We start from the raw sequence: 70,213 nt of genomic DNA, 5'->3' as shown, positions 1-70,213 counted from the left end.
CTCGTGATCCGCCCGTCTCGGCCTCCCAAAGTGCTGGGATACAGGCTTGAGCCACCGCGCCCGGCCTGATATTTTTATAGAAGGCCTGAGATGGGAAAAACTGAAGACATACAGTATTCACTGACCAAGAGCGATGAGCGAAGAAAGAAGGCAGGGAAGGAAGATGGAATGATAAGAAAATTGTGTACACAGTCCATCCCTGCTCCTCCCATCTCCATACACCCAGAGGGTCTTTCCCAATTCCATGCTTTGGTGCATGTTTCTTACTCATCTTTTTTTTTGTGAGTCTCGTTGTGTTGTTGCCCAGGCTGGAGTGCAGTGGCGCAATCTCGGATCACCGCAACCTCCAACTCCCAGGCTCAAATGATTCTCCGGCCTCAGCCCCGCAAGAAGCTAGGATTACAGGTGTGCACCATCACGCTCATCTAACTTTTGTATTTTTAGTAGAGACAGGGTTTTGCCATGTTGGCCACACTGGTCTCGAACTCCTGACCTCAGGTGATCTACCCACCTCTGCCTCCCAAAGTGCTGGGATCACAGGTATGAGCCACCGCGCCCGGACTTGTTACTCATCTTTTAAGGTCCCACCTCACATTTCTTATGAAGCCTTCTTTACCACCCTCTACATCTAGAAGTTGTTGCCCTGCTTTCTCCCAGCCCTAGGGTGCTTTGAACAGTGCCTTCTAATTATTTCTGTCCATGTCTACGACTCCTGCTAGGTCGTAAACTTTGTGTTTCTTTTTTTCTTTAAGACAGGGTCTCACTCTGTTGTCTGGGCTGGAGTGCAGTGGCAGAATTTCAGCTCACTGCAACCTCGACTTGGTAAGCTCAAGAGCTCCTCCCACCTCAGCCTCCCCAGTAGCTGGGACCACAGGCATGTGCTACCATGCAAGCTAATTTTTTAATGTTTTGTAAAGATGGAGTTTCACCATGTTGCCCAGGCTCGTCTCAAACTCCTGGGTTTAAGCAATCTGCCTGCCTTGGCCTCCCAAAGTGCTGGGGTTACAGGCATGAACCACTGTGCCCAGCTAGATCGCAAACTTTAACATCTAGCCATATTTGCCTTTTCATTATGGGATGTTATGCATAAATTCTTTAGCACACATCTCCTAAAAACAAGGTATAATACTCAAGAAATTTAACATGGATACAGTACTAACATACAATCCATAAATTTCCGCAAATGTCCCCATGTCCTTTATAGCTTTTTGACGTGTAGTTGTCATGTTTATTTTGAACTATTCCCAGTCATCTTTTGAGTTTTTCTTTCTTTTTTCTTTTTGAGACATTGTCTCGCTCTGTCCCAGGCTGGAGTGCAGTGGCCCGATCTCAGCTCACTGCAACCTCCGTCTCCCAAGTTCAAGCAATTCTCCTGCCTGAGCCTCCTGAGTAGCTGGGACTACAAGCGTCCGCCACCACGCCTGGCTAATTTTTGTATTTTTAGTGGAGATGGGGTTTCACCATATTGGCCAGGGGGGTCTCGAACTCCTGACCTTGTGATCTGCCCGCCTCGGCCTCCCAAAGTGTTGGGATTACAGGCGTCAGTCACCACGCCCTGCCTCTTTTTTTGACTTTCTTTTTTTGAGACGGAGTCTAGCTCTGTTGCCCAGGCTGGAGTGCAGTGGTGCAATCTTGGCTCACTGCAAGCTCCGCCTCCCAGGTTCATGCCATCCTCCTGCCTTAGCCTCCTGAGTAGCTGGGACTACAGGTGTCCGCTACCTCGCCTGGCTAATTTTTTGTATTTTTTGTAGAGATGGGGGTTTCACTGTGTTAGCCAGGATAGTCTCGATCTCCTGAACTCGTGTTCCGCCCACCTCAGCCTCCCAAAGTGCTGGGATTACTGGCGTGAGACACTGCACCAGAAATGTATTTTTTTTTTTTTTTTTTTTGAGACGGAGTCTCGCTCTGTAGCCCGGGCTGGAGTGCAGTGGCCGGATCTCAGCTCACTGCAAGCTCCGCGTCCCGGGTTTACGCCATTCTCCTGCCTCAGCCTCCGGAGTAGCTGGGACTACAGGCGCCCGCCACCTCGCCCGGCTAGATTTTTGTATTTTTTTTTTTAGTAGAGACGGGGGTTTCACCGTGTTAGCCAGGATGGTCTCTATCTCCTGACCTCGTGATCCGCCCGTCTCGGCCTCGCAACAGAAATATATTTCTTTTATTTTTTTTTGAGACAGTCCCACACTGTCACCCGGGCTGAAGTGCAGTGGCACAATCTCAGCTCACTGCAACCTCCGCCTCCGGGGTTCCTCCTGGGTTCACGTGGTTCTCCTGCCTCAGCCTCCAAAGTAGCTGGGATTACAGGCACCCGACACCATGCCCAGCTAATTTTTTTGTATTTTTAGTAGAGATGGGGTTTCACTATGTTGGCCAGACTGGCCTCGAACTCGGCCTCCTAAAGTGCTGGGATTACAGGCATGAGCCACGAAGCCCAGACCAGAGAGCTGTTTCTTAATCCACCTGGAGGAAAATCCCCAGCCCCCAACTTTCCACATACTTCACATAGGTAACACTGTAACAACTTTGAAACTAAGAGGAAGAGAATTAAGTTTTCGATTTTGAAACTGAGAAGCCTTTGAAGAGTGGCAGCGTTCTAGAAACAAAGTTCCATAATGATTGAACAAGTAGAGTAAAAACTAGGATAGAGACTCAAGTGATCATTTGAACTCCAGCAATTAATGGCTAGTGCTTTGGGCATCTGGCTGGAGCCATGCTACACACCAGTTGTACAAGTTATTTCACTTTAATTTTGTAAAATGCTTCAGCTGTCACAACTGGTTTAAATAAAAATTTTGTGAACGAAAACAGTATGAAGACCTTGTTCTAGACACAAAACAGGAACTGAGAAAGTCTGGCTATGTCAAATAAAGCGAAGTGTTGCTTATTCTGACTAGTGATTAAGGTTACCCAGTTACTATTAAATCCAAGTTTTTAAGGTGCTGAGCAAAGGAACACTGTACCAGAAATGGCTTCACATCATAGCACATCAACGGGAGCAATAGCACTAACTTAACTCAGGCCAAGGCTTGGGCTTGGGAGTGCACTTACACAGCTTTCTTTGTAATGATACAAAAAGCTGCTGCCCTTTGGTAGTTAGGCTCCAGAAAGGGGCTTCCAAACCAAAACGTGCTTTTAAATAGAAATGCAGCTGAATGCAGGAAGGCACAGAATCCTGACTGCCTGATTAGCATCTGGTGCTCAAGGCTTAAAACCAAGTATGCAAACCTCACATTTGCACATTTCCATGGTGATTTAGCTTGCTTTCAAGGTACCCGAAAATAAAGGCAGGATAGGGGTTTCTGAAATTGACTGGCTTTTTTACCTCCTTTTGGAAAATGGAAGGGGAAAAGCACTGCTCCCAAGAACTTCCATCAAAACTCTTTTAATTTTAGGTATTATGATAGAGTAACTGCTGTACAGTACCCTCTTACCTCAAGATCAAGGACAGGCGCGGTGGCTCAGGCCTGTAGTCCTAGCACTTAGGCTGAGGCAGGTGGATCACTGAGGTCAGGAGTTCGAGACTAGCCTGACCAACATAGCAAACCCCATCTCTACTAAAAAATACAAAAATTAGCCAGGCAGGCTGGGCGCGGTGGCTCACGCCTGTAATCCCAGCACTTTGGGAGGCCGAGGTGGGTGGATCACAAGGTCAGGAGATCGAGACCATCCTGGCAAACACGGTGAAACCCCGTCTCCACTAAAAATACAAAAAAAAATTAGCCAGTTATGGTGGCAGGCGCCTATAGTCCCAGCTTCTCGGGAGGCTGAGGCAGAATGGTGTGAACCCAGGAGGCGGTGGAGCTTGCACTAAGCTGAGATGGCGCCTCTGTACTCCAGCCTGGGCGACAGAGCAAGACTCCATCTCAAAAAAAAAAAAAAAAAAAAAAATTAGCCGGGCATGGTGGCAGGCACCTGTGATCCCAGCTACTCAGGAGGCTGAAGTTACAGTGAGCCAAGATTGTGCCACTGCACTCTAGCCTGGACGACAGAGTGAGACTCTGCCTCAAAGCAAAACAAACAAACCAACACTTGGTGGTTCAAAAACAGGAGACACAGGTTGGGCACGGCGGATCACGCCTGTAATCCCAGCACTTTGGGAGGCAAAGGTGGGCAGATCACCTGAGGTTGGGAGTTCGAGACCAGCCCAACACAGAGAAACCCTAAAAATACAAAATTAGCCGGGTGTGGTGGCGCATGCTTGTAATCGCAGCTACTTGGGAGGCTGAGGCAGGAGAATTGCTTGAACCCAGGAGGCAGAGGTTGTGGTGAGCTGAGATCACGCCATTGCCCTCCAGCCTGGGCAACAAGAGCGAAACCCCGTCTCAAAAAAATAAATAAATAAATCAAGGCAGAGATTTTGCTTTTTTTTTTTCAGAAGGTTTTTGATTTTTTTACTTGGAGGTTTAGGAACTCCTCCAAGTACAGCAGTAATATATTTAATTAAAAACCCAACACCTCTAATTTGAATTGAAGAAAGGAACTGTCCTTTGCTCTAAGGCAAATCAGCTTTGTGAGGCTTTTGCTTTGAATTCACCTATACATATTTGCTCAGCTGACTTCTCTAAAAGGTTTGCCTAAGAGGGGGAAGGAAAAGAGGCGTCGATGAGAAAAGACCCATGTCACACCCTGTATTTGAATAAAAGATTTATTTTCTTTCTCAGGAAAAACAGGAAGTTAGGGAAACACACTACATTTTACAACCAACATTAATTTGTAGTTGGTCCTTTTCCTGGCACAGCTATCGAAAGTACTAGCTGTTTAGCCAGAACCAAGGTGTTCACCCCCACAGAATGCACATGAACTAGAGGACTGCATGTTTTTCCCTGAGAGAAGCGTAAGACAAACAGAAGTCAAAAAGTAGTCACTGAGAGCGCCATCCTTCTAAGCAGCCCCTCCCTTTCCCCTTTGGAGGATTTGCCTGAACTATGTAGCTGACAGTCAGCACTTAGACCACCTGCCTCTTCCTCTCCCTATAAACCCACCACTCCCCTCCTCCTTTCCCAAACCACTTGGGGTGCCCTAAGCCCAAAATATCAACTAAGATCCTTGTCTGTATTTCCACAGTCACACCTAATGAATTGGGAAGTGGGGCACCTAAAAACCAATTCACATCTATGCACTTGTTTCCACTGGATTTGGGAGACAGGCTGTTTTAGTTACCGTAACTAGATCTTAAGATTAATACTAAAAACTACATAAAGTGCTTTTAGGTCCTTAGAGATACATGATATAAATAAGTGGCTTATGATCCAGAACGATAAATACATAGGTAAAAATAGCTCTAGCAAAGTTGACATTATGGCTCTGAGATGGGCAGGCAGGGCAATTCTTCCCCATTACATTCTTAGTCATCTTATTCATGCCTATTTTTAAATGGAGTCCACAGACTAAAGGTCATGTTCAGAGACTGAAGCTTTCAAATGACCCTAGTTCCAATACAGACACTTTCTTCAGTTTATCAGTAGCTTTTAAACTGAGGTTTAACACAGCTCACCTCGTTCTGTAAATTTAAGTGAGCATACTCATATACAAAGGAAACTTTAGAGAAAGCCTCGTAAGATGTTCCCTCCTCTGAAAATTCCTGAGGGGACTTTTGACACATTTCCCCCAAAAACAGGATAAAACAATAGTTGAAAAGATACCAGTCCAAGGAAAAGGGACTTCCTCCCACCCCTCAATGACTGTTAGTGTCACAGCACCCATGGTATTACCACCTGCTAACAGGATAAAGTTCATGAGAGATGAAAGGTCTGTGGACTCTTGGCAGGGCGGGAGGGTCACTCAGGTTCCCAGCAGGGTTTCACAGTGCCAAAATCTAAAAGGGATAGAAAGGGATGGCAGGGGAAAGCTGTAGGACTTGATATAAATATCTGTTGAGGGAGCAGAACAAGCAGCAATTTCAAAGAAGGACAGGAAATAAAAGGTAAGTCTGATAGAACAAACATCAAGACTGAAATCCAAAGATGCCAATGCAAAAATCTGAAACAAAGTTTGGGAATCATTAATAGAAACAAAACAGTAAGTATTTGTTTTATTGACATACTAGGCTTAGACCTGTGTGTGTAACAAGCCTAATAATAGCACCATGGTTAGACTTGCTTGCTTTTCCAAGCCATCATTTTACAATTTATTAAGCAAACAAGGGATCAAATGTCTCTCCATCCACCTGATGTGATCTTTTTATATGCACACGGCTAACAAGTTCCATTCGGAACAGCTGAAAACCTTTCAGTAAAAGCTTTAAAGGTGAGCTCATGAATTCAGTTTAAATTTCACCAGTTAAATTAGGTAAAATGGAAGGAACTCAAATGAGTATTGCCCAATCAGAGCCCATTATTTGTAAGTCATCAGTAACCTTAAAACTCCACTTAGACCTAATTATTGAAAACTTGCATATAATGAAGTGAAAGAATTTCCATTCTTCAACCTCTCAATCCCAGGTTTTCAAAGAAAAACCTATCTAAGGAATACTTACCAAAATCAGATAAGAAAATTTAAACCTGCATAGTTTATCAGATTGGTTCCACTACAACCAGTTTGCATACAGTTACACATCAATTCGTTCTGTATACACTCTAGAACTGAACAGAACAAAGTTTAGCATAGAACAGCTGTAAGAAACAGGTTCCTAATTACGGAAGTTGCAAAGTTCAAAAGGGTATGAAAAAACTAATGTAAATTCGATACTCTCATTGTTGCAAAGAAATAGACTTTCTGTAAAAATATATACAATTTTTACAAATACATTTACAAATTGTCTTAAGAATTGAGGATATCCATATTCATAACTAATTACTGAGTCTTCCATCAAGTATTATTGGCCATAAACTAGGCTAATGAAGTAAGAATCATGGAAACCAAGCCAAAGTATAACAGGTATAAAAGTCCTGAACACTTGGACTTTCTATGTCAAGAAGTATACTGGGAAAGCTAATTATAGAGAGGAAAAGCTTCCCTTGTACAGTACTGAGGCTTACAGTCATAGTTCTATTCCTTGTAGCTTTTACACAGGTCACTGGCATTGTTAGTGCTTCTCTTAACACTACAGGAAATTAATGAATTCGGCGGGTAATCAATTCTATGACTTGCCTGACTACTGGCCACTTTCCTGTTCTCAACAAGGAAATTAAGTCTTTCCACCCTACCATCTTCACTAAATCTACAAGTCCTCCTCCATAGCTTCCCAAAGTTTGTTTGTTGCTGAAACTGAGCTTTGCTTCTTTCAGACAGTGACTCTTCAATCAACGGGGAGCACTTTTCCCATGTATTTATTCTTGTTAGCCATAATCCTCTTGCCACTTGCTTTTCTGGCTAGGTTGCTAGGGTGCACCTCTTGGAAGTTACAGCTTGGAGTCCAACTGCATAAACTGGTTTTGGTGGTTGGTGGTGGTGGTTGGTTAAAAGTCAACTATTGCACTTACAGTAAGGCTATCTTATTAGATATGCCAAACCAGCTCCTACTCCAGCAACACCTGCAAAAGCCAGCAGCACATTTCTGATGCCACCTTCTAGGTCCTCTACATGGAAGAACTCCACAAACCCATCCTACAAAACAAAAAAGAAAAGCACATTTTCAAGTACGGGTTTCTGCTCTCTTAACACTACTATCCAGAAAGAAGGTAAATTAAAATATCTAAGGATTCCCCCTAAAACAATAATAAACCAATTATTATTCACCCCGGGGCAAAAAAAAAAAAAAAAACATTTCTAAGTTCTTCAGTTTCTTAAGTGGGCACCCATGATAGTTAAACTTCATTTTACAGTACTATCTTGGTCATATTAGGATTTATCCAAACCAAAGGACTTCCAGAGTTCCCATGAGGTAAAAGACTAAAACACTTATTCTCAAATCTCCACCACCTAATATTTTAGTAACACCTCAACTGCGAAGATCAGTTTTTCTCAACGTAGTTAAGTACATCCTGCATCAGATCTGGGTTTCTGTTTAAAACGCAAGGTCCACCCCGTATCTTCTCAATTAAAACAGGGAGCGCCTTAGGAATGTATTTCAGCTATCCTCCCCTGGTGACTTATTTCTTCATGGTTTGAATCCACTGAAGAGTATTCAACTGAATTGGACCAAAAAATAGCCTAGAGAAAACCAAGATTTTTGATACAATTCAAGACCGCCATATCACTATCTCTAAGAATCCACTACTTAAATCATTATCAAATAAACAATGGTCCTTTTTTTGTTTTTTTTTGAGACGGAGTCTTGCTCTGTCGCCCAGGCTGGAGTGCAGTGGCCGGATCTCAGCTCACTGCAAGCTCCACCTCCCGGGTTTACGCCATCCTCCTGCCTCAGCCTCCCGTGTAGCTGGGACTACAGGCGCCCGCCACCTCGCCCGGCTACTTTTTGTATTTTTTAGTAGAGACGGGGTTTCACCGTGTTCGCCAGGATGGTCTCGATCTCCTGACCTTGTGATCCGCCCGTCTCGGCCTCCCAAAGTGCTGGGATTACAGGCTTGAGCCACCGCGCCCGGCCAACAATGGTCCTTTAGTTAGAGCCTGCAAACAGCCGTGCGTCATAAAAACCTTTAGATATCCCCACCTCTCTAAAAAAATCCTTCATTCTACTTCCACTCCAAGGCCCCTTTCATCCTTAAGGAAAACTTACCCAGCCTCTTTGTTTAACTAGCCAGTCCCGTTTTGTCCTTACGAGAACGTCTGTGATACTTTCTGCTAATGGTTCGATGCAACTTTCTTGGTTTATGGTCTTCAAGTGTTTAGCCACAAAGGCACCAAAAGAAATGAGAGTCACAATCCTGCCCCAGTTTGTTACGCCGTCGCTGAAAACATGGACCATCACTCGAATTAAAGATTTGACATCGTCTTCGTTTTTGATGTCCAGTTTCCGAAGCATGCCTGGGAAAGAAAAGCATGCAGGTCCTCACGGCCTCCTTTGTCTAAACCGGCGCAAGAGTCGCCTGCCCACCCACGGCGGGAAAGTCGCTACCGGGATTTATAGAACTCAGGTCGACCCCACTTAGAAATGACATCCCACCCTTTCCGGTCTTTGAACAAGAGCTGCCATTTCCAAAAGAATCAAGATGGGCGGAAACAATGACTCAAGGCCAGAATATTCTGGTTTCAGGAATAGGATGAGACACGTTTCAACACTGACTCGTTTCGGTTTCCACCCACCCTCGGCGGGTGAGTCCAGGGAGAGATGGAAAAAAGGGAGTGAGGCCTTGGCGATTAATGAACCCCCTTACCTTGGAAAGCCGTCTCGTGGTTGCGCTGCACGCCATCCCCCACCCGTCGTAAGGTCTCCAGAGCCTTCCTGCTGGTGGCCCCAGACCTGCCCATTGGCTTTGTGTCCTTGGCGCCGGTGGCCTGCTCCCGAAGGTACCGAGAGATAATTTCCAGCGACTGCCGGTACAACTCGTCCTCCTCCTCCTCTGCTGGCGGCGGCGTCGAGGGTAGTGACCCATCCGTACTGGAGCTATTACCAGATTCCCCGACCAACTCCAGCAGGGGCAGGACAGCCGGCCGCTTCCCGAGAGGCTCCGGCTCGTACCCGTCCAGCTCCTCTTCGGGCGACATGATGGCGTCGGCGGCCGGGGCTTCCATCTTCTCAAGCGGCGCCGCGCGGCGGGTGGGCGCAAAGAAAAGCAGCCTCGCGGGGGTCGCGGTGACGTCTGGGACCTCGGCGCCAATGGGCGGCGGCCGCGCGACCCTCCGGGCGTCTGGCGTGAGGGCGGCCGGGGGGCTTGCGCCGGCACTTCCGCCAATCACCGTGCCGGCCTCCCCTCCCCCTATCTCTCGCCGGGCCGAGGCCTCCTTCTCCGTAGCCAAAAGCCGCCCTCCCGGAGGGGTGGCGCCGCCGCTGCCGGCCCCCAAGCCGGCCCCCCCACAGTAGAGGTTGAGTCCGATTACCGCGTTTCTTTTGAGGCCAAACATCGCCAGTCGTCGCCGCCGCCGCCGCCTGGCAAGAAAACTGGGGAAGACCCTAACTCCTTACGGGAAGGAAGCGGAAGTGCGAAGTGGCGAGGAGCTCCTTGATCACGGTTTTAGGGCGGCCAGTCCTACGGGGTGGCGTCAGCGAACTCTAATTTTTTTAAAAAAAGTATTCCCATAAAAGGGGAAAGGGGCGGCAGCTTCCGGAGGGTTGCGCACGGCACCTACCGGCTGCCGGGCCGGGGCGGGGTCAGGGCCTGAGCGGGGCGTTCCGGTCTTCGGAGGCTCTGGGTGCCGGTTACGTAACGGCGGCTCCGAGCGCCTGGGCTCCCGGGCTCGAGCTCTTACCATGAGCACCTCGGGCCTTCTAGTGGCTACCCCTGTGCTTCCCTGAGACCTGATTCGCGTGCCCCTTTTACTGGTTTTCGCCAGAGCTTTTTTACCAAATCAAAATTTCAACCATTTTCTAACAGGGGTTGAAGGAAGAGGACCAGGAAGTTTAGTGATGGATAGGAACAAGATAATTAAGGGGGCATAGTTGGAGACTTGTGGTTATTTTGCACAGCTCTCAGTTAAATGTTTGGAAATGAGGATGCTCCATGTACTAAAGAACCATTTATATAAGTGGACTAAGCTAAAACTGCCACGACTAAACTATTCCTGCCTCCCTGCTTGCTTCTTCCATCTCTGTTGCATAGTCTTTGGCGCTATTTACATATAGGCCTTACTCCATTAGCAACTCGTTTGAGAGTCTTGACACCATTTTTGTTTGTTTTGAGACAGAGTCTAGCTCTGTTGCCCAGGCTGGAGTGCAGTGGCGTGATCTCGGCTTACTACAAGCTCCGCCTCCCACGTTCAGATGACTCTCGTACCTCAGCCTCCCGAGTAGCTGGGATTACAGGCGTGCGCCACCACAGCCGGCTAGTTTTTGTATTTTTAGTAGAGATGGGGGGGGCGGTTTCACCATGTTGGCCAGGCTGGTCTCGAACTCGTGGCCTCAAGTGACCCACCTGTCTCGGCCTCCCAAGGTGCTGGGATTACAGTTGTGAGCCACCTCGCCAGGCTGATTATTGTATTTTTAGTAGAGATGTGGTTTCACCATGTTGGCCAGGCTGGTCTCGAAGTCCTGGCCTCAGGTCATTCGCCTGCCTCAGCCTCTTAAAGTGCTGGGATTACAGGCGTGAGTCAACGCACCCGGTTGACACCATTTATTTTTGTGCTGATAGTAAGGCACATTTGACTCTAGAGGTTTGTCAAGCCCTTGGGAAAAAGGATCCTGTTACATGCCATGTATGTTAACGTTAATTAAAGCAGACTTTTTGTTAAAAGATCTGTAAAAATAATAGCTAAAATTCGAAAGCAAGGTGCTGAGAGACATAGGAAAGGTAAGCAAGCTCACTTTTTAAAAATTGTTTTGAGACGAGGTCTTGCCTTGTCACCTAGGCTGGAGTGCAGTGGCACCATCAGGGCTGATTGCTGCCTCAGCCTTCTGGGTTCCTGGGCTGAAGTGATCCTCCCACCTCACCCTCGCGAGTAGCTAGGAACACAGGTGCATGCCACCAGGCTTGGCTAATTTTTTAATTTCTTGTAGAGATGGGGTATCGCTATTTTGCCCAGGCTGGTCTTGAACTCCTGGGCTCAGGTGATCCTCCTACCTTGGCCTCCCAAAGTGTTGGGATTACAGGCCGGGCTCTGTGCCTTATGCCAATAATCCCAGCACTTTGGGAGGCTGAAGTGGGTGGATTGCTTGAGCCCAGGAGTTCGAGACCAGCCTGGGAAACATGGCAAAACCCTGTCTCTACTAAAAACACAAAAATTAGATGGGTGTGGTGGTGCACACCTGTAATCCCAGCTACTCTGGAGGCTAAGATAGGAGAACTTCTTGAACCTGAGAGACGGAGGTTGCAGTGAGCCGAGATAGTGCCACTGCACTCCAGCCTGGGCAACAGAGCAAGACTCCGTCGCAAAAAAAAAAAAAAAAAAAAAAATGAGGCCTGGCGCAGTGGCTCACGCCTGTAATCCCAGCACTTTGGGAGGCCAAGGTGGGCGGAACATCTGAGGTAGGGAGTTTGAGACCAGCCCGACCAACATGGAGAAACTCCATCTCTACTAAAAATACAAAATTAGCTGGGCCGTGGCGGCACGTGCCTGTAATCCCAGTTACCTGGGAGGCTGAGGCGGGAGAATCGCTTGAACCTGTGAGGCGAAGGTTGTGGTGAGCCGAGATTGTGCCACTGCACTCTAGCCTGGACAATAAGAGCGAAACGCCATCTCAAAATAAATAAAGTGTTGGAATTATAGGCGTGAGTCACCGGCTTGGCCAAAAGTTCCTAATCCCCAAAATGTCACAGTTCAGTAAGGCAATACGGTGTCCATACCACCCAGTTATGTTTTGGGCAGGACCTAGAACCACAGGGGTTTATAGTATGAGCGGTGAGGATACAGCATTCTGTGGTTGTAGTGAATAAGAAATGGTTTCTCTATTCAAGGAACGTCTAATCTTATACAGCAACTAACCATAATGTGAGATGGAATGTATGCTCTACATAAGGCATTAACAACTTCATTTAGGAGTTAAGAGGTTGGGAAATTCACTTTGGGCTGAGAGAGCTAGAGGAAAGTGTTATGGAGGAGGTAGCTTTGCTGTCATGCTTTATAAAGTAAAATTTTATCAGGTGGTAAAGTGGAAAGAGATTGAGGAAATAGGAAGAGCAATGGTTTTTCCTTTTACAGAGGCTAAAAAGGGAAATGTAAGTTACACTTTAAAATAAATTGCATTTTATTCATTATTTATTATTATTATTGTTTTGTTTTGTTTTTTTTGGAGATGGAGTCTTGCTCTGTCGCCCAGGCTGGAGTGCAGTGGCCGGATCTCAGCTCACTGCAACCTCTGCCTCCTGGGTTTATGCCATTCTCCTGCCTCAGCCTCCTGAGTAGCTGGGACTACAGGCGTCCGCCACCTCGCCCGGCTAGTTTTTTTTTTTGTATTTTTTAGTAGAGACGGGGTTTCACCGTGTTAGCCAGGATGGTCTCGATCTCCTGACCTTGTGATCCGCCCGTCTCGGCCTCCCAAAGTGCTGGGATTACAGGCTTGAGCCACCGCGCCCGGCCGTATTTATTATTATTTTTTGAGACGGGTATCATCATGTTGCTCAGGCTGGAGTGCAGTTGTGCAATCTCAGCTCACTGCAACCTCGACCTCCTGAGCTCAAGTGGTCCTCCTACCTCAGCCTCCCAAGTAGCTGGGACTACAGGCCAGCACCACCTTGCCTGGCTAATTTTTGTGTTTTTTTGTAGAGATGGGGTTTCACCATGTTGTCCAGGCCAATATCGAACTCCTGGCCTCAAGCCATCTGCCCTCCTTGGCCTCCCAAAGTGCTAGGATTATAGGCATGAGCCATTGTACCTGGCCCTATTTGTTAAGAAATGAAGTCTTGGCCAGGCGTGGTGGCTCACACCTGTAACCCCAGCACTTTGGGAGGCCGAGGCAGGCAGATCATGAGGTTAGGCGATCGAGACCATCCTGGCCAACACGGTGAAACCCTGTCTCTACTAAAACAAAAATACAAAAAATTAGCCGGGCCTGGTGGCGGGCGCCTGTAGTCCCAGCTACTTGGGAGGCTGAGGCAGGAGAAGGGTGTAAACCCAGGAGGCAGAGCTTGCAGTAACCCAAGATCGTGCCACTGCACTCCAGCCTGGGCAACAGAGTGAGACTCTGTCTCAAAAAAAAAAAAAAGAAACAAAGTCTTGCTATGTTATCCAGGATGGTCTCCAACTCCTGGCCTCAAGGGACCCTCCCACCTGAGCCTCTTGAATAGCTGGGATTACAAGCATGAGCCACCACACCCAGTTTCAAATAAATTTTATTATTTTTTTGAAACGGAGTCTTGCTGTGTTGCCCAGGCTGGAGTGCAGTGGCATAATCTCGGCTTATCACAAACTCCGCCTCCTGGGTTCAAGTGGTTCTCCTGCCTCAGCCTCCCAAGTAGCTGGAACTACAGGTGCGCAACCACCATGCCCGGCTAATTTTTGTATTTTTAGTAGAGACAGGGTTTCACTATGTTAGCCAGGCCAGTCTCGAACTCATGACCTCGTGATCTGCCTGCCTTGGCCTCCCAAAGTGGTGGGATGACAGATGTGAGCCACTGAGCCCAGCTTTTTTTTTTTTGAGATGGAGTCTTGCTCTTTCGCCCAGGTTGGAGTACAGTGACGCGATCTCGGATCACTGCAACCTCCACCTCCCAGGTTCAAGCGATTCTCCTGCCTCAGCCTCCTGAGTAGCTGGGATTACAGGGCCATGCCACTATGCCCAGCTAATTTTATATTTTTAGTAGATACAGGGTTTCACCATATTGGTCAGGCTGGTCTTGAACTCCTGACCTTGTGATCTGCCCGCCTCAGCCTCCCAAAGTGCTGGGATTACAGGCATGAGACACTGTGCCCGGCCCATTTTATTTTATTTTTAGAGAAAGGATTTTTGTTTGTTTGTTTGTTTTGTTTGTTAGTTTTGAGATGGAGTCTCACTTTGTTGCCCAGGCTGGAGTGCAATGGCGCAGTCTTGGCTCACTGCAACCTCCACCTCCCAGGTTCAAGCAATTCTGCCCCAGCCTCCCGAATAGCTGGGACTACAGGCCTGTGCCATCACACCCAGCTAGTTTTTGTATTTTCAGTAGAGATGGGGTTTCACCATGTTGGCCAGGCTGGTCTTGAACTCCTGACCTCATGATCCACCTGCCTCGGCCTCCCAAAGTGCTGGGATTACAGGCGTTAGCCACCACACCTGGCATAGACAGGGTTTTGCTCTGTTCAGGCTGGAGTACAGTGGTGCAGTCATGGCTCACTGCAGCACTGAACATCTGAGCACCTCAGCCTCCCAAGTAGCTAGGACTACAGACATGTACCATCACATCCAGCTAACTTTTAAAATTTTATTTTTGGCAGAGATGGGGTCTCACTGTTGCCCAGGTTAGTATAAACTCCTGGAGTCAAGCCATCCTCCCGCCTCAGCCTTCCAAAGTGGGATTACAGGCATGAGCCATTGTGCCCAGCCTGATGTTCCTTTGTATAGCAACCTCCTCACCTCCTTTTCTGTCTTGAACCCACTCCTATGAAGCTTTGATTCTCACCACTGAAACTTGTCAAGGTTATCTGTGACCTCTACATTGCCAAGTCTCAGTGATCAATTTGCAGCCCTCCTTATACTTTTCAGCAGTATTTGACTTGGTTGATCATTCTTGTATGGAAACACTTTCTTCCTGTGCTTTTTAGTATACCACACACTCCTGATTTTCCTTCTTCTATACTGGCTATTCTTCAATTTTATTACTCTCTCTGGTTGTCCACTTGATGAGAGCACTTAACGTACTTCTCTTCGTAACCCCAGCCATACCTGACCCATGGCAGACACTCCATTGTTGAATGGATGAACCTGAATGTTTACCAACATGGGATATATAGAAAAGTGCGATGGGGCCAGGCTAGACATGGTGTCTCATGCTTGTAATCCTAGCACTTTGGGAGGCTGAGGTGGTGGGATCATGAGGTCAGGAGATCATGACTATCCTGGCCAACATGGTGAAACCCCATCTCTACTAAAAATACAAAAATTAACTGGGCACAGGCCGGGCACGGTGGCTGAAGCCTGTAATCCCAGCACTTTGGGAGGCCGAGACAGGCGGATCACGAGGTCAGGAGATCGAGACCATCCTGCCTAAACTGGTGAAACTAAAAAAAAAAAAAAAAAATACAAAAACTAGCCGGGTGAGGTGGCGGGTGCCTGTAGTCCCAGCTACTCGGGAGGCTGAGGCAGGAGAATGGCGTAAACCTGGGAGGCGGAGCTTGCATTGAGCTGAGATCCGGCCACTGCACTCCAGCCTGGGGTCAGAGCGAGACTCCATCCCAAAAAAAAAAAAAAAAAAAAATTAACTGGGCATGGTGGTGCGCGCCTGTAGTCCCGGCTACTCAGGAGACTGAGGCTGGAGAATCGCTTGAACCCAGCAGGCAGAGGTTGCAGTGAGCCAAGATCACACCACTGCACTCCAGCCTGGGGACAGAGCGAGACTCTGTCTTAAAAAAAAAAAAAAAAAAAAAGTGAGATGGGAACATACTATTAAGGCCTTTGAAAGTCAAAGGGTTTTGAACTTTTCTAAGCAATTGGGAACCACTAAGCCCTAGAGTACCATGATGCATGGTCTAATTTAGTTTCATTGACTCTAAAGGTGGGCTTTAGAATAGATTAAGGGAGAGAGAATTGGAGGCAAAGAAATAAATGTTGAGGCTATTGCAGTATAACAGTCATAAAATAATGTTAGGGCTGGGTGTAGTGGCTCACATTTGTAATCCCAGCACTTGGAGAGGCCGAGGTGAGAGGACTGCTTGAGCCCAGGAGTTCAAGACCAACCTAGGCAACATAGCAAGGCCCTATCTCTGTTAAAAAAAGGAAAAAAATAATGGTGACATGTAGTTGGGTGATGGCAGTAGAAATGGAAAAGATGCATTTAGAGACACTGTGGAGCAGGGTCTATAGGGCTTGATGACTAACAAGCTAACAGAGTGTAACATATCATCAGATAGACATCATATTATATAAGATCAGCAGGCAGACCACCTTCTAGACTCCTATGGACTGCCCTAGAGAACCAGTGCTCTCACCCTGTGCATCAAGGAGGCAAGGAGTCAGCATGATCTCTTGGGAGGGCCTGTCCTCAGGGAATTTTAATTCACTTGGGTCTCCTGGTCCTTAGTATTAGTCACTCATAGGAACCTCTGGGTTTGTCCACACTCCCTAAGAATCTCTCTTATTCTTAGGATAAACATCTTGGCCACAGTCCTGAACCTCAAAAAAAAAAAAAAAAAAAAGAAACCATTGTTGGCCAGGTGCAGTTGCTCACACCTGTAATCCAAGCACTCTGGGAGGCTGAGGCGGACGTCACGAGGTCAGGAGTTCAAGACCAGCCTGGCCAACATGGCAAAACCCTGTCTCTACTAAAAATACAAAAATCAGCCAGATGTGGTGGTGCATACCTGTGATCCCAGCTACTCAGGAGGCTGAGGCAGGAAAATTGCTTGAACCTTGCAGGCAGAGATTGCAGTGAGCTGAGGTCGCGCCATTGCACTCCAGCCTGGGCGACAGAGCAAGACTCTGTCTCAGAAAAACGCCGGGCACAGTCACTCATGCCTATAAATCCCAGCGCTTTGGGAGGCCGAGGTGGGAGGATCACTTGAGGTCAGGAGTTTGAGACCAGCCTGACCAACATGGAGAAACCCTGTCTCTACTAAAAATACAAAAAAATTAGCCAGGCATGGTGGTGGGCGCCTGTAATCCCAGCTACTCGGGAGGCTGAGGTAGGAGAATCACTTGAACCCAGGAGGCGGAGGTTGCGGTGAGCTGAGATCGTGCCATTGCACTCCAGCTTGGGCAATAAGAGCAAAATTCCATCTCAAAAAAAAAAAAAATTAATATATAGCTTCTCTCGTGACAAGATGGCCACCCTGGCGGTACCAGCAAGTGTTCCTCCAGCTATGCTGCCCCAGTCCTGATGGCAGCCTTAGCCTGGGTCCCAGCCCTAGCCCCAGCCCCAGCGCCAGCACCAGCAGTGGCTGCAACTCCAGCCTCATCTTCAGACCCTACAGCAACAGTGTAGGGCCGCTAAGACTGCGGCTCTGGACCAGACCCCGGTCTCAGCGCGAGCTCCAGCGCAGACCCCTGCTCTGTCTGGTCCTGCTATCCCAGGGCTCTTTCCCGGGGGCTGCGTGGTCAGGCTGCATCCTGCCATTTTGGCCTCCATTGTAGACAGCTAAGAGTGACGCAATGAGGGAGCTGCCTGAGTTATCAGGAACCTATTGGGAATTGTTGATAAACACTCAGTGGAGGTCACCAATTGGTTTTCAGTGCCGCACAATGAGTCAGAAGATGAAGTGGCTGTTGACATGCAGTTTGCTAAGAACATGTATGAACTGCATAAAAAATGAGCTCATCCTGGGCTGGTAGGCCATGACATCACAGAGCACTCTGTGGTGATTCATAAGTACTATAGCCTGATGGCCTCCAACCTCATCCTCCTCACTGGTCACAAGTCTCCAGAACCGCTGCGTGAGCATCAAACCCTGTGTCAGCACTGTAATGTGTGTCCCTGGGAGGACCATGGGAGTGATGTTCACACCTCTGACAGTGATATATGCATACTATGACACTGCACACATTGAAGTTGACCTGATTATGAAGACCTGATTATGAAGACCTGTTTTAACCCCAACTAAGGTATCAGACTCTCAAGTGACTTGCAACAAGTAGGAGGGGCATCAGCTTGCATCCAGGATGCCCTAAGCACAGTGTTGCAATATGTAGAGGATGTACTGTCTGGAAAGATGTCAGCTGATAATACTGTGGGCCACTTCTTAACGAGCCTGGTTAAGCAAGTACCCAAAATAGTTCCCAATGATTTTGAGACCATGCTCAGCAGCAACATCAATGACCTGCTGATGGTGACCTACCTGGTCAATGCCACACAGTCACAGACTGCCCTCAATGAGAAACTTGTAAACCTATGAATGGGCCCCAAGCAGTTCACTTGCTGGTCTAGGTCTCAACCCCAGGACTCAGAATGAAATGAGGGAGAAATGGGTTTTTTGTGGTCTTGAGTCACACTGAGACAGTGAACTGCTTGTGACTCTAATAAACATAGCCTACCTTTTGTAAAAAGTAACAAAATATATATATATTTACATAATATATACTTATATATATTTATAAATATAATATATATATATATACACCACCATGCCTGGCCTATGCCCTACTTTCTCATACTGTGCTGCCAGCACAGCACCTCCCATCACAACACCATAATCAATCATTTTTACATAATCATATATATAAAGAATCCCGGCCAGGCAGGGTGGCTCACACCTGTAATCCCAGCACTTTGGGAGGCCGAGGTGGACAGATCACGAGGTCAGGATTTCGAGACCATTCTGGCGAACACGGTGAAACCCCATCTCCACTAAAAATACAAAAAATAAGCCAGGCGTGTTGGGCACCTGTAGTCCCAGCTACTCGAGAGGCTGATGCAGGAGAATGGCGTGAACCCGGGAATTCTGAAAAAAAAAAAAAAAAAAAAAAAAAAAAAAAATTGGGGTTCTGTCAGAAAGGAAGAAAGGGAGAATAAATATTGGATAAGACAACTGGGTGCGGTGGCTCACACCTGTAATCTCAGCACTTTGGGAGGCCGAGGCAGGTGGATCACGAGGTCAGGAGTTCAAGACTAGCCTGGCCAAGCTGGTGAAACCCTCTCTCTACTAAAAATACAAAAATTAGGCCGTGCATGGTGGCTCACGCCTGTAACCCTAGCACTTTGGGAGGGCAAGGTGGGCAGATCACAAGGTCAGGAGTTCGAGACCAGCCTGGCCAACACTAAAAATGCAAAAATTAGCTGGGTGTGATGGTGGGCGCCTGCAATCCCAGCTAATTGGGAGGATGAGGCAGAGAATTGCTTGAATCCGAGAGGTGGAGTTTGTAGTGAGCCAAGATCGCGCCACTGCACTCCAGTCTGACAACACAGTGAGACTCTGTCTCAAAAAATTAAAAAATAAATATTGGCTAAAACAAGTAGCAATGTCTGTCACACCTCCTGAGAGGCTACTGAACCCTAGTTATATGCTAGTGTTACCTGTGGAGACCTGGGCCGGAAATTTTTTTTTCTTTCTTTGAGACGGAGTCTTCCTCTGTCACCCAGGCTGGAGTGCAATGGCACAATCTCAGCTCACTGCAACCTCCGCCTCTCGAGTTTAAGCAGTTCTCCTGCCACAGCCTCTCCAGTAGCTGGGATTACAGGCACCCATCACTATGCCCAACTAATTTTTGTATTTTTAGTAGAGATGGGGTTTCACCATGTTGGCCAGGCTGGTCTTGAACTCCTGACCTTTGGTGATCCACTCGGCCTCCCAAAGTGCTGGGATTACAGGCGTGAGCTACCACGCCTGGCCAAATTATGATCTTATATGTGAAAATGATTGAGTATGTAAAAATGATTGATGATGGTATTGTGATGGGAGGTGCTGTGCTGGCGACACAGTATGAGGGAGTAGGACATAGGCCGGGGGCGGTGGCTTACGCCTTTAATCCCACCACTTTGGGAGGCCGAGGCGGGAGGATCACTTGAAGTCAGGAGTTTGAGACCAGCCTGGCCAACATGGTGAAACCCCATCTCTACTGAAAATACAAAAATTAGCTGGACCTGGCAGCATGCGCCTGTAATCCCAGCTACTCGGGAGGCTGAGGCAGGAGAATCGCCCCAACCCGAGAGGCGGAGATTGCAGTGAGCCGAGATTGCGCCAATGCGCTCTAGCCTGGGCGACAGAGCAAGACTCCATCTCAAAAAAAAAAAAAGAATATGACATAAACAGGCCTTAGAGATTAAAGGCTAAAGATTAGCCTCAAGTTAGGAGAAGAGAATATGGTGCTCCAATAGTTCCAGAAATTTCTATCAGCAGAGTTGAGAGCTTCCCAAAGCACAAATTATATATAGGGCATAAAAAGGATAAAAAGAAAAACACTGCTTTACCAGGCTAAGGAATAAAGGGGTTGAGTAATTAAGAGAGGCAATCGAGATAAGAACAAACAGTTTTTCAACTAGAAGATAGGGGAAGGCAACATGAGATATTAAGTATGTCCAACTTCAGGCTCCCAAAGCCTGGAGAACAAAGCTGTTGAGTACATCTTGTTCCTACACTGGGGCCTAATTTTTTTCCCATTTTGAAAAAAAAATGATGTAAATGAATTCTCTGAAACAAAGACACATTTCTAGGAGGAAATGTTTGTGGAAGTTTCAAAGGATTCTTTTTTTTTTTTTTTTGAGACAGAGTCTTGCTCTGTCACCCTAGCTGGAGTGCAGTGACACAATCTCGGCTCACTGCAACCTCTGCCTACCGGGTTCAAGCAGTTCTCTGCCTCATCCTCCCAAGTAGCTGGGATTACAGGTGCCCGCCACCACACCCAGGTAGTTTTTGCATTTTTAGTAGAGACGGGATTTCACCATGTTGGCCAGGCTGATCTTGAACTCCTGACCTTGTAATCTGCCCACCTTGCCCTGCCAGTGCTGGGATTACAGGCGTGAGCCACCATGCACGGCCTAATTTTTGTATTTTTAGTAGACATGGGGTTTCACCAGCTTGGCCAGGCTGGTCTTGAACTCCTGACCTTGTGATCCACCCGCCTCGGCCTCCCAAAGTGCTGAGATTACAGGTGTGAGCCACCACACCCAGTTGTCTTATCCAATATTTACTCTCCCTTTCTTCCTTTCTGACAGAACCCCAATTTTTTTTTTTTTCAGAATTACAATGTGCTTATCTTTCCATGACTCCCTTGCTGCCCTGGAAATGTTAATAAAACATTGTCACAGGCAGGATGCAGTGGCTCACACCTGTAATCCCAGCACTTTGGGAGGCTGTGGTGGGCGGATCACCTGAGGTCAGGAGTTTGAGACCAACCTGGCCAACTAGTGAAACCTGTCTCTACTAAAAATACAAAACCTGTCTCTACTAAAAATACAAAAAAATTAGCTGGGCATAGTGGCAGGCACCTGTAATGCCAGCTACTCAGGAGGCTGAGGCAGGAGAATAACTTGTACCCAGGAGGCAGAGGTTGCAGTGAGCTGAGACCACACCATTGCACTACAGCCTGGGCAACAGGAGCAAAATGCCATATAAAAAACACACAAAAGGCCGGGCGCGGTGGCTCAAGCCTGTAATCCCAGCACTTTGGGAGGCCAAGACGGGCGGATCACAAGGTCAGGAGATAAAGACCATCCTGGCTAACATGGTGAAACCCCGTCTCTACTAAAAAATACAAAAAACTAGCCAGGCGAGGTGGCGGGCGCCTGTAGTCCCAGCTACTCGGGAGGCTGAGGCAGGAGAATGGCGTGAATCCGGGAGGCGGAGCTTGCAGTGAGCTGAGATCCGGCCACTGCACTCCAGCCCGGGCGACAGAGCGAGACTCCGTCTCAAAAAAAGAAAAACAAAAACAAAAACAAAAACAAAATTAATTAATTTTTTGAAGACAGAGTTTTGCTCTGTCACCCAGGCTAGAGTGCAGTGGCATAACTATGGCTCACTGCAGCCTTGACCTCCTGGGCTCAAGTGATCCTCCTGCCTCTGCCTCCTGAACAGCTGGTTCCACAGGGGTGCACCACCACACCTGGTTAATTTTTAAAATTTTTTTGTAGAGACAGGGTCTTGCTATGTTGTCCAGACTGGTGAAGCAATCAATCCTCCCACCTCAGCCTCTCAAAATTCTGGGATTACAGGCATATGAGCCACCTCGCCCCAGCCTATGCATGCATTAACAGTTTAAAAAAAAATGGCACTAAATAAAGTTCAACATCCATGCATGGTTAAAACAAACAAAAAAACACCTGTCTGAGCAAGGTGGTTCATGCCTGTAATCTCAGCACTTTGGGAGGCTGAGCAGGGAGGACTGCTTGAACCCAGGAGGTCGAAACCAGCCTGGGCAAAATATCAAATATAAAAAATTTGATGGCATGCACCTGTGGTCCCAACAACTAGGGAAGCTGAGGTAGGAGAATATCCTGAATACAGAAGGTTGAGGCTGCAGTGAGCTGTGTTTGTGCCACTGTACTCCAGCCTAGGTGACAGACACCCTGTCTCAAAAAAAAAAAAAGTTGGCCGGGCGCGGTGGCTCAAGCCTGTAATCCCAGCACTTTGGGAGGCCGAGACGGGCGGATCACGAGGTCAGGAGATCGAGACCATCCTGGCTAACACGGTGAAACCCCGTCTCTACTAAAAATACAAAAACTAGCCGGCGACGTGGCGGGCGCCTGTAGTCCCAGCTACTGGGGAGGCTGAGGCAGGAGAATGGCGTAAACCCGGGAGGCGGAGCTTGCAGTGAGCTGAGAACCGGCCACTGCACTCCAGCCTGGGCGACAGAGCGAGACTCCGCCTCAAAAAAAAAAAAAAAAAAAAAAAAAAAAAAAAAAAAAAAGTTTCAGATTTTGGATTTTTGGATTCAAAATCTGATTCTATATTTTTATTTATTTATTTATTTTGAGGCAGGGTCTGACTATATTGCCCAGGCTGGTCTAGACCTTCTGGGCCCAAGCTATGCTTCTGCCTTGGCCTCCCGAAGTGCTATGATTACAGGTGTGAACCACCACACCTGACTCTAATTCTCTCTCTCTCTTTTTTTGATCCTATATATTTTTTTATTTTTTTTATTTTTTTTTGAGACGGAGTCTTGCTCTGTCACCCGGGCTGGAGTGCAGTGGCCGGATCTCAGCTCACTGCAAGCTCCGCCTCCCGGGTTCACACCATTCTCCTGCCTCAGCCTCCGGAGTAGCTGGGACTACAGGCGCCCGCCACCTCGCCCGGCTAGTTTTTTTTTTTGTATTTTTAGTAGAGACGGGGTTTCACCAGGTTAGCCAGGATGGTCTTGATCTCCTGACCTCATGATCCGCCCGTCTCGGCCTCCCAAAGTGCTGGGATTACAGGCTTGAGCCACCGCGCCCGGCCTCATCCTATATTTTTTAAAGTCTCTCAGTTTTAATTTCCATTAGGACAAATGTTGGTAGATACAACCTACATAAACACAAAGCTTTTTGGGGTCTTCAATACATTTTAAGAATATAGGCCAGACATGGTGGCTCACACTTGTAAATCCCAGCACTTTGGGAGGCTGAGGCAGAAGGACAGCTCGAGCAAGGGAGTTCGAGACCAGCCTGAGCAACAGTGAGACCCTGTCTCTACAAAATAAAAGAGGCCTGGCACAGTGGCTCACACCTGTAATCCCAGCACTGTGGGAGATTGAGGCGGGTGGATGACTGGAGGTTAGGAGTTTGAGACCAACCTGGCCAATATGGGGAAACTCTGTCTCTACTAAAAATACTAATTAGAAATAAAATAATAATATAGAGGAGTTCTAAGACAAAAAAATTGAGAAACACTGATATATGAGAGAATATATAGGCTGGGCATGGTGGCTCATGCCTATAATCCCAGCTGAGGCAGGGGGATTGCTTGAGCTCAGGAGTTGGAGACCAGCCTGGGCAATATGATGAAGCCCCATCTCTATCAAAAATACAAAAAATTACTTGGGCACAGTGGTGTGCACCTGTGGTCCCAGTTACTTGGGAGGATCTCTTGAGTCTGGGAGGTGGAGGCTGCAGTGCTGCACTCCAGCCTGGGTGACAGAGTAAGACCCCATCACACATACACAAAAAAGAGATTATATATACTTGCTTATCCCAGTATCTAATGTATAAACACTCAAATAAGTAGTCGCTTTTTTTTTTCTTTTTTCTGTTTTGGAAACAAGGTTTCACTCTGTTGCCCAGGCTGGAGTGCAGTGGCGCATGACCATGGCTCACTGCAGCCTCGGACTCAGGTGATTCTCCCACCCTCTCACCTCAGCCGCCCCCCTCCCCTGGCTACCAGTAACTGGAACTACAGGTGTGTACCACTCCCCCCTCTTAAACTCCTGGGCTCAAGTAATCGCCTGCCTCAGCCTCCAAAAGTGCTGGGATTACAGGTGTGAGCCACCATGTCCAGCCAGTAGTACCTGTTAATATATAGTAGGAGCATAGGGGAGTGGTGGGGGCAAAGTTTGAAGTTTGGTGACAGATTGTAAAGGGCTTTCAGTGCTATTGATAAAATTTTAAGCAGGGATGACATGAGTGAATTTTGTAATTTAGGAAGCCAAGTCTAGGAGTGGTGGGCAAAGAGGTGGGGAGGCTGGTCCATGGGAATCTAGCTAGGGAGTTGTTGCAATTGTCTAGGGAAAACCTGACAAGGAATTGAACAAATATATCAAGAATGGGAAAGGGGCCCGGTGCAGTGGCTCACACCTGTAATCCCGGCACTTTGGGAAGCCAGTGTGGGCAGATCACAAGGTCAGGAGTATGAGACCAGCCTGACCAACATGGTGAAAGCCCGTCTCTACTAAAAATACAAAAATTAGCCAGGCATGGTGGCACACGCCTGTAATCCCAGCTACTCAGGAGGCTGAGGCAGGAGAATCGCTTGAACCTGGGAGGTGGAGATTGCAGTGAGCCGAGATGGCGCCATTGCACTCCAGCCTAGCAACAGAGTGAGACTCCGTCTCAAAAAAAAAGAATGGGAAAAGATGAAAGGACATTAATTTGAGATGCATTTCTCGAGGTAGAATCAGCAGGATTTGATAAAAAAATTGGATGTGTGACCAAAGAGAAAGGAAGAAGTTTAAGATAACTTCCAAGGTTTCTGGCCAGGCGCAATGGCTGAAGCCTGTAATCCCAGCACTTTGGGAGGCCGAGGCGGGCGGATCACCTGAAGTTGGGAGTTCGAGACCAGCCTGATGAACATGGAGAAACCCTGTCTCTACTAAAATTACAAAAAATTAGCCGGGTGTGGTGGCGCATGCCTGTAATCCCAGCTACTTAGGAGGCTGAGGCAGGAGAATTGCTTGAACCTGGGAGGCAGAGGTTGCAGTGAGCTGAGATCACACCATTGCACTCCAGCCTGTGCAACAAGAGCGAAACTCTTTCAAAAAAAAAAAAAAAAAAAAAAGAGTTCCATAATGGGAGGCTGGATACGTAGTGGTGCTTTTTCAATTATTTATTTTTTTAAAATATATTTTTAGAGACAGGTTCTTGCTGTCTCACATTGGCTGGTGTGCAGTGATGCCATCATAGCTCACTGTAACCTTGAACTCCTGGGCTCAAGGAAATCTTCCTGCCTAAGCCTCTTTAGTAGCTGGGACTACAGGTGCTGGCCACCCTTATTTTTAATTTTTTTTTTTTTTTTTTGAGACAGGTCCCTGTTGCTCAGGCTGAAGTACAGTGGCGCGATCTTGGCTCACTGCAACCTCCGCCTCCTGGGTTCCAGCAATTCTCCTGCCTCTGACTCCCGAGTAGCTGGGGCTACAGGCGTGCACCACCACACCTGGCTAATTTTTGCTTTAGTAGAGATGGTTCTCGCCATGTTGTCCAGGCTGATCTCGAACTCCTGGCCTCAAGTGATCTACCTGCCTCAGCCTCCTAAACTGCTGGGATTACAGGAGTGAGCCACTGCACCTGGCTTACATTTTTTTTTTTTTTTTTTTTGTAGAGGCAGGGTCTTGCTGTGTTCTCAGGCTGGTCTCGAACTCAAAGCATTGAGATTACAGGTGTGAGCCACTGCCCCAACCAAGTGATGCTTTTAAATAAGGGTGTATATATTTGGAAGACAAGCTTTGTTGGGAAAGATGATACATACTGAGCCAGAAGTGTTGTGAGACTCAGTAGGTAAGGAATCCAACAGGCAGGCAGAAATGCAGGATTAAGGCTACAGGAATGGTCAGGGCTACAGGAATATTTCAGGAGTTGTCAAGAGGTAGATTTAGTTTAACGAGAAGACAACATTTGCTGAGCATCTGTTAAATTGCAGACACTCTGGTGTTTGTGCATGGGTAGGGCACTCATAATTGATGGCCTCAATTTTATTTGAAAGGGAAACCAGGTCAGGCGTGGTGGTTCATACCTGTAATCCCAGCACTTTGGGAGGCCAAGGAGGGTGGATTACAAGGTCAGGAGTTCAAGACCAGCCTAGCCAAGATGGTGAATCCCCGTCTCTACTAAAAATACAAAAATTAGCTAGAGCCGGGCATGGTGGCAGGCGCCTGTAATCCCAGCTACTCAGGAGGCTGAGGCAGAAGAATCACTTGAACCCGGGGGACGGACATTGCAGTGAGCTGAGATTGCACCACTGCACTCCAGCCTGGGTGACAGAGTGAGAGTCTGTCTCAAAAAAAAAAAAAAAGAAAGAAAAAGAAAGGAAACCTTCGGCCTGGCGCAGTGGCTCATGCCTGTAATCCCAGCACTTTGGGAGGCCAAGGCGGGTGGATCACCTGAGGTCGGGAGTTTGAGACTAGCCTGACCAATATGGAGAAACCCTGTCTCTGCTAAAAATACAAAATTAGCTGGGCATGGTGGTGCATGCCTGTAATCCCAGAACTCGGGAGGCTGAGGCAGGATAATAGCTTGAACCCAGGAGGAACAGGCTGCAGTGAGCCAAGATTGCGCCATTACACTCCAGCCTACGCAATAAGGGCAAAACTTTGTCTCAAAAAAAAAAAGAAAAAGAAAAAGAAAGAGAAACCCTCTAAGGGACTGGGGGCGGGGCACTTGGGCAGTCTTGATGAGAAGAGTTGGGGACTGCTCCTTTGGCCACTTTATCATTCTTGCAGAGAATGCTCCTGTCTTTGGTGATGCTGTCTTCTCATGAAATGGAAATCAAAGATCATTTCTACTTTACCTTTGAAATTTAGCTATTTTCACAGTTGAAGAGCATAGGCTTTGATGCCAGATAGATGTGGGTTTGAATCTGCTTCTGCCCCTTACTAGCTGAGTGACCCTGCCTGAGTAATTTAACCTTCTTGGTCTGTTTCCACATCTATAAGATGAATAAAATAACTACCTTGCTGGGTTATTATGGATTAAATGAACAATGAAAGTAAAAAATTAGTTCAGTCCCTTCACATAATTAGTGAAGAAATTATTATTATTATTATTATTTTTGAGATAGAGTCTCACTCCGTCACCCAGGCTGGAGTGCAATGGCATAATCTCGTCTCACTGCAACCTCTGCCTCCCGAGTTCAAGCCATTATCCTGCCTCAGCCTCCTGAGTAGCTGGGATTACAGGCGCCTGACACCACTCCTGGCTAATTTTTTGTATTTTTAATAGAGATGGGGTTTCACTATGTTGGCCAGGCTGGTCTCAAACTCCTGATCCATCCGCCTCAGCCTCCCAAAGTGCTGGGATTACAGACGTGAGCCACTGCACCCAGCAAAGAAAAGATACTATTTCTGAGATAAAGTCTCACTCTGTTGCCTAGGCAAGTGGCAGTAGCAGTGGCTTGATCATAGCTCACTGCAGCCTTGAACTCCTTGGCTCAAGTGATCCTCCTGCCTTAACCTCCCAAGTAGCTGGGAGTAAAGGCGCACACTACCACACACAGGTAATTAAATTTTTTTTTTTTTTGTAGAGACAGAGTCTTGCTATGTTGCGCAGGCTGGTCTTGAACTCCTGGGTTCAAGAGATCTTCCCATATGGACCAGCCGCGGTGGCTCACACCTGTAATCCCAGCACTTTGGGAGGCTGAGGTGGGCGGATCACCTGAGGTTGGGAGTTTGGGACCAGCCTGACCAACATGGAGAAACCCGTCTCTACTAAAATACAAAAGTAGCCTGGCGCAGTGGCGGGTGCCCGTAATCCCAGCTACTAGGGAGGCTGAGGCAGGGGAATTGCTTGAACCCAGGAGGCAGAGGTTGTGGTGAATCAAAATCACGCCATTGCACTCCAGCCTGGGCAACAAGAGTGAAACTCCATCTCAAAAAAAAAAAAAAAAAAGAGTGCTTCCCACATCAACCTCCCAAAGTGCTGGGATTATAGGCGTGAGCCACCTCACCCATCCTATTATTATTAGTCCTCCCAACAACTCTTAAGAGAAACATACCATATTCTTGTCCCCATTTTTTATGGAAAAAGAAAACTAAATGTAGATTTGGAAATTTATAGCCAGCTTTTAACTGATGGCTAGCATTTGAATTCAAGTCTAATTGTAGAGCCCTTTCTTATCCAGGAAGACTATGTAGCAGGAGAAAGGAGGACCATGTAGAACTCTGAGGAATATCAATGTTTAAGAGGTGGGCAGGAAAAGAGAAAGAAGAACCAGAGATGAATTGTCCAAGTATTAGTTTGTTAGGGCTGCCATAACAAAGTACTAAAGGCTAAGTGGCTTAAACAACAGAAATTTATTTCCTCACACTTCTGGAGGCTAGAAGTCCAAGGTCAAGGTATTGAAGGTTGTTTCTTCTGGGGCCTCTTGTAAATGGCTGTATCTTGTCTGGTGCCCTTTTTTTATTTTTTGAGATGGAGTTTCACTCTTGTCACCCAGGCTGGAGTGCAATGGTGCAATCTCAGCTCACTGCATCCTCTGTCTCCTAGGTTCAAGCGATTCTCCTGCCTCAGCCTCCTGAGTAGCTGGGATTATAGGGACATGCCCCCACGCCTGACTAATTTTTGTATTTTTAGAAGACACAGGTTTTCACCATGTTGGCCAGGCTGGTCTCAAACTCCTGACCTCATGTGATCTGCCCGTCTTGACCTCCCAAAGTGCTGGGATTACAGGCATGAGCCACTGCGCCTGGTCAACCTTAGTTACTTCTTTAAAGTCCCTTTCTTGGCCGGGCGCGGTGGCTCAAGCCTGTAATCCCAGCACTTTGGGAGGCCGAGACGGGCGGGTCACGAGGTCAGGAGATGGAGACCATCCTGGCTAACACGGTGAAACCCCGTCTCTACGAAAAAATACAAAAAACTAGCCGGGCGACGTGGCGGGCGCCTGCAGTCCCAGCTACTCGGGAGGCTGAGGCAGGAGAATGGCGTAAACCCGGGAGGCGGAGCTTGCAGTGAGCTGAGATCCGGCCACTGCACTCCAGCCTGGGCGGCAGAGCGAGACTCCGTCTCAAAAAAAAACAAAAAACAAAAAACAAACAAAAAAAAACTTCCAGGCCTGGTGCGGTGGCTCACACCTGTAATCCCAGCACTTTGAGAGGCCGAGGTGGGTGGATCACCTGAGGTCAGCAGTTCGAGACCAGCCTGACCAACATGGAGAAACCCTGTCTCTATTAAAAATACAAAATTAGCTGGGCACGGTGGATGCCTGTAATCCCAGCTACTCAGGAGGCTGAGGCAGGAAAATCGCTTGAGCCCAGGAGAGGGAGGTTGCAGTGAGCCGAGATCGCGCCATTACACTCCAGTCTGGGCAACAAGAGCAAAACTCTGTCTCAAAAAAAAATAGTAACAAATAAAATAAAAGAAGCAAAAAAAAAAAAAAGAAAAGAAAACTTCTGGCCAGGCTCGGTGGCTCAGGCCTGTAATCCCAGCACTTTAGGAGGCTGAGGTGGGTGGATCACAAGGTCAAGAGATCAAGACCATCCTGGCCAATATGGTGAAACACCATCTCTACTAAACATACAAAAATTAGCTGGGCGTGGTGGTGCGCACCTGTAGTCCCAGCTATTCAGGAGGCTAAGGCAGGAGAATTGCTTGAACCCAGGAAGCGGAGGTTGCAGTGAGCCAACATTGCACCACTACACTCCAGCCTGGTGACAGAGTGAGACTGCATCTCAAAAGAAAATAAAACTTCTTTTTCAAGAAATGTGAGGGTGAAGAGAAAGCAGAAGGGTGGTCGGGTTGAAGAAAGATTATTTAGAATGAGGGAATCAAACATACTTGTAAGTTATAAAGAGAATGACCTCGCAGAATAAAATACATTATAAAAGTGAGAAAGGATAAGTGTTAGGGTGCAGTATTTCAGAAGAGACAGATGGGAAGGTAAAGGTCTGAGTTATAAGGCCTTTGTAAGGAGATCCTCTTCTTCAGCGAGGCAGGAAGATACATACAGATGGGTGCCCTCACAGTTTAGAGGTCAAAAGGAGGAATGTGGCCGGGCACAGTGGCTCATGTGTGTAATCCTAGCACTTTGGGAGGCTGAGATGGGAAGATCCCTCAAGCCCAGGAGAGCAGCCTGGGCAACACAGTGAGACCCCGTCTCTAAAAAAACATAGGCCGGGCCGGGCGCGGTGGCTCAAGCCTGTAATCCCAGCACTTTGGGAGGCCGAGATGGGCGGATCACGAGGTCAGGAGTTTGAGACCATCCTGGCTAACACGATGAAACCCCGTCTCTACTAAAAAATACAAAAAGCTAGCTGGGCGAGGTGGCTGGTGCCTGTAGTCCCAGCTACTCGGGAGGCTGAGGCAGGAGAATGGCGTAAACCCGGGAGGCGGAGCTTGCAGTGAGCTGAGATCCGGCCACTGCACTCCAGCCTGGGCGACTGAGCGAGACTCCGTCTCAAAAAAAAAAAAAAAAAAAAAAAAACCATAAAAAAAAAATAGCCAAGTGTGGCAGTGTGTACCTGTGGTCCTAGCTCCTCAGAGGCTGAGGTGGGAGGATTGCTGGAGCCTGGGAAGTTGAAGCTGCAGTGAGCTGTGATGGCGCCCCTATACTCCATCCTGGGCTACACAGTGAGACCTGGTCTGGCGGGGGGGGGGAAAGAAAGAGAGAAAGAGACAGAGAAAGAAGACAAAGAGAGAGAGAGAAAGAAGGAAAGAAGAGACAGAGAAAGAGCACTTTGGGAGGTCGAGACGGGTGGATCACCTGAGGTCAGGAGTTGGCAACCAGCCTGGCCAACATGGCAAAACCCTGTCTCTACTAAACACACAAAAATTAGCCGGGCATGGTGGTGGGTGACTGTAATCCCAGCTACTCAGGAGGCTGAGGCAGGAGAATCGATTGAACCCGGGAGGTGGAGGTTGCAGTGAGCCGAGATCATGCCACTGCACTCCACCTGGGCGACAGAGTGAGGGAAAAAAGGAAAAAGAAATAAGGAAGAGAAAAGAGGAGAAGAGAAGAGAGAAAAGAAAAGTAAAAAGAAAAGGAAAAGAAAAAGAGAAAAGAGAAGAGGCCAGGTGTGCTGGCTCATGCCTGTAATCCCAGTGCTTTGGGAGGCCAAGGCAGGCAGATCATTTGAAACCCTATCTCGGCCGGGCGCGGTGGCTCAAGCCTGTAATCCCAGCACTTTGGGAGGCCGAGACGGGCGAATCACGAGGTCAGGAGATCGAGACCATCCTGGCTAATACGGTGAACCCCGTCTCTACTTAAAAATACAAAAAACTAGCCGGGCGACGAGGCGGGCGCCTGTAGTCCCAGCTACTCGGGAGGCTGAGGCAGGAGAATGGCGTAAACCCGGGAGGCGGAGCTTGCAGTGAGCTGAGATCCGCCACTGCACTCCAGTCTGGGTGGCAGAGCAAGACTCCGTCTCAAAAAAAAAAAAAAAAAAAAAAAAAAAAGAAACCCTATCTCTACTAAAATACAAAATAATTAGCCAGGCATGGTGGCGGGTGCCTGTAATCTCAGCTACTGGGGAGGCTGAGGCAGGAGAATCGCTTGAACCCGGGAGGCGGAGGTTGCAGGAAGCTGAGATTGTGCCACTGTACTACTCCAGCCTGGGGGAGGGTAGGGGTGGGGAGGGTGAAAAGGAAAAGGAAAGCTGGGGAATGTGGCACTGGTTTGTCTATTATCCTTTTGAGGCAGACTGTAAGGTGGTCTACAAAAGGCAGAGGCTGGGACTAGAAAGAGGTGCTTAAGGAGAGCAGCTGTGAGAAATTGACAAGGCATTTGGCTCCCCATAAGGACTTCCAAGTTAAGGCTGGAAACCACATATTGATACCAGTTCCGACTCCTCATTAACTAATGCTCTCCCATAAAACAGAAGCCAACACTCAGAAGGAGAGAAAATACATCTGTGTCCTTGATACCTAGAACAACTGTTGACATATCAACAGGCACTCAATAAATATTTATTGAATAAGCAAATAAACATAAAGGTTACATTGATCTAGAACTGGGGAGGGGTAAGGTGGTTGGGACCAAAGAACAAAAGACAAAGGTAACTAAGAGTGTGGTAAAAGTGTCTTGAGATCATAGTCCATGAAGTCCAAGGTGGATAAGGAAAGAAGTGAAGCCAGAAAGGATGTGGTAGATTGGAACTGTAGTTGACCCAAACTAGGTGATACAAAATTGAAGAATGAATGACAATTTATCGGCGTTTAGAAAATTTGTGGGTTCTGAAATGAAAGAGGCAGATCTTTACAGGAAATGACCCAGATGACAAAAGCCCAAGAAATGGGTAGAAAACTTGCTTACTATTCAATTTAAATTTTTCTCCTTTTGGGCTGGGCGCAGTGGCTCACACCTGTAATCCCAGCACTTTGGGAGGCCGAGGTGAGTGGATCACCTGAGGTCGGGAGTTCGAGACCAGCCTGACCAACATGAAGAAACCCCATCTCTACTAAAAATACAAAATTAGCCAGACGTGGTGGCGCAGGCCTGTAATCTCAGCTACCAGGGAGGCTGAGTCAGGAGAATCGCTTGAACCCGGGAGGCAGAGGTTGTGGTGAGCCAAGATCGTGCCATCACACTCCAGCCTGGGCAACAAGAGCAAAACTCCGTTTCAAAGAAAAAAAAAATTTTTTTCTTCTTTTGGCTTGAGACACAGAACTCAGACCTCTCTTCTGTGAAGTCTACAATGGGGCCCTGCAGCTGCACATTCCAGTTGAACTAGGCTCCCAGTTGCTATTGGCTGAGGAGGCAATGCAAACAATACTCAGAATCCTATTAACTAATAATGGATTAATACTCAGTTACAAGTGTCTAGTGCATACTATTCCGAGTGCTGTCCTATTCAATGTTTGTACAAATGGTTAAGAACGTTGATGACAGATTATCACATTTGTAGACATCAATAATCTGGTAGAGATAATATGTTGGATAGCAGAATCAGAATATAAAGAGATCTTGGCAGGCAGGACCAAATCTAATGAGGCGGGTTTTTTTTCTCTTTTGTTTTTTCATTCTTTAGACACAGGGTCTCTATATGCTGGAGCACAGGTGCTATTCACAGGTGCATTCATAGCATACTACAGCCTTAAATCCTGGCCTCAGATGATCCTCTCACGTTAGCCTCTGAAGTAGCTGGGACTATAGGCATACTCCACTGCACCCAGCTAAGATGCAGTTTAAATGGGTCAAATGCAAAGTTTAGTGCAAAAGTTAAAAAAAAAAAAAAGTTGCTAGGCACGGTGTCTCATGCCTGTAATCCCAGCACTGTGAGGGGCCAAGGCGGGTGGATCACTTGAGGTAGGGAGTTTGAGACCAGCCTGACCAACATGGAGAAACCCCATCTCTACTAAAAATACAAAATTAGCTGGGTGTGGTGGTGCATGCCTATAATCCCAGCTACTTAGGAGGCTGAGGCAGGAAAATTGCTTGAACCTGGGAGGCGGAGGTTGCAGTGAGCCAAGATCATGCCATTGCACTCCAGTCTGGGCAACAAGAGCAAAACTCCGTCTAAAAAAAAAAAAATTAAAAATAAATAAATAAATATAAAATGCCAGGGCATGGTGGCCTACACCTATTATCCCAGCACTTTGGGACGCTGAGACAGGAGGATCAATTGCATTCGGGATTTTTTTTTTTTTTTCCTGAGACGGAGTCAGTCTCTGTCGCCCAAGCTGGAGTGCCGTGATGCAATCTCGGCTCACTGCAACCTCCACCTCCTGAGGTCAAGCAATTCACCTGAGGCCAGGATCTTGAGATGCTGTGTGCCTGTAGTCCTAGCTACTTGGGAGAGACTAAGGTGGGAGGATCTCTTGAGCCTAGTTCAAGGCTGCAGTGAGCTATTATCTCACCCATGTATACCAGCCTGCAATATATATAGAGCAAGATCCTGTCTCTAAAAAATAACTTAGGAGAGACAGCAAAAATATAGGCAAAATAAGCAGTTAAAATGGAGGACAATACAAATGGCATATACATACATGACACATGTACCTATAATCTCTACATATGCATGTATGTATATGTGTGTATATATAACTTTTGCTTATGTTTCATGCTGGCAAAAATTTAAATGACTAGGCCAGGTGCGGTGGCTCATGTCTGTAATCCCCGCACTTTGGGAGGCCGAGGCCTCACCTCAGGTCAGGAGTTCAAGACCAGCCTGGATAACATATAGTGAATCCTCGTCTCTACTAAATAATACAAAAATTAGCGAGGCATGGTGGCATGCACCTGTAATCCCAGCTACTCAGGAGGCTGAGGAAGGAGAATTGCTTGAACCCAGGAGGTGGAGGTTGCAGTGAGCCAAGATCATGCCACTGTACTCCAGCCTGGGCGACAGAGTGAGACTCTGTCTCTTAAAAAAAAAATAAAAAATTAAATGACCACTCATATCTAACATCAAGTATTAGGAAAGTATGAGCAAATGGCTTATGGCAGTCTTACAAGGTTGGTGGGAATCTAAATCAATTTAGGGCAATCTGTAAGTACATATTACAATTTTTTTTTAACAGTGTAAAGGTTTTTTTTTTTGGAGACGGAGTCTCGCTCTGTCGCCCAGGCTGGAGTGCAGTGGCGCGATTTCCACTCACTGCAAGCTCCGCCCTCCGGGTTCACGCCATTCTCCTGCCTCAGCCTCCCAAGTAGCTGGGACTACAGGCGCCCGCCACTGCGCCCGGCTAATTTTTTTGTATTTTTAGTAGAGACGGGGTTTCACAGCGTTAGCCAGGATGGTCTTGATCTCCTGACCTCGTGATCCGCCCGTCTCGGCCTCCCAGTGTGCTGGGATTACAGGCGTGAGCCACCGCGCCCGGCCTAACAGTGTAAAGGTTTTATTTTGTTGTTGTTTGTTTGTTTTGAGATGGATTCTTGCTCTGTTGCCAGGCTGGAGTGCAATGCCATGACCTCGGCTCACTGCAACCTCTGCCTCCTGGGTTCAAGTGATTCTCCTGCCTCAGTCTCCCAAGTAGCTGGGACTACAGGTGCCCGCCACCACGCCAGCTAATTTTTGTATTTGTAGTAGAGACGGGGTTTCACCATGTTGGCCAGGATGGTTTCGATCCCTTGACCTTGTGATCTGCCCGCCTCAGCCTCCCAAAGTGCTGGGATTACAGACATGAGCCACTGTCCCTGGCCGTAAATAGTTTTTATATTGTGTATATGTAACATTAGACCAAAGTATTTAAAGTCAATAAATATTTATTCAAGGAATTCCATGTTGTGATTTCTTCCACTGTCCATCAAGGTCACTTCAGATCCTCTAAAGAGCTGGAGTAAAAAGATTTATCTTCAAGTTAGTCTTTTTAATGAAACTGATCCAGCTGTCCTGTCAGCCCATAATTACTTTGGCTTCCTGTCATCTCCTTTTAATATGGATATACTGATGAAGACTTCAAAATTCACCAAGAATCTTTGGGATCTAATTTCTTCAACCAATTTACTTTAGGGTTCTTTATACTGTAGGTGGTGGGGATCTGCCTGGTTCTTAATTTGACACCTTAAGTGATCACACTCAAGAATAGTACAGATGTGTGGAATATGCCAATACCTTTAACTCCAGACATCATGTTCTCAAGATAAAAGCCTTTAAAACAAAAAGCCACCGATAGCCAACAAAGTACCGTCAACCTGAAATTGGAATGCAAAATTAATACTGCTGACGATTTCCCTCATATCCCATGCTGTTCCATCTATTCTACAGTCCTAGAATCAATCTTTTTTTATTAAGAGACAAGGTCTTTGTTACCCAGGCTGGAGTAGAGTGGTGCCATCAAAGCTCAGTGCAGCCTCCAACTCCTGGGCTCAATCCTTTTGCCTCAGCCTCCCCTTCCTGAGTAGCTGCAACTACAGGCACATGCCCCAATACCAGCTAATTTTTAAATTTTTGTGGAGATGAGGTGTTTGTTACTTTCTTGCACAGGCTGGTCTTGAACTCCTGGTTTCAAGCAATACTCCCACCTTGGTGTGGGGATTGAGGGCTTGAGCCATTGCGCCTGGCCTGGAATCAACCTTTACGGCTATCAATACTCCCATCAGTTAACTGGCTCAGGTATCATAATATCCCTTCTTATATGTAACAAAACTCATACTGAACAATGAGTTCTAGGTTGCAAAAAGTACATATTAAATATATATATATATATTTTTTGAGATGGAGTCTCGCTCTGTCACCCAGGCTGGAGTGCTGTGGCCGGATCTCAGCTCACTGCAGCTCACGCCATTCTCCTGCCTCAGGCTCCCAGGTAGCTAGGACTACAGGCGCCGCCACCTCGCCCGGCTAGTTTTTTTTTTGTAGTTTTAGGACTACAGGCGCTGCCACCTCGCCCGGCTAGTTTTTTTTTGTAGTTTTTAGTAGAGACGGGGTTTCACCGTGTTAGCCAGGATGGTCTCGATCTCCTGACCTCGTGATCCGCCTGTCTCGGCCTCCCAAAGTGCTGGGATTACAGGCTTGAGCCACCGCGCCCGGCCTCATATTAAATTTTTAAATGCCAGGTGCAGTGGCTCACACCGGTAATCCCAGAACTTTGGGAGGCCGAGGGCGGATCATGAAGTCAGGAATTTGAGACAGCCTGGCCAATATGGTGAAACCCTGTCTCCACTAAAAATATAAAAATTAGCTGGGCATGGTGACACGCACCTGTAGACCCAGCTACTCGGGAGGCTGAGGCAGAAGAATTGCTTGAATCCAGGAGGTGGAGGTTGCAGTGAGCCGAGATTGCATCACTGTACTCCAGCCTGGGCAACAGAGCAAGACTCCGTCCCTTAAAAAAATTTTTAAACGTGCATACCCTGCGACCCAGCAACTTTCAATATTTACCCTAGAGAGTCCAGGTACAGTGGCTCATGCCTGTAATCCCAGCACTTTGGGAGGCTGAGGTGGGTGGATTACCTGAGGTCAGGAGTTTGAGACCAGCCTGGCCAACATGATGAAACCCCATCTCTACAAAAAAATTAAAAAATTAGCCAGGCATGGTGTTGCATGCCTGTAATCCCAGTTACTCAGGAGGCTGAGGCAGGAGAATCACTTGAACCCAGGAGGTTGAGGTAGCAATGAGCCGAGATCATGCCATTGCACTCCAGCCTGGGCAACAAGAGCAAAACTTTGTCTAAAATAAAATAATATTTTATATATATATATTTTTATTTTTATTTTACCCTAGAGAAATACTCCCATATAGCACTAAGAGGCATAAATAATTTTCACTGAAACATTGTAATAGCAAACAATTGGAAACAATCTATATGTCCAACAACAGAATGGTTAAGTAAGCTGTGATACATTCATACTATAGGATACAATACAGCAGTTCTTATAAATGAGACAGCTTTATATATATTGAGACGCAAGTTCTCTGAAACATGTTAAGTGTAAAAAGAAGATCTGGAATAATACAAACCATGTGATACTTTTTTTTTTTTTTGAGACCCGGTCTGGCTCTATTGTCCAGGCTGGAATCCAGTGGCACTATCATGGCTCATTGCAGCCTTTACCTCCGGGGCTCAAGCCATCTTCCCACCTCAGCCTCCCTGTAGCTGGGACTACAAGTGTGTGCCACCACACCCGGCTATTTTTTAGTTTTTGTAGACACAAAACTATGTTACCCAGGATGGTGTCAAACTCCTGGCCTCAAGTGATTTTCCTGCTTTAGCCTCCCAAAGTGCTGGGATTACAGGTGTGAGGCACTATGCCCCATCCATTTATGTTTTAAAAGTCTCATACAACTAGCCAGGTGTGTTGGCTCATGCCTATAATCTCAGTACTTTGGGAGGCCAAGGCAGGCAGATCACTTGAGTCCAGGAATTCAAGATCAGCCTGGGCAACATGGCAAAACTGTCTCTACAAAAAAAAAAATACGAAAATTATCCAGGCGTGGTGGCATGTGCTGTAGTCCCAGTTACTCTGGAGACCAAGGTGGGAGGATTGCTTGATCCGGGAGGCAGAGGGTGCAGTTAGCTGAGATCACACCAGTATACTCCAGCCTGGGCAACCGAGTGGGCCCGTCTCAAAAAAAAAAAAAAAAAAAAGTCCCATGTATTTCTACATGTAAATACATAGAAAAAGGGTTAAAAGGATATTTAATCAAAATTAAACAGTGTTTATCTCTGGAAGCCAGGACTTGGAATAACACCAAGGAAGACTTTGGCCTTGTTTGTAGTTTTTTTTTTTGTGTGTCGTTTTTGAGGAGTCTCACTCTATCGCCCAGGCTGGAGTACAGTGGTGTCATCTCAGCTCACTGCACCTCCGCCTCTCCGCCTCCTGGGTTTAAGCAATTCTCCCCCTCAGCCTCCCGAGTAGCTAGGATTACAGGTGCCTGCCACCATGGCCAGCTAATTTTTTTTTTTTTTTTAGTAGAGATGGGGTTTCACCATGTTAGCCAGGCTGGTCTCAAACTTCTGACCTCAAGTGATCCGTCTGCCTTGGCCTCCGAAAGTGCTGGTATTACAGGCATAAGTCACCACGTCCAGCCTTTTTTTTTTTTTTTTTTTGAGTTGGAGTCTTGCTCTGTCATCCAGGCTGAAGTGCAGTGGCATGATCTTGGCTTACTGCAACCTCCACCTCCTGGGTTCAAGTCATTCTCCCGCCTCAGCCTCCTGAGTAGCTGGGACTACAGGAGCACACCATGACCAGGTAAGTTTTTGTATTTTAGTAGGGATGGGGTTTCACCATGTTGCCCAGGCTGGTCTCAAACTCCTAAGCTCAGGCAATCTGCCCACCTTGGCCTCCTAAAGTGCTAGGACTATAGGCATGAGGCACCACGCCCAACCTGTAGTTTTGGTTTTTTTTTTTTTTTAATGGTTTTTTAATCTGTTATATGTTGTATAAAATTAATGCATTATTATGAAATCAAAACAACCCTACCTTACCCCCAACATGACACCTGTAGGTTTTTGTTAGTAGTCAGATGGGCATCTTGCTATGTTGCCCAGGCTGGTTTCAGACTCCTGGGGCTCAAGCTATCTTCTGCCTCAGCCTCTCGAGTAGCTAAGACTACAGGTGTGCACCACCATGTCCAGCTTAGGTGTCAGTTTGATGTGAGTCAGTAGCATAAGTAGTGAAGAAAACCTAAGGCGGCCTTGGGCTCTCTTACAGTCCAGGTCTACAAGCAAGCAGGTAATGGTTTAGTTCTTTTTGGCTTGGTGAGGCCACATCTGGACCAAAGTTAGACAGGCACATTGGCACATTTGAGCTCATCCAGAGAGTAGACAAGGTGATGCCAGGAGTCCACACTATGTCAAGGAGGACTAGCTAAAGGGAGGGAGAATGTTTAGGCTGTTGATGTAGAAAGAAGTGGTTCTTGGCCGGGCACGGTGGCTCAAGCCTGTAATCCCAGCACTTTGGGAGGCCGAGAGGGGCGGACCACGAGGTCAGGAGATCGAGACCATCCTGGCTAACAAGGTGAAACCCTGTCTCTACTAAAAAAAAAAAAAAATACAAAAAGCTAGCCGGGCGAGGTGGCGAGTGCCTATAGTCCCAGCTACTCGGGAGGCTGAGGCAGGAGTATGGCGTAAACCCAGGAAGCGGAGCTTGCAGTGAGCTGAGATCCGGCCACTGTACTCTAGCCTGGGTGACAAAGTGAGACTCCGTCTCAAAAAAAAAAAAAAGAAAGAAGTGGTCCTCAAACTCTTGAAGTTTTCATGAGGGTGAAGATAGTAGATTTCAAGACACTGGAGTTATTCAAGAGACTAAATGTTCACTTTCCAGGGATACTGTGAAAAAGATTCACTGAGGAGGCATTCGTTGGAACTAGATTTTTTTTTTTTTTTAAAAAAGAGAGGGTTCTGCTATGTTGCCCAGGCTGGTCTCTAACTCCTAAGCTCAAGAGCTCCGCTTGCCTCAGTGTGCCAAAGTGATGGGATTACAGGGTGAGCCACGTGCCAGAGTGATGGGATTACAGGGTGAGCCACATACCAGAGTGATGGGATTACAGGGTGAGCCAAGTGCCTGGCCTGGAGCTAGATGATCTTATAGTTAGCTTCGAACTAACTTTATTTCAATGTATTTCAAGTTTCCTTGGCCTCAACCAGATTTATTGAAATTTAAGTCCCCAAAACTGTCTTTTGAGTTGTTTTATTATAGAGAGGATATTAACCAAAAGGTACTTTGGCACACTACAAACTGGAAGGAATAATCTCAATATCACGAGTGCCAATTAAGTGCTTAAGAGAATACAAAGACGACTGTAACTGGAATGCTTAACAAGTATCAACTGAAGAAATGTAATGAAAATTAAAGTTTAATTTGTTTTTCCCTGTCTCTGCACAATTTATTTCAGTGGGAGAGGTTTTCCTCAGATGTGGATCACCTTTAGTTAACAGTCTTTGCAATCACTTTAAGTAGCAAAACATACTCTCGGTTGAGAAATATATTAACACATCAGCTTTCATCATCGGTAAGAATCTCTCTACCCCACAGCTAGGGTCAACAGAGCCAGCCAGCTCGCCTCTGTGAAAGAGGGGTAGTTGGCTTCTTTCCTGTTGCTACACTGATATTTCTAGGAATGGGGCAGAATGAAGAAGGAGGGTTATTAGCGGCTTCATGCTGTCTAGGCCTGGCTGATGTTAAGAATTATCTCATGAGCATTTGTATGTCTCCATCAGAGGCTTCCCTGGGGGTGCTTTCCAAAGGCAGTGGCCACTTCCTGAAGTGAGGTGATGTATTCCATTTCTATGGCCACCACTCTCACTATCCTTTTGTTTTCCAGTGGTCTTTTCCACATGAAGAGCCCCACTATGCATCCAGACAGTTCTCTTGAGTAGGATTTAAACTGGCTCCACACATGGTCCACAGGATTCATGTATATGTGATCCTTTATCAGAAGCCAGTGTGGCGACTTCCAGGATGTGACTCTCTACTTTGTTACCTCAGGCTCTGTCTTTGCCTTGAAATTCCTCTACCATGAGTCATACACAGTCTAATGATTATCCCTTATCCAAGGATAAATACAAAATGTTTCAGTAGTCTTGAAGCCACTCTCTTTAAGATTGAGAAGACAGAATTACTCCTCACCTTTTTTTTTTTTTTTGGAGACGGAGTTTTGCTCTCGTTGCCCAGGCTAGAGTGCAGTGGCACGATCTCAGCTCAGTGCAACCTCCACCTCCCAGGTTCAAGTGTTTCTCCTGCCTCAGCCTCCCAAGTAGCCAGAACTACAGACACCCATCACCGTGCCTAATTTTTTGTATTTTTAGTAGAGACGGGTTTTCACCATGTTAGCCAGGCTAGTCTCAAACTCTTGATGTCAGGTGACCCACCCACCTCAGCTTCCCAAAGTGCTGGGATTAAAGGCATCAGCCACCTGGCCTGGCTGTTACCCACCTCTTCTCTTTGGGATTGAATAGGGTTCACAGCATGGTAGTAGCTCTCTCCAAAGAAAGCTATTTTGTAAACCCAATCTCCACTTTTTTGTTGTTTCTTTGAGACAGGGTCTCACTTTGTGGCCCAGGCTGAAGTGCAGTGGGATGATGATGGCTCACGGCAGCCTCAAACTCCTGGCAGCCTCAAACTCATGTGATCCTCCTGCCTCAGTGTCCTGAGTAGTAGCTGGGATTACAGGCATGCACCACCATGCCTGGCTAATTTTTTTTTTTTTTTAGATGGATTAATCTTGCTCTGTCGCCTAGGCTGGAGTATACTGGTGCGATCTCAGCTCACTGCAACCTCCACCTCCCGAGTTCAAGTGATTCTCCTGCCTCAGCCTCCAGAGTAGCTGTGATTACAGGGCGCCTGTCACCACACCCTGCTAATTTTGTATTTTTAGTAGAAATGGAGTTTCACCATTTGGCCAGGCTGCTCTTGAACTCCTGACCTCAAGTGATTCGCCCGCCTCAGCCTCACAAAGTGCTGGGATTACCGGCATGAGCCTCTGCCCATGGCTTTTTAATTTTTTTTTTAATTTTTATTTTTTTATTTTTTTTTTTGAGATGGAGTCTTGCTGTCACCAGGCTGGAGCGCAGTGGCGCGATGTCAGCGCTCACTGCAATCTCTCTACCTCCCAGATTCAAGTGATTTCCTGCCTCAGCCTCCCAAGTAGCTGGGACTACAGGCACATGCCACCACGCCCAGCTAATTTTTTGTATTTTTAGTAGAGACAGGGTTTCACTATGTTGGCCAGGATGGTCTCAATCTCTTGACCTTGTGATCTGCCCGCCTCGGCCTCCCAAAGTGCTGGGATTACAGGCGAGAGCCACCGCGCCCGGGCCTTATTTTTTTTATTTTTTTTGTGGAGACAAGGTCTCACCATGTTGCCCAGGTTGGTCTTGAACTGGCCTGAAGTGATCCTCCTGCCTCAGGCTCCCAAAGTGCTAGGATTGCAGGGGTGAGCCACTGCATCTGGCCTTCTATCTTCACTTTTTATACTCTTGAAATGGGTGAGGGGGTTCAACTGTTCCTTGGTAACTTCCTTTCAAATACTGCATTTCCATCTGCTGTCTCCCTTTGGAGTTTCAAATCTATTAGATCTTGATATCCCAGCTGAAACATCCAGTTTAAGATTTTGTTAAGTGTAAAACATAATCTCCTTTATCAATCCTGCTTTAAATCTTCCCTCATTCCTTATCTGAGGTTATGTGATTTAGTCACACCTCACAAGCCAAGCCCTAGGCCTAGGCCATCAAGTTGGTATGGCATGATCTGGTCACACTCTCCTTTACTGATAAAGAAAACCAAGCTAAGGCCAAGGGCCCACTAGAACAAACCTACTGCCCATGAGAGGGATAAATCAGGAGTTCCTCTTGGCTCCAAACCTAGTTCTCTATAACGATGTACACAGAGCAAAGTGATTTGGTCAAGTAGCCATGGGCTTTGGAGTCTGTCATTTATCAAATGATCTTAGATGAATTATCTTTTCTGAGTTTCATTACAATTTTATAAAATAGGGCCGGGTGCCGTGGCTCATGCCTGTGGGCATGAGCCTTTGGGAGGCCAAGACGGGCAGATCACTTGAGGTCAGGAGTTTGAGACCAGCCTGGCCAACATGGTGAAATTCCATCTCTACTAAAAATACAAAAATAAGCCAAGTATGGTTGCGGGTGCCCATAATCCCAGCTACTTGGGAGGCAAAGGCAGGAGAATCGTTTGAACCCGGGAGGTGGAGGTTGCAGTGGACCGAGATTGCACTACTGCACTCTAGCCCGGGTGATAGAGCGAGACTCTGTCTCAAATTAAAAAAAAAAAAAAAATTATAAAATAGCCTTACCTTTTAATTTGAAATTTAATTTTTTTTTTTTTTGAGATGGAGTTTCACTTTTGTCACCCAGCCTAACGTGCAATGGCGCAATCTCAGCTGCAAGTAGCCGGGATTACAGGCATGCGTCACCACCCAGCTAATTTTTGTATTTTTAGTAGAGACAAGGTTTCACCATGTTGGCCAGGCTGGTCTCGAACTCCTGACCTCAGGTGATCTACCCTCCTTGGCCTCCCAAAGTGCTGGGATTACAGGTATGAGCCACCATGCCCAGCCTGAAATTTAATTTTTTTTAGTCAGTTTCTGTAGAGACTGTCAAAAATTGCTAATGTCAACTACATTGTAAGTCATCACAGTGGGATATGTGAAAACAATTTTTTTTTTTTTTTGAGACAGGGGCTCACTCTATCACCCAGGCTGGAGTGCAGTGGCAAGATCACAGTTCACTACAACCTCGACTTCACAGGCTCAAGTGATCCTTCCACGCCACATGCCACCATGTCTGGCTAAATTTTTGTAAAGACGGGGTCTCTCTATGTTGCCCAAGCCGGTTTCAAAACTCCTAGACTCAAGTGATCTGGCTGCCTTGGCCTCCCAAAGTGCTGGGATAACAGGTATGAGCCACCATGCCAGCCTGAAATTTAATTTTTTTTAGTCAGTTTCTGTAGAGACTGTCAAAAATTGCTAATGTCAACTACATTGTAAGTCATCACAGTGGGATATGTGAAAACAATTTTTTTTTTTTTTGAGACAGGGGCTCACTCTATCACCCAGGCTGGAGTGCAGTGGCAAGATCACAGTTCACTACAACCTCGACTTCACAGGCTCAAGTGATCCTTCCACGCCACATGCCACCATGTCTGGCTAAATTTTTGTAAAGACGGGGTCTCTCTATGTTGCCCAAGCCGGTTTCAAAACTCCTAGACTCAAGTGATCTGGCTGCCTTGGCCTCCCAAAGTGCTGGGATAACAGGTATGAGTCACTGTGCCTGGCCCAACAGAAACCTTTTCTTTTTTTTTCCTTTTTTTGAGACAGAGTCTCAACTCTGGAGTCTTACTCTGTCGCCCAGGCTAGAGTGCAGTGGTGCAATCTTGGCTCACTACAACCTTCACCTCCCAGGTTCAAGTGATTCTCCTGCCTCAGCCTCCCGACTAGCTGAGATTACAGTAGTGTGCCACCAAACCCGGCTACTTTCTGTACTTTCAGTAGATGGGGTTTCTCCATGTTGGCTGTGCTGGTCTCAAACTCCTGACCTCAGGTGATCCACCCACCTTGGCCTCCCAAAGTATTGGGATTACAGGCATGAACCACCGTGCCTAGTTCGAAACTTTTTTTTTTTTTTTTTGAGACGGAGTCTCACTCTGTCGCCCAGGCTGGAGTGCAGTGGCGCAATCTTGGCTCACTGCAAGCTCCGCCTCCCGAGTTCACACAATTCTCCTGCCTCAGCCTCCCGAGTAGCTGGGACTACAGGCGTCTGCCACCACGCCCAGTTAATTTTTGTATTTTTAGTAGAGATGAAGTTTCACAGTGTTAGCCAGGGTGGTCTCCATCTCCTGACCTCGTGATCCACCTGCCTCAGCCTCCCAAAGTGCTGGGATTACAGGCCTGAGCCACCATGCCTGGCCCGAAACGTTTTCAATTAGCAATAATTGTACCTTGGACAAATCTCAACGGCTATGATACTGCCACTGCACAAAGCTTAAAATTTAATTTTTAATTAAACAATTAATACATGAATATTTTCCTTGGAAAAAAGGAAAATATAGATGGCACTAAAGTTCCTATGATTACCACTTCCAATCTCACTCCCCTAATTCTCTTCTGGAAGTAACCACAATTCTTTCTTTTTTTTTTTTTCTCGCTCTGTTGCCAGGCTGGAGTGCAGTGGTGCGATCTCAGCTCCCTGCAACCTCCACCTCCTGGGTTCAAGCAATTCTCGTCCCTCAGCCTCCCGAGTAGCTGGGATTAAGGCATGCGCCACCACACCCAGCTAATTTTTGTATTTTTAGTAGAGACGGAGTTTCACCATGTTGGCCAGAATGGTCTCGATCTCCTGACCTCGTGATCCACCCGCCTCAGCTTCCCAAAGTGTTGGGATTATAGGCGTGAGCTAGTGTGCCTGGCTGTAACAATTCTCAGTTTAGTAGTTATCCATCCAGTTCTTTTTCAATTGATCTGTGTTTTTTAACCTGTAAAAATAGGATAGTAATATCTGTCTCACAGGAAAAGAACGGAAGTGAAACGCAAAGTGGGTAATGTTTTCCTTTTTCTCGTTCCTCACTAAGAGCTGAGACCTACTGCAGAAACACAGCTGTACAGTACATTCAAGCTGAAGAAAAGAAAATCTTTCTTATTTCCAAGGGTGGAATTATCTGCCCTCTAATACCTTGTATTTTAAAATATAAGTTTTTTGTTTTCCAAAAAACTCAACAGACATCACACACAGATTTTATAGTAGGAACAGGCTCTAGCCTGGCACAACACCACAGCCAGCCTCTTGGACAGGAGTCTGTCAGAGGACGGTAGTAAAAGCCAAAAGCCCAGAAAGTATTCTGCTTCCTTTATCCTCTTCCATTTTAGCCAGGCAAGGAGGATTCTGTGTCTTATATCTTCTGTTCCCTGTGGCGTTCATTTCCAATTGCAGAAAGGAGGTCATATGACCAGATTCTTTCCTTAAACAGCTTTCCAGCTGAGTACAACAAAGACAAAACAAAGCAACCCTGCTCCTCCACAATTCTGCTCTTCCATCAGTCTACATGGCAGGGGAAACTCCCACAATAGCTTTTCCCACTGTCTGAGAGGAAGCATAAACCAGGATTTCCAAAGGCACCCACTGGTTGGTTCCCAGGTGTCCTAGAGTAGGATTTTTATTATTATTTTTTTGGAGATGAGGTCTTATTATGTTGCCCAGGCTGGTCTTGAACTCCCGGGCTCAACTAATCCTTCTGCCTCAGACTCTGAGTAGCTGGCATTATAGGCACTTGCCTCCACACCTGGCTCTAGGATTTTATTTTAGCATAAAACCAAATTCCATTTATTATCTACTTTGCCAGCCATGATACAAGTTTCTTTTTGAGACATTCTGTTGCCCAGGCTGGAGTGCAGTGGCATGATCTCGGCTCACCACAACCGCTGCTTCCCAGGATCAAGCAATTCTCCTGCCTCAGCCTCCTGAATAGCTGGGATTACAGGTGCCCACCACCATGCTAGACTGATTTTTGTATTTTTTAGTAGAGACGGGGTTTTACCATGTTGGTCAGCCTGGTCTCGAACTCCTGACCTCAAGTAATCCACCTGCCTCGGCCTCCCAAAGTGCTGGGATTGCAGGCGTGAGCCACCCTGCCCAGCCCCTCTTTTTAAATTCTAACAAAAGCATATAAGGTTTTTAGTTTTGTTTTTGGGACAGGCTGTTGCCTAGGCTGGAGTGCAGTGGTGTAGACATGGCTCACTGCAACCTTGACCTCCTGGGCTCAAGGGATCCTCCTGCTTTAGCCTCTGGTACAGCTGGGACCACAAGTGCGTGCCACCACACCTGGCTAATTTTTAAGTTTTTTTTTTTTGTAGAGATGGGGTCTGTCTTTGTGGCCTAGGCTGGTCTCAAACTTCTGGGCTCAAGTGATCCTCCCATCTTGGCCTCCCAAAATGCTGGGATTGTGATTGTGGGCATGAGGCACCATGCCCAGCCCAGCCCATACAAGATTTTTTTTTTTTTAGACAGTCTCGCTCTGTTGCCCAAGCTGGGGTGCAGTGGCACGATCTCAGCTCACTGCAACCTCTGCCTCCCGGGTTCAAGCAATTCTCCTGCCTCTTGAGTAGCTGGGATTACAGGTGTGCACCACCATGTCCAGCTAATTTTTATATTTTTAGTAGAGACAGGTTTTCACCACGTTGGTCAGGCTGGTCTTGAACTCCTGAACTCAAGTGATCCGCCTGCCTTGGTCTCCCAAAGTGCTGGGATTACATGCTTGAGCCACTGCACCTGGCCCCATATAAAGTTTTTATTGTAATTATTCCCATATTACAGATTATTCTCATATTACAGATTAAGGGACTATGGCTCAAAAGGGTAAATAAGTCTGTTCTTAAACAGTGACTTCCTGAGACACAGGAGATGTTTAAGAACAGTACTGGTAGGTGGGAAGTGGCATTTGGGAGCAGGAGTGAGAAGCATGAAAATGTAGCAAGAATAGAAAAGGTTGGGAAAATAGCAAATTAAGAGGAAGAAAAATGCAAGTCCTAGTAAGAATTGCTACTCACCACTGCCAGAGTCTGGGCCATGTTCTAGGTGTATTTAAACAAATCTCCATAGCAACCATCTGGTTTCTGTTTTTCTATGACAACACGGGCTTGCATTTCTAAATACAGGCACTGGTGAGGACAAGTGTGGGCTGGGGAAGGGAAGTGTGACCGCTGAGTCAAGGGGAAATTGCGCAAAAAAGGCAGATTCTCTTGGTATGCTCTCATCTATCCCCCTCTCCCAGCACACCCTCAAGGAAGGGGTCTTTCCTTGATTCATAGCAGTCATAGTTAAGAGCTGAGCCCTGTACGCACTTTGTCTTTTGTTTTGGAGACAGAGTCTGGCTCTGTCACCCAGGCTGGAGGGCAGTGGTGTGATCTTGGCTTACTGCAGCCTCCTCCTCCCAAGTTCATGCAATCCTCTTGCCTCAGCCTCCTGAGTAGCTGGGACTACAGGCACCTGCCACCACTCTCAGTTAATTTTAAAATTTTTTGTAGAGACAAGGTCTCACTATATTGCCCAGCCTGGTCTCAAACTCCTGGGCTCAAGAATTCCTCCTGCCTCAGCCTCTCAAAACGCTGGCATTACAGGTGTGAGCCACTGTGGCCAGCCCATGATATCTTATTTTTACCAATTATGTAAATTCCTATCTAATAAGGGACATCCTTGGTGCAAGAGGGGGAAGGGTAGATGCTTTTGCTTCTCATTTTCAACCCAGGTGGCACTTTTGGAGATACTGAGGGTAAAAAGAGGTTGGAGGATCTCATCTGATAAAGGTGTGGTAGCACCAGAAAGAAAGGTGAGAAAAAGGCAGTTAGGCATGGGGATGCAGGAATAAGTATAGATATTGCCATAAGAACTAAATGGGCCCAAACCCGAGTTACAAGAGCACCCCCATCTTTTATTTATTTATTTTTTGAGACAGAGCCTCTCTCTGTCGCCCAGGCTAGAGTGCAGTGGTGCGATCTCCACTCACTGCAAGCTCCGCCTCCCAGGTTCAGGCCATTCTTCTGCCTCAGCCTCCCGAGTAGCTGGGACTACAGATGCCCGCCACCACACCTGGCTAACTTTTGTATTTTTAGTAGAGACGGGGTTTCACTGTGTTAACCAGGATAGTCTCGATCTCCTGACCTTGTGATCCGCCCACCTCGGCCTCCCAAAGTGCTGGAATTACAACAAAAGCCCCTTTCTTAAGTCAGCACAGTGATTCTCAACCAGGCAACTCCAGGGGGCATCTGGCAATGTCTGGGCCCAGACTTTTCTGATTGTTCTGATTAAGCAATTAATGGGTAAAGGACAAAGATGCTGTTAAACATCCTGAAATGCACAGGACAGTCCCTGCAACAAAGAATTACTTGGCCCAAAATGTCAGCAGTTCCAAGACTGAAAAACCTGAGTACAGAGATGCTGGTCCTACAGGAAACGTCTCCTTTGTCCATTGCAGGGGCACCAGTGTGACAGATAAAACCATTCGAGGGGAGCCGGGCATGGTGGCTCACGCCTGTAATCCCAACACTTTGGAGGCCAAGGCGGGTGGATTACCTGAGATCAGGAGTTCGAGAACAGCCTGGCCAACATGATGAAACCCCGTCTCTACTAAAAATACAAAAAATTAGCCGGGTATGGTGGCTACCCGGGAGACTGAGGCAGGAGAATCGCTTGAATCCGGGAGGCAGAGGTTGCAGTGAGCCAAGATTGCACCACTGCACTCCAGCCTGGGAAACAAGAGCAAAACTCTGTCTAAAACAAACAAAAAACCATTTGAGGGGGATATACCACAGATGCCTGCTTGTTCCCCTGGGCCCTGAGTCCCTCTCAGACTTTCAGACCAAATATTTTTAGTTTACTTCTGACAGAAATAAATTCAAGCCAGAATCCAGATTTGCTGTGAAATCAGGTGGTTCTAGAGAATAGGATCTTTTCCTATACCCTTCTTGATATAGGCAAAATTGCCCCACAGAGGCTGTGCAATCAGGCCAAAGACATGCTCCTCTTGGCCTTAGTTTCACCATTTGTAAAATGAGTATACTGAACTCAGTGATCTCAAATGTCCCTTTAGTTCCAAAACTCTGTACTTTTGAATATTTCTTTTTTTTGAGGCGGAGTCTTGCTCTGTCGCCCGGACTGGAGTGCAGTGGCCGGATCTCAGCTCACTGCAAGCTCCCCCTCCCGGGTTTACGCCATTCTCCAGCCTCAGCCTCCCGAGTAGCTGGGACTACAGGCGCCCGCCATCTCGCCCGGCTAGTTTTTGTATTTTTAGTAGAGACGGGGTTTCACCGTGTTAGCCAGGAAGGTCTCGATCTCCTGACCTCGCGATCCGCCCGTCTCGGCCTCCCAAAGTGCTGGGATTACAGGCTTGAGCCACCGCGCCCGGCCTTGAATATTTCTTTTAAGAAATATCCTGGGCTGTACAGTTTGGGTGTGTAGAAAAGGAAATGACTCAAATGCAATAGAGGAAGCCTAAGGATGACTCAGACTTCCCTAATCATAAACGACACTTCAGACATGGACCTTAAGGTCAAACCAGGACTCATGATCATTATATGACTTTCCTTTTGTACATGTGAGCAGGTGGCATTCCCCAGGGGTGACTTTACTGACAGTAAGTTGCCTCTGCCAAAAAACACCCTTGTATGTCTGATGTTTGAATTTCTCCTATGCAGAGTTTTGTCTCCAGTTAAAAATGTAAATACTATTGTTTCCTGTTGGAGCTCAGAGAAAAAAAAAAGGTAACTACTCTAGGATATGTATCAATTTGATGCACTTTATTTATTGAGACAGGGTCTTGCCTGTTGCACAGGCTGGAGTGCGGTGGTATAATCACAGCTCACTACAGCCTCAACCTCCTGTGCCCAATCGATGCTCCCACCTCAGCCTCCCATTGCTGGAACTACAGGCACACAACACTCCTGGCTAATTTTTTTAAAATTTTTCATACAGGGTCTCCCTACATTGCCCAGGCTGGTCTCAAACTCCTGTACTCAAGTGATCCTCCCACCTCAGCCTCCCAAAGTGATGGAAGTGATGGCATTACAGGCGTGAGCCACCTCACCCCGGCAAGTTGATTTTTAACAAAAGATAACAGTAAAATTCCAGATACATTAGCAAACTACCTTCACAGCTGGATGTGAAGAAACTCCCTTAGTTTTATTTATTTATACACAGAGTCTCACTCTGTTGCCCAGGCTGGAGTGTAGTGGTGCAAACACAGCTCACTGCAGCCTTCACTTTCTGGACTCAGGCTATCCTCCCACCTCAGCCTCCCATGCAGCTGGGACCACAGGCACATGCCATCATGCATGGCTAATTTTTTAATTTTTTTGTAGAGGTGGGGGTCTCATTTTGTTGCCCAGGCTGGTCTCGAACTTCTGGGCACAAGCAATCTTCCTCTCCCAAAGTGCTTGGATTATAGGCATGAGCCACCACTTGGCTCCAATCTAAAATTTTATATTCTTGCTACAATGTGCTGAACTTCCAGGTTAATCATTTCTGCTTCTAAATCATCTGCTCTTTGACTTTATAAAGGGTTCTCTTAAAAATAGATAAATAATAATAAAGAAAGAAACAAATCTCTTCACCAGAGGTTTTTTTTTTTGTTTTTTTTTTGAGACGGAGTCTCGCTCTGTCACCCGGGCTGGAGTGCAGTGGCGGGATCTCAGCTCACTGCAAGCTCCGCCTCCCAGGTTTACCCCATTCTCCTGCCTCAGCCTCCGGAGTAGCTGGGACTACAGGCACCCGCCACCTCGCCCGGCTAGTTTTTTGTATTTTTTTTTTTTTTTTAGTAGAGACGGGGTTTCACCGTGTTAGCCAGGATGGTCTCGATCTCCTGACCTCGCGATCCACCTGTCTCAGCCTCCCAAAGTGCTGGGATTACAGGCTTGAGCCACCACGCCCGGCTTTTTTTTTTTTTTTTTTGAGACAGGGTTTTGCTCTTGTTGCCCAGGCTGGAGTGCAATGGTGCAATCCTGCCTCACTGCAACCTCCGCCTCCCAGGTTCAAGACATTCTCCTGCCTCAGCTTCCCTGGTAGCTGGGATTACAGGTGAATACCACCACACCCAGATAATTTTTTGTATTTTTAGTAGAGACAGAGTTTCACTATGTTGGCCAGGCTGGTCTCAAACTCCTGACCTCGTGATGCACCAACCCCAGCCTCCCAAAATGCTGGGATTACAGGTGTGGGCCACTGCGCCTGGCTTGACCAGTTTATCACCCCTTCCTTAGCCTATTTTCTTATCTAGCCATAATCAGAGAGATTCCTTACACAATCTTTCACCAGCACTTTCATCCCCTTGCTTACTTCTTAGTATACTTTATCCATCTACAAATCACGACCCAGGATCTAAACAATGATGTCTTCCCTGCTATTGTGCCCAGGGAGCTAGGTGCTTCTAGAGAAAATAGCACAAAGATATGGATTGGCACGTTTATGGTACCAATCTAGAACCTCAACATTGCTTGCTTCCTAACCACCCCTCCCCACCTTTTTAAAGAGATGGGGTTTGGTTATGTTGCCCAGGCTGGAGTGCAGTGGCTATTCACAAGCATGGTAATTGTGCACTGCAGTCTCGAACTCCTGGGTCGAGATCTTCCTACCTCACCCTCCCAAGTAGCTGGGACTAAAGGCGTGTGCCACCACGCCTGGCTAATTTTATTTTTTGTAGAGATGAGTTCTTACCATGTTGCCCAGGCTGGTCTTGAACTCCTGGACTCAAGCAATCCTCCTGCCTCAGCCTCCCAGACTGTCAGGATTACAGGCCTGAGTCATTGGGCCTAGCCCCTCCTCTCTTCTATGTCCTTTTATGTCTATACTTTTTACACTCCCACCTCTCTAACATCCTACTTTACAAGTCTGACTAAAGCTGTCAGACAAGGACTCCTATAAATTACTTAGCCCCAGTCAATAACAAACAGCTAGGAGTTTACTGTTGTTATATTTTCACCTTGAGTCTCCAGCAGGATGAGGCATATATAGTCCTACTTGAGACCACTTTCTTACTCAGTTGGCTTCCCAACTAGGCTAACCCCACATGGCTGGCACATAGTAAGTGCTCAGCAAATGTCTGCAGAAGTAGACCATGTAACTAAACCATATCCACCTGTGCTCATTTCATCTCCTTTCTCTTCAGAACCCTGCTTTTTGGTTATCGTTCTCTACTGAGCTCCAGGTTTTACTTATTCCTTTCACTGTTTCAATAAATATACCTGAATTGCTCCCATCCTAAAACAACCACAAAACCTCTCCACATTACTTAGTTCTATAAGCCAGATTTCACCTCTACAAATCCACTGAAATTGGTCTCAAAAAGTTTACTAACTGACAAATCAAATGGATACTCAAGTCCTTTTTCTTTTGTATTTGGTTTTTGGGTTTTTTGTTGAGATGGAGTCTTGCTCTTGTAGCCCAGGCTGGAGTGCAATGGTGCGATCTTGGCTCACCGCAACCTCCGCCCCCTGTGATAAGTGATTCTCCTGTCTCAGCCTCCTGAGTAGTAGCTGGGATTACAGGCACCCGCCACCACGCCGAGCTAATTTTTACTATTTTTAGTAGAGACGGGGTTTCATCATGTTGGCCAGGCTGGTCTTGAATTCCCAACCTCAGGTGATCCCCACCTACCTCAGTCTCCCAAAGTGCTGGGATTACAGGCATAAGCCACCGTGCCCAGCCCTGTCTACTCTTCTTTATACCCACTGTCATCACTTTCCTTGGTTCCTAACCATCTCTCACCTGAAATATTGTAGCAACATAATAAAGTGTCTTACAATTCAACTAGCCCATGATAATGGTTTACTGAGTGGAGTATGGAATTTCCACTTAGGTGTTACTTCACCTGAGTTACTTCAAACTTCACCATTGATACTTCATTTATTATTTTTTGAGACAGAGTCTCACTCTGTTGCCCAGGCTGGAGTGCAATGGTGCTAACTTGGCCCACTGCAACCTCCGCCTCCCGGATTCAAGCGATTCTCCTGCCTCAGCCTCCTGAGTAACTGGGATTACAGGCACCTGCCACTATGCCCAACTTGGCCTTGCCCCTTGGATGCTCACTACAGTTACTCTGAATTAGTCCCAGTTTGCAGAATGTAGTAACTCTGAATCACTTTACATAGTTCTTTCCACCCAGAAGACCCCCTTCCCGATCTAACCCCTTTACCCAAATAAATTCTTCTACTTAATCAGATCTCAGCTTAGAAGCTATTTTCTGTGAGAGGATTTTCCTGTCCTTCCCCACCTTCTCAAATTGGGTAGGTTCCCCTACTCTGTGCTTCTAGAGCATTTTGTGTTTATCCCTGTCTTAGCACCAATCCCTTCTAATTCCTTGTCTATTTGTTCTTATTATATCCCTCTATAGGCTGTAAACTCCTTGAGGGCAGGAACCATGTTTTATTTTTTTTGGAGACGGAGTTTCGCCTTGTTGCCCAGGCTGGAGTGCAATGGTGCAATCTCGGCTCACTGCAACCTATGCCTCCCAGGTTTAAGCAATTATCGTGCCTCAGCCTCCCAAGTAGCTGCGATTACAGGCATGCACCACCACTTCTGGCTAATTTTGTATTTTTAGTACAGACAGGGTTTCACCATGTTGGTCAGGCTGGTCTCCAACTCCTGACATCAGGCCATTCACCCACCTTTCACGCTCCAAAGTGCTAGGATTACAGATGTGAGCCATCGCACCCAGCCGGAACCATGTTTTACGCACTTTTGTAGTCCCTGAAGTAAGGACTTTACAAGCCTTATCTTGATCATTACAATCACCCTCATGGTCGGTACCATATCTTTACTATTGTGCAAGTAAGTAAATTGAGGCAGAAAGTTAAAGAAACTTGTCCAGAGTTATTAAAAAAACAAACTGGGATTTTAAAATTTTATTTTTTTCAAGATGGAGTTTCACTCTTATTGTCCAGGCTGGAGTGCTGTGGCTTGATCTCAGCTCACTGCAACCTCCGCCTCCTGGGTTCAAGCGATTCTCCTGCCTTAGCCTGCCGAGTAGCTGGGATTACAGGCACCCGCCACCACGCCTGGCTAATTTTTGTATTTTTACTAGAGACGGGGGTTTCACCACATTGGCCAGGCTGGTCTCAAACTTCTGACCTCAGGTGATCCACCTGCCTCGGCCTCCCAAAGTGCTGAAAGTACAGGTGTGAGCCACCATGCCCAGCCAAAATCAGGATTTAACACCAGGCAGTCTAACACTAGAACCAGTCCATCACTAAATCCATCCCCCTTTAAATCCCTTTTCCACACAACTTGGCAGCAACCTATCTAAAACACAAATCTGACTATATCCCTTGTTTGTAACCTAGGCCTGCCTGCACATCATATCCTCTGTAACATGACTCCTGTCTACCTTCCTGGCCAGGTCTCCAGACACTCTCCAGGACTCACTTGATATTGCCACTATAGAAACAACAAAGAGTCCATCCCTCTCATCCTTCTCTACTTGTTGGTCCCTCTACCAAAATGCCCCCTTTCACCTTACCTTTCTGGAGAAATCCTGCTCATCCTTCAGAACTTTCTCCTGAAACCTTTCCTGACCATTCTTTTCCCTATCCCTCTGCAGGCAGCAGAGTAAATCCTGTCACTGCTCTCAGAAGCTGTGTGACTTAGGGCTTAGGCAAGTTATATTTTGTCTTAGTGTTACCATTTATATAATGGACATACTAAGAGTATATACTTCATAAAATTGTTGTGAGGATTAAATGAGATGTAAATTAAGCACTTAGCACGGGGCTTGACACATAGTAAGTACTCAAAATACTAGGCCTCCATGGTGGCTCACACCTGTAATCCCAGCACTTTGGGAAGTCAAGGCAGGCAGATCACTTGAGGTCAGGAGTTCAAGACCTGCCTGGTCAACATGGCAAAACCCTGTCTCTACTAAAAATACAAAAATTAGCCGGGCATTGTGGTGCACAGCTGTAGTCCCAGCTACTCGGTAGGCTGAGGCACAAGAATAGCTTAAACATAAAAGGTGGAGGTTGCAGTAAGCTGAGATCACACCACTGCACTCCAGCTTGGGCAACAGAGCAAGACCCTGTCTCAAAACAAAAACAAAAACAAAAAACCACGGCTGGGCATGGTGGCTCACACCTGTAATCCTAGCACTTTGGGGGGCTGAGGCAGGCAGATCACCTGAGGTCAGGAGTTCGAGACCAGCCTGGCCAACATGGAGAAACACCATCTTTACTAAAGTACAAAAATGAGCCAGGTGCGGTGGCAGTCGCCTGTAATCCCAGCTACTCAGGAGGCTGAGGCAGGAGAATAGCTTGAACCCAGGAGGCGGAGGTTGCAGTGAGTCAAGATCTCACTACTGCACTCCAGCCTGGTCGACAAGAGCGAGACTCTATCTCAAAAAGAAAAAAAAAAAATCAGGCCAGGAGCAGTGGCTCAAGCCTGCAATCCCAGCACTTTGGGAGGCCGAGGTGGGTGGATCACTTGAGGTCAGGCGTTCAAGACTGGCCTGGCCAACATGGTGAAACACCATCTCTACCAAAAATACAAAAATTACCAGGGCATGGTGGCACATGCCTGTAATCCCAGCTACTCAGTAGGCTGAGGCAGAATCACTTGAACCCAGAGATGGAGGTTCCAGTGAGCCAAGATCATACCACTGTTCTCCAGCCTGGGTGACCAAGTGAGACTGTCTCAAATAAAAAAAAAGCAACTATTATTAATTACTCATCTCTATTCCTCTGTATAGCTAGACCACCACTGCTGCAAGTATAACACTGTAATATGATTTCTTCATGTGTAGTTCCACCATTACAATGTAATCTCCTTGAAAGAGGCAGCCACATATCATTTACCTTGTATTTTAGCACAATGCTGGGCATATTGTGGGCACTTATTAAGTAACTGGACTGTTTAAATACTACCCACCTTTCAAGGCCCAGTTAAATTTCCATTTCCACCACTTATATTTACCTAATGAGTCCAGTCAGATTTTCTCTTCTCAGAATTCTACTACCTGACTAACCATATGCTATCTTGCATTATATGTAGAAGTGTCTCAATTAGGTTACATGTTCCTCTAGAGCAGAAATGACCTCTTACACTGTTTATCGGGCCAAAAACCGCTTATTTTTCCAACTGCAAAGCGAGAATTCAACAGTCACTTGGGACTTAAAATATTGCAGCCCAAGCATGGGAGGTCCCACCTTATCTTTACTAGTAAGTCATCTGTCTTTAATACAATTCAGCTAACAGCTTATCTCCTGACTCTCCTTCCCTTAGCTTAGCTATTGGAACTCTGCTTAAAACTATAAATCTGACTACATTTGTGTGCTATTGCCACATCTCAAGTTCCCCAGGGTGGAACAGATCTTTCTTTTTAATCTCCCTCAAGACCCAGTACAAGGCATTATACAGACGAGGGCTGCTTGTGTGGGTGCTGTTGGCTCACTGTGGATATATCCTCAATGGCAACTCTCCAAGTTATTTTTCTTTTGCCTGTCTTTAATATGCCCAGCCCACACCAGCTTAAAATAAAAGCTGTTGGACAGTAATGGTGACTTCATCCCTGCCACCCTGCATATTAGATGGCTCAGCTGAGAGGCTTGTCAGCACAATCATGTTGGAGGAGTGGATGAACCTTTGATTCAACTCTTTGGGATAAAGACTTTAGAATACATCTAGCTAAAATAATGAGCAGGAATAACTATTTAGAAGCACTGCAGAATCAGTTTGCTTTGGTTGCTTAACCCTATAGTATGGGAGTGAAGGACACGGATTGGCAAGTTTTAAAATGAAATACATCCTGCCAAGTGTGCAGTGGTGAAGAACTAAAAGGAAAAAAAAAAGGCTAAGGAGTAACACAAAATATAGATAGCCCTAAACATTTTTGGCACCTCAAGCTTCTTTTTTTTGAGATGGAGTCTCCCTCTGTCGCCCAGGCCAGACTGCAGGGGTGCGATCTCGGCTCACTGCAAGCTCCACCTCCTGGGTTCACACCATTCTCCTGCCTCAGCCTCCTGAGCAGCTGGGACTACAGGTGCCTGCCACCACGCCCAGCTAATTTTTTGTATTTTTAGTAGAGACGGGGTTTCACCATGTTAACCAGGATGGTTTCGATCTCCTGACCTCCTGATCCGCCCGCCTCGGCCTCCCAAAGTGCTGGGATTACAGGTGTGAGTCACTGTGCCTGGCCACATCCCAGACTTCTTAAGGCCACAAATTAAAACTGAGGACCAGGGAAGCCAGGAATAGCGGGAAGAAATAATATAAAAGCCTAAGATACTAACTCAAGCTCTTCAGCTAACCAGCTTTTCTACCTTACAAGTAACCTATCTCTGTATCTTAACTTCCTCACTTGTATTAAAATGAAATTGCATCAACTGCTGGGTGTAGTGGCTCACACCTGTAATCCCTGCACTTTGGGAGGCTGAGGTGGAAGGACTGCTTGAGGCCAGGAGTTCAGGAGCAGCCTACACAACAAAACGAAATCCTGTCTACAAAAGAAAGGGAAAAAAATATTCTCAGCCAGGTGCAGTGGCTTATGCCTGTAACCCCAGCATTTTGGGAGGTCAAGATGGGAGGAGTGCTTAAGTCTGTGTTCTGAGACTCACCTGGGCAACACGGTGAATCCTCATCGCTACAAAAAATAATTAGCCAGGTGTGGTGGCATGTGCTTGTAATCCCAGCTACTTGGGAGGCTGAGATGGGAAGATTACTTGAGCTCAGGAGGTTGAGGCTACAGTGAGTGTTTGCACCTTGCACTCCATTCTGAGCAAGACCCTGCCAAAAAAAAAAAAAAAAGAAAAGAGAAAGAAATAGCCTCACAGAGCTCACCTCATTCCCCAGCTGGCAAACACAAACCAGGGATAATATACTCAGGAGGAAATCATGGGATGGCTCACTAACCCCACCACAATAAACACCATTAACTTGTGTCTCTAGTTTGAGTTTGTACTTGTTTTATTTTATTCATTTATTTTTTTTAGATGGAGTCTCGCTCTGTCGCCCAGGCTGGCGTGCGGTGGCGTGATCTCGGCTCACTGCAACCTCTGCCTCCTGGGTTCAAGCGATTCTCCTGCCTCAGCCTCCCAAGTAAGTGGTATTATAGGCATGCGCCACCACGCCCAGCTAATTTCTGTATTTTTAGTAGAGACTGAGTTTCACCATGTTGGCTAGGCTGGTCTCAAACTCCTGACCTCAAGTGATCTACCCACCTTGGCCTCCCAAAGTGCTGGGATTTCAGGTGTGAGCCACCGCACCTGCCGGAGTTTGTTTCTCCTTTGGTAACCTTTCTTTTGTATATTACATTCACAGGCAGCTTTTAACTTCTTTCAGTAGCAGGTTTCCAGCAATGCAGATTGGGACATCATGAGGAAAGAAATCACTCTGCCTCCTGCTGGCCACCAGCAAAAAGACTTGAGTTTCTTTTGGCTTATTACAAAGAAATAACGTATTTCTTTTGGTTTGTCACATTTCCCCCTCACAAACATGGGAACTTGAAAAGGAATGGAAGACAAAGGGAAAAAGGAGAATGGGCCTCCTTTTTTCTAAGCCTGGACTAGGCTTAGGCGTCAAGAAACCATTTAGATCAAATACCTTAAATGCCTCATCTTGTGAGCCACAAACTGAGGTTGATGCATCTTCTACATTAGCTACAGAAACAAAGGGATGGACAAGGTTTATGCTAACATTCCTGCTCCCTTTCCCTAAGTGATGGTATTGGGGAACTCAGCCGCATCTCACATTAACAATGTCTTCAGTATTGTTTTCCTCCCCCTCCCAAACCCCAATAAAACACACCAACTGCTTCAGAGTATTTCTGAGTTGGGTTTTTTCATGGGTTTTTGTTTTGTTTATTTCAAATACTGAAAAAGTCCTTTGGGCTCTGTGGGGTTCCCCATGCTCACGGCTCCTTTCTCCCACACTCACTGCTCTTCTCCCCACAGCAAATCTATTTCAAGGACAGTACTTTTAAAAATAATTAACATTGAGTTCTCAACTAGCTCTGCAGAACCAGAGGAGCTGTTTGCATCTGTCTGTGCAGATGGAGTTTCTTTTATCTGACACCAGGTCTCCAATCACACTGAAACAAGGCATTTATCTACAGAGCTCAACTAGAACCCCTTTTCATTAGTCTACTCCACTTCCTTCCCCTCACATCTACCCCACACCAGCCACGTGGTTAAGCAGGATAGTCAGGAATGTTTTTACCAACTCCAAGCCCTAATTCATATTCCTCCATATCTCCCACCCCACCCTCTCAACCCCACCCCCACCCCCAGAATTTCATTGAGATTTCTCCCATTATTTGGAAAAAAGGTAAAACAAAAAAGGTTCAAGGTCTTGGTGCTCAGCCCAAGGGGCTCCATGTGCTGGGACACCAACGGGCAAGGGCTTCTGCCTCTCCAGCCCACACCCGAGCCACCTCCTGACCCCCGGCTGTAAAAGCAGGAAGGGGCAGGAGCCAGCACAGGACCCGGGTACGGGGAGGGCAGCGTCTCAGGATCTGGCGGAGCCCCGGGCAGCATCATTCAACTTGGCCACTGCGGACGAACACAGAAGAAAAAAAAAAAAAACCACTGTCAAGTAATAGGGGAAAAAAACCCTGAACTCCATCCCAGTCTCTACCCCATGATTCCTCCGCATTTAACAACCATTAGGCAACCTGGCATATGTCTCAATCCTATCCATAAGGGAGTTGCAAAAAATCAAAAAAGAGAATTTCAGTCTTTTCCTATCCACGAAACAACATTATCTGCCTTTCTGGGAAATCTATGGATAACAAACATAGAAAAACAATTCTTTAGATAAGATGAAAATAACCGGAGGTTTCCAGGTGGGTAAGCTGCCTGACTCAGAGCAGGCTCAGTTTCAGAGGCATGGCCACAGCTACTTGCAAAGACAGAAGTAGCACAGTGATGACATGGTGACTGTGTGGAGGCCAGAACCAGACCACACACATGCTGTTCTGAGTGGATTTAATAATCTAGGTTTAATCAAAGCAATTTGCATTTGGATTTCCTTGCTAAGGAAGCTATGTACTTCATGCTGTGGAAACTGGCAAATACAGAATGTAGCTTGTTTGTTTTCTTAGCCTTGAAGATGACCAGGTAGTGAGACAGAGTGAGACCAACAGTTGTTCTAATTTCCCTGCTCCTCCTATTCCTTCCTAAAAAGCAGACTCATTGTGACCAGTAGTCTTGAGGACTCAAGCTGAATGATACAGAAGGCAGCTCAAACAGAAAAGAAAAAAAGTACAGAATTCGAGAAGATCGGAGATGAAGAAAACGTACAAAATTATATATATATTTATATATATAATAACATGACATATCTATGTACAACATGGCTGGGACAGTTGAAGAAACTATACAATGGTGTTCAGCATTTTCCCCTTCCCACATGGACTTTAAGGATGACAGCATGAGGAAATGGAGCAAGAAACACAAAAATTATATACAATTACAAGTGACAGTCAAGGAGTCTGGGGACCAGGGAGTCCAAGGATCCTGCTCTCTCCATTCCTTCCTCACCAACTTTTTCCTGTCCAATCTGAATGACAGCCTGAACACTGGCCAGTCAGAAGAAAAGTATATACACACCTCATCCCCCTACATGCACATCAGCAAGTCTGTCACTCATTCTCATTGGACCAAATGTTTGGGCATATCAGAATTTGTGATGTGAGAGGGAGGGCAAGAGGATTACAGAATCTTGCTCTCTTGAACATTAGTTCTCACCCTGGCCCTCTCTGTCATAACTAGCAAGTTGCATTCAATAAGATTCTAGCCAAGCTGGTGATAACTAGATTGAAGATGCGGGTCACCTGCAACCCCTTTCCTCCATCTATTCACAAATGAGCAAGGCTACCTCTCCTCATCACACAAGAGCTGGGTTGCTGAGTTCTGGGAATGCAGCGATTTCTCAGTCTTCCTCCTCTCCCTCCCTAACCACTTTCCCTAGCTTCCTCCAAGGTGAATCATCTTCTAAGAACCTGCTCCTCCAGCCCTGCAGGAGTACTCAGCCCCAGGGGCTAGCTCAGTTTACCCTTCTTCCTCTTTCCCTAACAATATATCTGGCATCAGATTGCATCTGAAACATGGGTCAACATATGTGCATGACTGGGCATGTTTCCTCAGGCCTGCAGCTCTGCTGCCAGAGAAGCTTTTTAGCAGCTAAGGCCCAGAGGTAGGCTGGGAGAGTGGGCTGGGTCAGAGGCAAGAAGCTTCCATGGCTAGCTTTTTTTTTATTTTTTTGACCCTCAAGACTGTGATATCTGTAAAGTTCTCTTGCCTGAATTTATAATCCCCAAACCTCAATTTACTCTCTCCTCATGTATCCCTCAAATGGTTCCCCTCTGTAGTACTTTCCCAATATTACAGAGCAGAGACTCACCACCCACAAGCCTTCCTCACCTTTAGTTTTACAATGAACAGTACAGAGTTTTTCTGTTGGCAGTTGTGACTTCAGAATCAGAATCAATCTTACATACATTTAACTCTATTTTACAGGTGAGGAAATAGAAATCCAGAGAGGATAAATGACTTAACCAAGGTTATACATCAGCTCTGCTGGGACTGAGTAGAGCGAGAACCCAGGTATCTTGACTCCTAAACCAGTGCTCTTCCCACTATCCCATGATACTTTCAAAAGCAACATGCTGGAAAAGAGAGAGAAGGTGCCCATTTTCTGTGAATAATGTTCATCAATCTTTATATTATTTGAGAGCCAGAGCAAACTGTAAGAGATACTAAGTAATGGAGGCTAAGGGGGCACTGTAGTTTTAGGCAAGCAAGTCAATTTTTCTTTTTAAGGATTCTCTAAACCTGCCACAATGGAAACATGAAGCAATAGCAGCCTAAGGGACAGAACACTTAGAAGCACAGAAAACATGTCTCATTCAATCTACCTTTCCCAACTATGTTAAGTTAGCCTTGGGATGTTAAACCTGCCAAATTATTCCCAAGGCTCAGTCTAATCAATTTTGGGACATTCTCTCCCAAAAGGAGAAATCACATCTCTCCAGTTTCTCACACAAAAAAAACATTTGCAGCATTATCCAATCCTAGCCTTTCCTATTTCTGGGCCCTACCTGGACTACAAGGAGTGTGTGGAAGTCTCAATCTAACCAAAGAAATCAACTTACAGCCCCTTTTCAACCTACATTACCTTCTCAGCAGCCCCCAGCAAAATCACAGTCATTTCTGGCTAGCAAGCTGAGATCTGACTAGGTGCCCATTTCATCCCTGCCTATAATATATAAAAGTCCAGTGGTTGAGGAAGGGGAGGAGAGGGGGGCTCAGGTTACCCCGCAAGCTTGCTGGTGACGAGCGAGGACTTTCTCTGGGGCAGATCCTGTGGGGTGGGGATGTGGTCACCAGTCACCAGGTTCTTGTCTGGTCCTGCACTTGGCAGCTGCTTATTCTTCATCTTGGCTTTGGCCATGTTGTAGTCTCCTGAGTCAAAGTACTTTTGCTAAGAGATAAGAGGGAGGTTTAGGTGAGTGAGGCACTCTGGCCTTCCTCAAACACAAGGAGACTCACATCTCACATTCATTATAAACCCTCATGCACACTCGGATCTTTCAAGAAGTCTTCCTTGATTAACCTCATGCATACACAGTTTAACATTAATTACATGTACTTATGTCTTCTCCCCAGTGTGTTCTGACTGTTTCAGGTACGTAAGCAGTTTCCCAGCTAGAGTAAATAGTTTTGGAGTCAAGGGAAAGCCCTACCACCCTTTGTACCCCACTCAGTATAGGATGCTTCAACCAAAATCACTTATTCATAAAGGGTAACTGAGGACCTTACTGGGTACAGGGCAATAACCTGCAACTGGAGAAACAGAAATGAGTAAGATATAGAGAAGGATAAATATGGGGCTATCCTAGCCACCAGGAGATCAACCACAAGCCAACAACCTCAAGATGATTATTCTCCCAGACCCGGAATAGAAACTGGGCCTGTTCATGAGGATAATATATTTTCCTTCTGACTCTCACAGCTCCCACACATGTTCCATGACTGTGACAGCCTGCCCACGCCTGCCTTGCCTCCAGCAAGGTAAATGCAAATCAGCATCACATTATTATCTGTGACTAAGACTCAATAATTGGGATCCTCCACAGGGATGTTTCACCCTCTATTTTATCTACACAGAGAGGCACACTTCAATTTGATGATTTATAATCTTACAGGCATTGCAGAGGAGAGTAAAGGAAATAATTTTTTTTTTTTTGAGACGGCGTCTCGCTCTCAAAAGATGGAGTCCCAGGCTGGAGTGCGGTGGCGCGATCTCACCTCATTGCAAGCTCCGCTTCTCCAGTTCATGCCATTCTCCTGCCTCAGCCTCCAAAGCAGCTGGGACTACAGGCGGCCGCCACCACACCCGACTAATGTTTTGTATTATTAGTAGAGATGGGGTTTCACCATGGTTTAGATCTCCTGACCTCGTGATCTGTCTGCCTCGGCCTCCCAAAGTGCTGGGATTACAGGTGTGAGCCACTGCGCCCAAATTTTTTTTTTTTTTTAAAAAGATAATAGAATCCCTCAGTCAGCTTTAGGTACCTTTGGGAACTAAAAATCTGATCAGGAGCTACATGGCTATGAAAGTAGACTCTCTCTTGGTGAGGAGGACCACTCTGAACAGGAAAAATACGTTTGCTGCAGGAGTATAATTAATGGCTGGTGCTCACTTCGAGGGTATGAAGAAACGGATTCACTTCAAGTTAAGGATTTATTTCTGTAGGAGAGATGGTTTGATCTTCTTCTGAAATGATGCATCCCAAAATTTATCTCTAATGCTTAAAAAGTACACAATCCTAAAACCTCCAACATTCAAACAGGCAAATGCCTGGGGGCAGTCTGCATTTCAGTTTCTAACATCTTTCCCTCATTCCCCCACATACCCAAATGCTCCAATTTAGGCCTTCATTTCCTACACAGGAAATCAGGAGGGAACTGATACCATATTAGGGATTTACATTAATTTGACTTGCTCTTTTCAAATTTCAAATTCCTCTCTACTTCTGTTCAACAACAAAACCTCCAGAAAGGATCCAGTAGAACCTCTACAGACGTCATTCCAAGAACCCCCTTTGGCTCCAAAGAAAGAGGGTAAGAGATTATGCCCCATACCCCTTTCTGGAGTCTCTTCATGAGGAAGTCGGAGCCTCCAGGCTTTTGTCCTAGGCTTGGGTATTTGGCCTTTAGCTTTGCCTCTTCAGCTCTCTCAGGGAGAATACCTTCTTTCTCCTGCGTGTCCTGGAGAAAACAAATGAGCCAAATAAAATTAAAGACTGAGAAACAACTGCTTCTCACATCTGATAACAACTATACTATCAACTTCTCCTGGAGATCCACCCACTTGTAAATATGCTATCTCCACTCTGCTGTTAAAGCCAGATCTTTGTTAAAATCCCTACAGCTCAAGATGACTACTGTGAGAAGAAAAAGACAAGCTGCTTCTCACACTCCACCCAAGGAACCACCCAGGGACCTATGTGTATTGGGCTAAAGGTGATACTAAACACAATATTTTAATCACAGAATGGGCCATATCACTCAGCACAAATGCTAAGAAAAACAAAGAGAAAAAAGAGGTAGCAGGCTTCTGGTGATACAGGATGAGTAGGGGGGTTCCCTAGGCTATCCTACATGTCACATGAGAAATTAAAAAAAAAAATAGTTTGGGGCTGGGCACAGTGACTCATGCCTGTAATCCCAGCACTTTGGGAGGCTGAGGCGGGTGCATCGCTTGAGCTCATGAGTTTGCGGCCCACCTGCGCAATATGTTGAAACCCCGTATCTACAACAACAAGAAACAGTTTGCTAAATGTTCCCTCCTTATTCATTTTTTTCTTTTCTTTCTTTTTAAAAATCTCTACACAACAAAGCAGTTCCTTCCTTATTCAGGGTCTAAACCACCTGTTAGGTCTCCCTGTGGAGGAGGCTAGCTATGTGGCCTTCTTCAAAGATCTCCACCTGAGTAATGGCACAGCCTTGCTTCAACATTTCCACAAATATTATGGTAGCAAGCTGATAAACAGAGAGGAAAATGACACTGTTTTTAACCTCAGGAAAAGAAAGATACAGTAGGCTCACTAGTATTTACCCACCAGCTTTCATTAAAAAAAATCAATACCTACCCTGGTGGTGCAGGGGCTCTCACTACTGTAGTCAATCTCTTTTTGTTTCTTGTGGTCCCTGCTGCCCTTTAGTGACTTTCTGAAAAGATCTGAAGTCAACGTATGGCTCTTTTTAGTGGGATTACATTCCTTTCTCTTGAAAATCACGCATAGATACAACACCAAGTGTATTTAATGAGTGCCTGAACCCAGTGCTAAATTTTAGAAGTCAAATACAAACCCCAATAAAGGGTTTATTTGGCGAGTTTCCATCACGGAATCGCGGGTGCACTAAGTCCCTGCCTTGGAAGTCTAGGGGAAGAGTAGCGTCTTTCTCACGACCCTGTCGGTGTCTTTTCCAAGTTTAATCACCATGATTCTGTCTGGAACTCTAGTCCTCTTCGATCTTGTTGGGTCCAATAGACCATCCTTAGCTATTAAAATAGATCTCTTGAGAAAGTTGCTGCCTTAAACTAGCTATAATAATAATTACACTTCTCCCCTCCCCCAATACTCGTCCTTTTTAAATGTCTTTACCTCGACCCCTATCTTTGCGGATTGAGGCTGCGGGCCCCAGCCCGGATGCTGGGTCATTTACCTCTACTAACCCATAACACACATCACACCCAGGACCACCAGCTAGACCCCTTCCATTCACCTTCTTTCCAAACACCCGCCCCGCGTCCATGCTCGGCCAATTATAGCACAGCGTCCAAGGGTTGAGCAGTAGGCCTATTGGCCAATCAGGAAGAGCATAGCACTGAGTGACAAAGGACCCAACAAACCAGCGCCAAAGCAGCAGGTCGTTTTGAAGCTCACCCTGCGTGACGCAAAAAGTGGCCAACCCCTGCGGAGCCTGAGACCATGGCGACCAATCCGCACTGGTGGGAGACCGTCTCCAGCCCCATCACGTTCTCCCCAGCTCGCCCGCCCGCACCCCTTCCACTTCACCTGCTTCTCCTCGCCGGTCTCCTCCGCAGGGTTCTCTTCTTCTTGTTTCTGGGACATGGCGGGACCGGGACTGTGGAGTGTAGGGGGCCCGGGAAGGCAACCGGAGAAGGGAAGGGGGAGGGGAAACGGGGATAACCTGCGCTGCTGCTTCGGCTCCTGTCACTAGTGTTGCTCAGTCAAAATGGCGGCCCTTGCCCATGACGTTACGACCGCCCCTTCCTATGAGAGCCAGTGGGAGTGAGGTAGATGGGGCAATGACGTAACGATCTACCAATAGTCGCCGTCTAAAGGTGGGCTCTATAGAGGCGACCGGCAAGCTGGAACACCAACCTGGAAAGAGAGTGAGACACAAGGACCAATTGGAAGCCTGTGGGGGATATCGGGGGCGGGGCTGCTGGCTGTGGTATTTTTGCCCCTTTGGTGGGCTCCGGCTTCCTTCACTCCAGCGCCCCGCGCCCGAGAGGCTTAGTGGGGCGTCAAACTGGAGAGCGAAAGGATGGAACCCTTTATTCATATCAGGTGGAGAGGATTAACCTTTGCGCAGTGTTAGCAGAAAATGATCGAGCTCCAGAAAATGATTTGGAGGTTAGATTCGATTTTAAAATAGTACTAACAGGCCGGGCGCGTTGCCTCACGCCTGTAATCCTAGCACTTTGGGAGGCCGAGGTGGGCGGATCACCTGAGGTCAGGAGTTCGAGACCAGCCTAGCCAAAATGGCGAACCCCCCCCCCCCAACTAAAAATACAAAAATTAGCTGGGCGTGGTGGTGGGCGTTTGTAATCCCAATTACTTGAGAGGCTGAGGCAGGAGAATCACTTGAACCCTGCAGGCGGAGGTTGCGGTGAGCCGAAATCACGCCATTGCACTCCAGCCTGGGCGACTGAACGAGACCTTGTAGCGAAAAATAAAAATAAAATAAAACGGTACCAATGGTATTACGATATGTCACTTGGCCTGTGGAAGAGAGAGACTGAGTCTCAACCCGAGTTCTCTTGGAAAACACTAATGGCTTACGTTCTGTATTTTAACTCTTATGTGAAGTTTTTATATTCCATCAGGGTGATCCCTTGGGGACTAAGCTTCTTGAAACAAGGAGGACAGTGTAAATATGTGATAAAAATTTAGTAAACATGGTTAATACTAGTTAACCTGTCCAGAATCACAGTTTAACATTTCTTGGGCGTCTGTCTGTATGTGGATGGTACTGTGTTAGTTGGAGGGGGCGGGGTACATATATAGTAAGACAGTCTCTGCCCTTAGAAAGCTTACAGGCCTGGCTGGGCGCGGTGACTCACACCTGTAATCCCAGTAGTGTGGGAGGCCTAGGCGGGCGGATCACTTGAGGTCAGGAGTTCGAAACCACCCTGGCCAACATGGTGAAACCCTGTCTCTACTAAAAATACAAAACAAGGCTGGGCGCGGTGGCTCACACCTGTAATCCCAGCACTTTGGGAGGCCGAGGAGGGTGGATCACGAGGTCAGGAGATGGAGACCATCCTGGTCAACATGGAGAAACCCCATCTCTACTAAAAATACAAAAATTAGGCAGGTGTGGTGGTGTGCACCTGTGGTCCCAGCTACTCAGGAGCCTGAGGCGGGAGAATCGATTTTTCCTGGGAGGCGGAGGTTGCAGTGAACCGAGATGGCACCACTGCACTCCAGTCTGGGTGACAGAGTGAGACTCCGTCTCAAAAAAAAAAAGAGTGGCAGATAAGAATGCTATTTATGGAGATATTAATTTGGTGGTAATGAATAAAAAGACTCAGAATTCTAAGCAGAAAACTACTAGAGATGAGCACTCTAGCCGAGTCCTCTGCAAACGTTAGGTGGGAGATAATTAGGATTTAACCTAGAAACGTGGTAGTTAAGAATAGAAATAGTGAACCTAATCAAGAGAGTCTGTGACAATGGGATCCACTAGACTAGCAGCTGACTGAGTAGAGAATGAGAAGACTGTGTGCCTCAAGGTGATTATTTATAGAAACAATAAATTCAAGAAGAGGAGTCAATTTGGGAATGGAACTGAAAAGCAGAGAGAAAATGAGGCATTCAGTTTTGAAAACATGGACCTTTTTTTTTTTTTTTTGAGACGGAATCTTGCTCTGTCACCCAGGCTGTAGTGCAGTGGCCCGATATCCGTTCCCTACAACCTCCACCTCCCAGGTTAAAGTGATTGTCCTGCCTCAGCCTCCTGACTACAGGTGCGTGCCACCATGCCCAGCTAATTTTTGTATTTTTAGTAGCGACAGAGTTTCGCCATGTTGCCCAGGCTGGTCTCAAACTCCTGACCTCAGGTGACCCGCCTGCCTCGGCCTCCCAAAGTGCTGGGATTACAGGCGTGAGCCACCGTGCCTGGCCTGTAAGCATGGACTTTATTAAAAGCGAATGACCCATTTGGTGGAGACATCCAGGCAGTGAAGACTTAGGATAAATGACCTCTAAGAGCTCCATATCTGAAATTTTAGGGTTCTAGGAAATGTAGGTGTGGGAGTTTGGGAGAAAAGTAGAGGCTAAAGATGTACAAATTTTGGACTTTTTCACATAAATGTAAGTAAAGTTGTGGAAGTTGATGGGCTCACAAAGGAGAACGTAGGAAAAGAAGAGGTTCCAGTCAGGTGCAGTGGCTTACACCTGTAATCCCAACACTTTGGAAGGTCAAGGTGAGAGGATCGCCTGAAGCCAAGAGTTTGAGGTTACAGTGAGCTATGATCATGCCATTGCACTCTAGCCTAGGCAACAGAGTGAACCCCTGTTTCTATTTTTTTTTTTTTTTGAGAGGGAGTCTCGCTCTGTCACCCAGGCTGGAGTGCAGTGGCCTGATCTCCGCTCACTGCACGCTCTGCCTCCTGGGTTCCCACCATTCTCCTGCCTCAGCCTCCCGAGTAGCTGGGACTACAGGGGCCCGCCACCACGCCCGGCTAATTTTTTGTATTTTTAGTAGAGACGGGGTTTCACCGTATTAGCCAGGATGGTCTCGATCTCCTGACCTTGTGATCCGCCCGCCTCGGCCTCCCAAAGTGCTGGGATTACAGGCGTGAGCCACTGCGCCCAGCCCCCTGTTTCTTAAAAAAAGAAAAAAATCCCAAGACAGAAATGTGGGGAAAAGTTAGCAAAAGACATAGAGACAAACGATCAGAGTGATAGGGAGAGAATTAGAAAAGAGCCATGGAAAGCAAATGAAGAAAGGGAGGGCAGGTTGTCAGTGTTAAATGTCATACAGAAATTAAAGATGGAGGTGACAGAGGTCAATCGCAAGACGTTAAGGAGTGAGGAGGTGGTAGCAATATTGAACAGTGGTAGCAATATTTAACAGTAAAACAAGGAAAGGGCAGAGCTATAGCAGCAGATTTTCTTTTGGGGAATAGGCAAGTCTCAAGCATGTTTTTAGAAAAGGCAAATGAGGCTGGATGCGGTGGCTCATGCCTGTAACCTCATTACTTT

General features: G+C 46.6%; 2 protein-coding genes, 1 long non-coding RNA gene and 2 pseudogenes across 10 annotated transcripts; 1 reads left to right on the top strand and 4 right to left on the bottom strand.

Moving 5' to 3' along the window:
- Positions 1–4,626: 4,626 nt before the first annotated feature.
- Positions 4,627–10,165, bottom strand: MCL1 (MCL1 apoptosis regulator, BCL2 family member). 3 transcript variants are annotated; one of them, XM_033198242.1, is made up of 3 exons: positions 9,213–10,165; positions 8,615–8,862; positions 4,627–7,542 (listed from the first exon to the last, which is right to left on the bottom strand). In XM_033198242.1, exons 1-3 carry the CDS (start codon positions 9,898–9,900, stop codon positions 7,426–7,428), a joined length of 1,053 nt encoding a protein of 350 aa, XP_033054133.1. In that variant the 5' UTR covers positions 9,901–10,165; the 3' UTR covers positions 4,627–7,425. The 3 variants fall into 3 exon arrangements, 2 of the variants coding, with proteins under 2 accessions (XP_033054133.1, XP_033054135.1); XR_004434080.1 differs by lacking the exon at positions 4,627–7,542 and adding an exon at positions 7,573–8,187 and having other exon boundaries at positions 8,501–8,862; XM_033198244.1 differs by lacking the exon at positions 8,615–8,862 and having other exon boundaries at positions 7,293–7,542.
- A 7,106-nt stretch (positions 10,166–17,271) lies between these two features.
- On the top strand, positions 17,272–18,638 carry LOC117075379 (annotated as a pseudogene).
- A 16,867-nt stretch (positions 18,639–35,505) lies between these two features.
- ENSA (endosulfine alpha) lies at positions 35,506–66,980 on the bottom strand. Of its 6 annotated transcripts, none has more exons than XM_033197144.1 (5): positions 66,359–66,716; positions 65,843–65,931; positions 64,833–64,958; positions 63,002–63,168; positions 35,506–35,592 (listed from the first exon to the last, which is right to left on the bottom strand). In XM_033197144.1, exons 1-5 carry the CDS (start codon positions 66,507–66,509, stop codon positions 35,571–35,573), a joined length of 555 nt encoding a protein of 184 aa, XP_033053035.1. In that variant the 5' UTR covers positions 66,510–66,716; the 3' UTR covers positions 35,506–35,570. The 6 variants fall into 6 exon arrangements, with proteins under 6 accessions (XP_033053035.1, XP_033053039.1, XP_033053036.1 ...); XM_033197145.1 differs by lacking the exon at positions 35,506–35,592 and adding an exon at positions 59,508–60,236 and having other exon boundaries at positions 66,359–66,700; XM_033197148.1 differs by lacking the exons at positions 65,843–65,931; positions 66,359–66,716 and adding an exon at positions 66,773–66,980.
- On the bottom strand, positions 36,381–36,466 carry LOC117077062 (annotated as a pseudogene).
- LOC117075088 lies at positions 50,063–54,212 on the bottom strand. The gene is made up of 3 exons (XR_004433838.1): positions 52,006–54,212; positions 51,109–51,110; positions 50,063–50,117 (listed from the first exon to the last, which is right to left on the bottom strand). It is a non-coding gene; the product is annotated as an uncharacterized LOC117075088 (long non-coding RNA).
- Positions 66,981–70,213: the final 3,233 nt, after the last annotated feature.

The sequence above is a fragment of the Trachypithecus francoisi genome, unplaced genomic scaffold (assembly GCF_009764315.1).
Source record: "Trachypithecus francoisi isolate TF-2019V2 unplaced genomic scaffold, Tfra_2.0 Lachesis_group5, whole genome shotgun sequence".
NCBI lineage: Eukaryota > Metazoa > Chordata > Mammalia > Primates > Cercopithecidae > Trachypithecus > Trachypithecus francoisi.
This window is presented reverse-complemented; position numbering and strand designations above follow the sequence as displayed.

Excerpts from the sequence above, each read along its gene's own strand:
- MCL1 (XM_033198242.1), bottom strand. The coding sequence starts at position 9,900 with ATGTTTGGCCTCAAAAGAAACGCGGTAATCGGACTCAACCTCTACTGT. Across the intron at positions 8,863-9,212 it reads CCACGAGACGGCTTTCCAAG|GCATGCTTCGGAAACTGGAC; the intron begins GTAAGGGGGTTC and ends TTTCTTTCCCAG. Across the intron at positions 7,543-8,614 it reads TAGTTAAACAAAGAGGCTGG|GATGGGTTTGTGGAGTTCTT; the intron begins GTAAGTTTTCCT and ends TTTGTTTTGTAG.
- ENSA (XM_033197144.1), bottom strand. The coding sequence starts at position 66,509 with ATGGACGCGGGGCGGGTGTTTGGAAAGAAGGTGAATGGAAGGGGTCTA. Across the intron at positions 64,959-65,842 it reads AGAGCCCCTGCACCACCAGG|GACACGCAGGAGAAAGAAGG; the intron begins GTAGGTATTGAT and ends TGTTTTCTCCAG. Across the intron at positions 35,593-63,001 it reads GTCACCAGCAAGCTTGCGGG|CTCTTTAGAGGATCTGAAGT; the intron begins GTAACCTGAGCC and ends TTTTTACTCCAG.